This window comes from Malus domestica, chromosome 16 (genome assembly GCF_042453785.1).
Source record: "Malus domestica chromosome 16, GDT2T_hap1".
NCBI lineage: Eukaryota > Viridiplantae > Streptophyta > Magnoliopsida > Rosales > Rosaceae > Malus > Malus domestica.
The window spans coordinates 37609050-37681138 of NC_091676.1; the positions used below are offsets into that span (position 1 = coordinate 37609050).

The 72089-nt window shown below is 39.6% G+C and overlaps 4 protein-coding genes across 4 annotated transcripts; 1 reads left to right on the top strand and 3 right to left on the bottom strand.

Moving 5' to 3' along the window:
• Positions 1 to 17309: 17309 nt before the first annotated feature.
• LOC139193143 (uncharacterized) lies at positions 17310 to 17996 on the bottom strand. Its single transcript, XM_070816118.1, has one exon. It carries the CDS (start codon positions 17994 to 17996, stop codon positions 17310 to 17312), a length of 687 nt encoding a protein of 228 aa, XP_070672219.1.
• A 1385-nt stretch (positions 17997 to 19381) lies between these two features.
• Positions 19382 to 19981, bottom strand: LOC139193144 (uncharacterized). The gene has a single exon (XM_070816119.1). It carries the CDS (start codon positions 19979 to 19981, stop codon positions 19382 to 19384), a length of 600 nt encoding a protein of 199 aa, XP_070672220.1.
• A 5241-nt stretch (positions 19982 to 25222) lies between these two features.
• On the top strand, positions 25223 to 40676 carry LOC114823166 (uncharacterized). The gene is made up of 23 exons (XM_029098566.2): positions 25223 to 25535; positions 26480 to 26771; positions 26914 to 26982; positions 27058 to 27195; positions 27312 to 27429; positions 27922 to 28004; positions 28309 to 28404; positions 30100 to 30268; positions 30346 to 30488; positions 30566 to 30652; positions 30877 to 31062; positions 31521 to 31688; positions 34256 to 34376; positions 34460 to 34529; positions 35151 to 35238; positions 35348 to 35468; positions 35944 to 36137; positions 36230 to 36338; positions 36642 to 36797; positions 37860 to 37962; positions 38739 to 38912; positions 39118 to 39263; positions 40259 to 40676. The coding sequence occupies exons 1-23, from the start codon at positions 25387 to 25389 to the stop codon at positions 40450 to 40452; spliced, it is 3174 nt and encodes a 1057-aa protein (XP_028954399.2). The 5' UTR covers positions 25223 to 25386; the 3' UTR covers positions 40453 to 40676.
• Positions 40545 to 43701, bottom strand: LOC114823167 (ubiquinol oxidase 2, mitochondrial-like). The gene is made up of 4 exons (XM_029098567.2): positions 43244 to 43701; positions 42969 to 43097; positions 40949 to 41437; positions 40545 to 40852 (listed from the first exon to the last, which is right to left on the bottom strand). The coding sequence occupies exons 1-4, from the start codon at positions 43583 to 43585 to the stop codon at positions 40793 to 40795; spliced, it is 1020 nt and encodes a 339-aa protein (XP_028954400.2). The 5' UTR covers positions 43586 to 43701; the 3' UTR covers positions 40545 to 40792.
• Between the last annotated feature and the right edge of the window lie 28388 nt (positions 43702 to 72089).

Consider the following 72089-nt stretch of genomic DNA (forward strand, 5'->3'; position numbering starts at 1 on the left):
TGCACAATCATCCCAGCGGAAGGAGTCCGAACTGAGGAACTAGAGAAGCTGCCACATCTGCTTGGAGAACAAATAAGGAACTGCAACATTCCCAAAGAGCAAAGCTCCGCCGTACAATATCATCAAATAGTAAAAAGCTAAGTGTCACCCTGTTCAAGAGGAAAGCTGTGGAAAGTCAACAAGCACGACCAATGATTACTTATTAGTTTTATTCATTATCTTTTATCGTAATTTTCAATTTTTCGTTTGCAATTTTTTTTTTTAATTAATTTTCTTGCGTACTTAACTGAATTATTTCTTTTCTTTGCAGGAACTTTTGGTTATTTCCACCCTTGAAGTTGATTGCAGAATTTTAGCTTGGGGGTCATCGCTTGATTTTACTGCAAATTAGGGAAGTTTTCAGTCCCATTGTTTTATTTTGTTTCTTATTATTTATTTATTTATTTTATTTTTATTTGCGTTATAGTGTTTTCTGACATTGGGGACAATGTCAAGTTTAAGTGTGGGGGTAGAAATCTCTAGAATTTCATTTGTTTCTGTGTTGTTAGTTTTTGTTTTCTTAAAAATAAAAAATAAAAAAATAAAAAAAAAAAAATCCAAAAATTTAAAAATCCAAAAATATTGTCTTGTTTCCCTTATTGTTCTGAATCAGATTTTTGTTAGTTTCCCGACCCAATGATATAATTGGATCAAAAATTTGAACCATGATCATCAAGAACTTAGTTAACATGTGTTTGGTGAAATTCCTAATTCTCTTGTTAGTTTTGTACATGTTTGACCATCTTTGAAAAACCAAATGCACATAGCCTTGTTAATGTGAAACTAAAGTATGACTTAAAGCTTCATATGTGAATTTAGTGACCATATACATCCTATGTGAGTTTTTGAGCCTATTGAAAGTGTGCATTTTTCATACACTCCTATTCTTTCATGTGTGATGAACTTATGTGAGATACATCTCTAGAACTTGCGTAACGATCTTTCGAAATGTTTGTCATTGATTGCATGAACTTGGAAATGATAGAGACATTAGGTTTACCACTATGGCCCAAATAACTATGTTTCCCAAAGAAAAATGATATCATTAGATTGCCAATTTGAGCCGTGTATGTTGAGCCTTTTATTTCTTATCACCAGATATGTCTACCCTTATGCCTGAAACATTTTTTCCTTACCCTTTCCAAGTGAGCAATGTGAGATTGTCTTATGAGAAATGTTTGTGAAGTACTTTGAAGGTGTTTGGCAAAAGAATAAGTGTGGGGGTATTTCATGTTTGTATAAAAAAAAAATAAAAATAAAAAAAAAATAAAAAGAAGAAAAAAAGAAAAGAAAAAGAAAGATTGTATACAAAGAAAATAAAAAGTTTTTAAAGTTTCAGTTTAAGGGTATGGTTGGAGGTGCTAGAAGAATCGCTGAAAAAATTGAGTTCTTATAAATCTAAACAAAAGAATTGCTTGCAATATAGCTTGGAACTTGTGTTTTCCTATTCTTTCATTTCAATAACCCTATCCCTAAGCCTCATTACATCCAATAAAAGTCCTCTTGATTTAAGTTTTGCAATTATGACTGTGGAGAAGTGATCTTTATGCAAGCTTATGGTAGAAATTTCACATTTGATTCTTTGAGCGAAACACATTAAAACTAAACACATGTGTGATTGAGTGCATATCCCGTGAGAAGGTCGCTAGTTTGCATATGATGATTTTAAAAATAAAAACTTGAAATTGCATTAGCATGGCTATCTCACACACTACACTTCAAGGATGATTTAAAGATTACTGCTAATATTTGAATAAGGAAGATGAACTTGGATTATTTCCTTGATGCTAGCTATGGTTCTTGATGATTTGTTTTCTCGAATGAAATTCTATGAGGGTCACATAGGGGGAAGCTAATGTTTTTCTTGTTACTTCTTGTTCTAGTTTTCTTTGTTTTGCTCGAGGACTAGCAAAAGTTAAGTGTGGGGGTATTTGATCGGATGATATTTATATATATTTTTACTTCGAATTCACTCGTCTTTTCTTAGTTAGTTCTTTATATTTTTGAGCTATTTACGTTATTTTTGTGTTTATAGGATTTGTTATGCAAAGAAAATAAAAATAGAACAAGTGAAATTTTATGTAATAAATTCGTCAAAACTGTCTGTGTAGATCAGCTTTTAAATAAAATTAAAAATAAATATATATATAATAATAATAACAAGTCATGATGATGTTTGAAACATCATCATGATTCATGTTTTGTAGAAGAAGAAAGGAACGGCAAAGAAGAAAAGAAAAAGAAAGAAAAGAAAAAGAAAGGAAAAGGAAAAGAAGGAAAAGGAAAAGAAGAAAAAAAAATATAAACAAGCAGAAAAAGGGAGAGAGAAGCAGCAAGCAGACAGCTGCCTTGCGGCAGCAGAAAGAGGATAGAGAGAAGTGGGAGCGGGAAAAGTCAGTGGAAAGCAGGAGAGACAGCTGGGAGCGCAGTAGGCGCAGAGAATGTGGTGGACAGCAACAGAAAAAAATAAAATAGAAAAAAAAGAAATAAGGAGGAGGTCAGGAGCATGAGGATATAGACGGGATTGGCAGAAGAGAGAATAAGGGGGGGAATTGGTGGAAGGCAGAGGGCTGCCCTTTGGGCAGCGTGAAGCTGCGGAGAGAAGGGAAGTCAGTGGCGAGGAGGACAGGAGGTCAGCATGAAAATGCAGTTCAGAGTCCATGCAGTTCAGAGTCCAAGCAGCAGATCCTTTCTTTCGGTTTAATCTTTCCAAACTCCTATTTTATTTTTATTTTAATAATGTGTAATTAATTTTATTTTGGCTAGAGGTTAATTCGAAACCATGAATATATTTGTAATATGAATTGATTACCTTCGGTTGTGATTTCATAAGTTGTGATTTCAATTTACTTATCCGTTCGTATAAAAACTGATTTGTGTATGTTGGTTGAGAGTGCACGCTTAATTTACATGCATGAATTTGATGCTAGAATATAAGTGAATTTCACCTAATCGTTATGAACTTATTTTCACAAGTAGTAAAGGTTGCTAGTCACAATCACGTTAAGTAAATTCTTGGCAAGAGTATCATGCTTTTCATAGTTACGAATGCCTCGTCAATGCTTATAGTTTTCACAAAGTTTAATGATCTTTGATTGTATCGCTATTGTGCTTTTCACGTAGGGGACTTTTGAAGAATGTTTTGAATTGTTGTATGCGTTTTTCCGTCCAATTCAATAACTTAAGGAAAACTTGAAGATTAAAAAAGTGCTATTCACGGTTAATCTGGAGTATTGAGATTCAAAATTTATTAAATGAACAACTGGAAATCATTTTGTATGCAAGTATAACATGTGTGGAGAATAACCATCTAGCTAGTCCGTCATTTATCTTTTCATTTTAATTTCATGTTTTTGTAAATTCTGTAATTTAATTAAGTTTAATTTACTTTTCATCAAAACCAAACACCCATCCATTGTTAAATTATATTATTTAGTTAGTTTTCTTTATTGTTAGTCTTTTAATTTAATTTCCGTCCATTTCAGTTCCTAGTGTTTAATTTGATTGTTTTCATTATTTTGAGTCATTCTAAGTGTGTTTCGAGTTATTAGAGTTTTTAGCCTAGTTTTGTGTCCTTGAGTCTTGTTTAATATTTTTAATAGATTAGCAATCCCTCCTAATCCCCGGCCTAGAACGATACCCTACTTACATCTATACTACAATTGTCAAAAAGAGGGTTTAATTTTGTGTGTTAACTTATTTTACGCATCAGCGAGCATCAACTTTAGCCCATCATTTATGTATCGAGGAGCGAGCCCTTATTCTATAAAAGGGACTCCCTCACCTTCAACGCCACAAGCCGAGCCAACCAAGGCAACATAAGCCACAAGCCGAGCAGCCTCGCAACATGTGCTACTTCTAGTTGATCATCATTTCACATTGAGCATCGCCTCATATCGAGTATCAATTCTAGACGACATCTAGTTACTTCGGCCCACACATGGACTGAATTTCAAGTCTCCAGCTAAAAGACTCTTTTGACTGAAGACTTGGGGGACTACTGTTTGTACCATATTTAGGGTCTCCGTATTTAGACCTCGTATAAATACTCGGGAGACTCAAATATAATTATGTAATAAATGAAGGGGCAAATATGTAATAAGTGAAGAGCTCTTATTCTATAAAAGGACTCCTCATTCTTCTCATTAGGAGAGGTCAATGTTTAGGCCATGGGTAGAGAGAAAACATCTCAGAGAGGGCAAACACAGAAAATAGGCTAGAGAGCACACTACCTCTAGCCTTCTTGTACATTCACCATTTAGAGTGAAACAATATCAACATCAGTGTGGAAGTAGCCCAAACATTGGGGTAAACCACGATATATCTTGTGTTCTTTACTTTCTTGTATATTCACGGTCGGATTTACGTTGTTCTAAGACCCCTTCGATTTTGTGCATTAACACATCATAATCCCGGATAATATATGGAGACGCTTGAGAAGGGGAGGATTGAAACCATCATTGTTCGGCCATTTTTCTAAATTTTGTAATCTCCCAACAATGATCCATGCAAAAAGGATGTCGTACCTTCTCATGTTACATTTTTTTTTTGCATTATTTATCTATGCATGATATTTTTTTTTTTTAAGAAAAGGTTTAAGTTAGCTCACAAAAATGAAACAAGTAATTTGTGCAAGTAACTAGTAAAAATATAATTAAATAATATCACCTTATCTGACAGACCCCGACCTGGGATGTCCACTAAGATTCCGAATCGAGTTGTGATGGCCGACACCTGGAAGGTGACGAAAGCCATCAAGTGTAGTGATGTGGAAAATGTGAATAAATTTAAAACCTAAAAGTGCTTGAATACAAGAGAGCGATGTGAGAGGGAATGAACCCAATTCACATGTGATGATAGAGCATAAGTACAGTACAGTAAAACAGGGTGAGAAATTATACCATCAAAGGTAACTGTCCACCCTAAGATTTGCCAAGAATCCTCGTCGGCACGAGAGCATAGCTACTAAACCTGGAGGGGCGAAAAACAAGGGTGAGTGGGCCTAAAAATAAAGTTTTAATTAAAAACCTTTTGAAAATGTTATAACCCCTCACCGTAAAACATGTATAGTTTCTAAAATATACATACTATGTATAGTATGAAAATACTTACCGTAGCTTGCAAAACGTAAATAAGGCATGCTATCCCAAAATCCCAAAATCTCCACAGTAATATAAGTAAAATTAGGTGCTCAATACCCTATGCTAGCACATTAGTCGGAGTCGCCTAATGTGACCTATATGACTGAACCTGTTGCTCATCCATCTATGCTGACACACGGGTCAGAGTCACCTAATGTGACCTGTACGACAGGACTAGGTGTAATAATATACGTTCTAGTGCTACAATCACGTGAAGACTAGCGTTATTCACTGTCACATACGAGTCGGAATTGCATATTCCAATCTGTACGAAAGAACTAGCACCTACTTGGATCCAAGGCGAGCGTGCGGTGCTGATGCGAACAACACGTGAAAGACTAGCCTGGCCCTAGGTTGAGCATTAACACCTAGGTGTAGCAATGATGAGTATACTATATAAATATAAGCATGCCATAACCATTCAATAATTTTAATCAACATACTATCATTCATAGCCGTAAACATAATTATGACATCAATAATCATACCATACATGTGCATCCCGTAGGATGTAGCATATTTCATAAGTTCCGTCATTTCACTGACTCTTATAAACTTTAGTCAAATCCAGGCGTACGTAAGGAATTCTTTTTCGATTGCATAAATGGAAACTACCAATCATATATATATATATACACACACCACACACTATAAAAAGGAAAAGACCCACTCACCTGGAGTCGGCATTACAACTCCCTAGCACGAATATCAATGCGTCACGAACGATCATCGCCTAGAACAATTATCAAATCATGTCTCATAATTCTTATCAATAGAATGTAACTTACATAAAACATATCCCCAAGGACGTTCTAAAATGATTGAAACCCATTGACCAAAAATCAATTGTTGGTCAAAGGTCGACGGCAGGGTCCACAACCCTACATAACTCGATCCGGAAGATCCACACCTCAGAATTCTGATTCGTAACTTCCAAAGATCCATATTATGCTTCTAGACCATCATTCTAAAGTTTCATTATGATCCAACGGTTGAATCTCCGCTAATTGCAAATTCAAGTGACAGTTAATGTTTTATTTTATGAGCTTACAAATCCAATTCGGGAAGATCTGTACGTCGAATTCCCGATCTGTAAGTTTCTAATATCCTCAAATATTACATACTATAACGTATGAAAGTTTGGTGACAATCCAATGGTTGAATCATTGATTCATATAAGGATCAAGTGACGGTCTCTATCAAAACTATGTTCAAACGATAAGATTTCATCAATTGGACTTCACCTATGGAATTGGGGTATCAAACTAAGCCTAGGAAGGTCGGGGGGTGCCTCGGCCCACCCGCCGCCACACACGGCGATCGACCGCCCTGACTTGCCGAAAAATCAACTATTTCTAAAAAGTATCAAACTTCACAGAAATGAAGATTTCAATGAGTATAGCAAGTTTTATACATGTGGCCAAGTCCAATTTGGCGGAAAAAACCTCAAATCGCAACAAACCCGTTGGAAACCCCATAATGGGTGTTCGTCGATTCGACTTCTCCGGTGTTCCAACGCCCCTATCACCGGTTAGGTCTTGTTCCTGGGTCTAAGGGGAGTTGATTAAGGGTAGTGGTAGGTGGTGAAACTCGCCGGATCGAAGGAATCACCGTCGAGCACCTCCGGTGCTCCGATGAGGTTCTACACGATTTTGGACCTAAAACCTTTGAATTTGGGTAGAGATGGTAGAGGGAAGGTTGAGGAAGAGGTTGTAGGTGATGGATGGTGATGATTCGACGGAAAGAATGGCGAAAATAGCTAGAATGGAGTCGGGTTGGTGCACGGGTGCACATGCGACAGGAAGGTTGGGCTTTCCCTTTTTTATTAGTTGTTGCCCTCTTTTCTCAAATTCTGATTAGTCCACCACTCTTTTATCTGATTGGTCACTTAACCAATAATCTGATTGGCCTCTTTCTCACAAGGTGGGAGTTTAATTCATTTCTAATCTAAAATTTAATAAAACAACTTCAAATGTCCGTAACTATACCGTTAAAACCCGGATTCGCAAACGGCTTTTGCCTATGTGCTCATAGTGACAAGTATTACGAGGATATGCTAAAATAATGAGTCATACGTCTCTTTAACCGATGGTCAACGAAAGTCAAAATATTTGCCTCTAAGGGCATTTTCGAAAAATCACTATTTTAAAATTTATAAAACTTAAAATTTGGGACGGGTTGTTACATTATCGAAATCACTTGTCCCACTTTCTTGTGACACGCTCACTAAATTTGGTAAATTTTGAGTTGTTTGTATTATACCATTGAGATCTAAGACTTTTAGCACCTCATTTTTCTCCTATGTCAGCCATGATTTTGTTGAATGCCTCAAAAATGCGTTCCCAAAATTTCATCAAAGCTTGGCCATTTCTAATAATAGGATATTCACTAATTGCTTTAAAATCATAACATAGAGCAACATTGCTTCAACTGAGTAATTTCCACCCTTGGTTGGAGCCTTCCTTGAACCCACCATTGATGGATAAAATAAATCAACAAAAAGAACAAATTAAATTGTATGAAATGAGAGAATTGAGTATAGAAAATGAAGTTGTGGTAAATTTTGGTTATATGAAAATGGTATTTATATGGACCATTGATCATAAGCAATGGTAAGAACAAAAACTCATAACCTTAAAATAATGTACTTAACCAGGGGTATCATAGTTGCCTGAAGGCACATCCATCACTCGAGGGTAAAGTTGTACGACACTGGGTTACGCCAGTGAAGAAATATGGTAGGTCCCATCGCCGAAGGTGAAATTGTACGACTCTGGGTTATGCCAAAGGAAATGTAACATAACACATTGACACTAGCCGTGGCTAGTGAAGCTGTTCGACACTGGTTTCACCAGTGAAGCTGGGAATATGTCATAAATATCTCACTACTCATATACTGTGTCTTATGGCCGTAGACATATACATACTCGTGTTGTGTGTATGTGTGGTATGATTACCCATTAATAAGCATAGAAAACATAAATCACATTCTCGTATCAAATCATCGGAGTTCAAAAGCTCAAAGCATCATCTCATAAACCATATTCATTGATCCATCTCGAAAGGCGTAAAAGCAATAGCTCATAAATCTTTTGTAAGATGTAAATTCAATAAATCAGAAACATTTCATAAAACATAAGTTTGATAAATCATAAATGTTTGGGAAAATTGAGTGTGGATTTGGAATCAGGGCATCGAAATACCCCAAAGAGGGGTCTCAGGCAAATTTCATAAAAAGTCAACGAAAAAGTCAACCGAGTCGCCAAGGCAGTCAACTACGTTAAAACTTCATAATTTCACTAAATGGATACTAAAAATGGACTAGGGGCATCAAAATTAGTCTAGAAGGATTCCCTAGAAAATTTTGTAAAAGCCAACACAAGGAATATTCAGTTGCTGGTAGCCGAAATCTGGGTAAACTTGCCTGATTTTTCGGAAATTTTTTCAAATAGCCATATCTCTCTCATTTCTCATCCAAATTCGACCCATAATATATCAAAACGAAGCTAGAGAAGAGTAAAACAAGATTATACCTATTTAGAAGCCAAAAAATGGTCGGAGTTGGCTGGTAAATGCCTGCAAAAGTCATGGTTCTCATAAAAAAACTAGGGAAAGTTCAAATTGATATAACTTCTTCAATGCTTAACAAAATCGAGTGATTCAAAAATGAAAATCATACCTCTCTACGAAACGAAGAGAATGGTACCTTTCTTGATGGCTAACTCACCATGGATTGACTAAAAAATGGCTCAGAAGCCGTCGGATCCTTCGTAAAAAAGCTATGGAAGAGTCCCTTTGCCGTTTCTGGGTTCATGGGTCGCCAAAGTGCAAGGGAGGTGATGGTGGTGTTTGTTGCTGTTGTTGTGATTGTATGAGAGAGTGTGTGGATGTGTGTGTGTGCTCAGAGAATAAGAGAGAGTGCAGAGAGATAAGGGAGAGAGAAAGGGAAAGAGAGTGAAGAAAGAAAATGAGTGACGGGAAGAGAGGGAACTGGGGAACAATGAAACATATGTGGGCCCTGGTGGCTCATATAACAAGGCCAAAATAGACAAAATAGGAAAATATCCTGCGAACGTAAAATTATTGAAATACCCTTAACGTTTCGCATTCTGTAAAATTAAGGACGAGTTATTACATCATTTTTCTAAATGAATGTCACCAATGGGGCTTTTGAGCTTTTTTATGCGCCCACAAGCTTATATGTGTTTCACCTCAGTACTATTTACTTCGAAGTTAGCTTACTTCTGAAAGATTGACAGATTAAACTATATTATGCAATTAGGAAGCAAATGATGAAAAACTCCAAGTGTTTTACTCTAACAGTGAAATTGATACCAGACGGATTACCCTACAATAAAAACTTTGAAACCAACAGTATTGACTAGTCAAACGTACTAGTCAACTGAGTATAGATTGTTAGGTACCCACAAACATAAAAACCAAGCAAACTTATAATGCTAAAACAAGACAGTGTGATCTTCAGTTATGTTTTAGCCTTAATTCTTGAGTTATGTTTACCTGGTTAACAAAGTGTCAATACTAGCAAACCCTACAGTGTTTATCTCTAACAATGGTTATTTGATCATAAATGATTCTTTGTAAAGTATTGAATACAAGGAAGTTTTTTGCCGAAAAAACCCACATCTGGGTTAAAAAATCGGGGACTCTCCACTGAGTTCAATCCATTAGTGTAAACAAAGTTCATACAAAGACCATACAAGCTCAATTCCTAAATCCTTATCTATGGAGCAGTTTTACCTTTGTGCAACTTTACCTTACACAAGATGGACTCATTCGGTCTTTATGAAGTAACAGCTCCTTATGAGCTCATCACCTTGTGGCACAAAGATCAACACAATCAATGATATGATGTTATGATATGCTTATGAAATCTGGATTCAAATGACCAGTCAGGTTTTCTAACCAAATAGTTGAAGAAGAACCCAACATGAATCCAAAAGATAGGTTTGTGAAAGATATAGAACTCAAGGTTTAGACCAAAAGCTTAATGCAAAACCATTAAAACAATGCAACCCTAATATGCAGTGATTGAGTGTTTGTTCATGAGATGGTTTTGTGGCTAGGGTTTCGGTTTGGAAGCTTAAGAGGTAGCTCTAGGCTAAATGCACTATTCTTCTTCAAATGTGAATAGCCTAACCAAAGAACAAATGAATCCTTGAGATCCCTTTTAATGGGAGAGATGAATGTTTCAGACAAGGGGAACAAGGGGACACGTGTCACAAGCCAAAAAAACCTTTTCAGATCAAGGGTGAGAAATCCACGCAAAGGAAAAGTTGTCAGATGGCTCATGTGGGCTATCTTAATTTACGTGCCAAAACAGCTGGATAATAGATGAAATTTCTGACTAGGTAACTGCACTAAACAAAAAGAATCTAGAAAAATAAGCTTGATAAGTAAATGCAAATGTATGATTCAAACCTTTTGTAGTGTGGGAGGCTGGTGCTTTGACAAGTTCAATCCTAGTAGAAATCCCAGATTGGCAGTGTACTCTAACTCTAAATTATGAGTATGTGTTGTAACATTTACAATTTTTGACAAGGGAAGCCAAATATTAAACCTAGTGCTTAACAAACAAGCTTAATAACTTGAGTAAAATACAGTTAGAAAAATATTTCCTAAGGCATCTAAGTCATTCCAATAATACATAGGCACAGTTTACCTCGCATCTAGCTTACTGCGACCAGGGGTTTACAATATGGTTCAGAACTCTGAAAGATCAGACCATTGAAACACAAGCAGGACTAGCTAGACATGGCCAACTCTAGATCAACAAGAAGTTGGAAGGTTATTTTGTTATGCATTCTGGAGAAGTTATCCTAGGTTGATTCATTCATGGTCTGTTGGTAACTATCCATCTTTGAAACGGAGCGCACTTTCAAAATCATAGTTAATGGAAATTGTAGGACTATGATTTCTTGAGCCCATGACACACAGTAAAAATGAATGGAATGCTCTAGGTCCTTGGAGTGTAGTCTAACGAACTAAGTGTGGATGCAAATTTTCTCCCCCTCGATCTTGGACGATTTTGCACCTACAAAACAACTAGCACCTTAGGTTAAGGCCAAAAGCCTCACGCGCCCACGATGAATGGGGGGGGCTTTGGCCGAAGAACCTCCGATGCCAAAGTTAGAATTTTAGAGAAAAAAAGTGTTTAGAGTGTTTAGGATTTTTTGCAAGAGGGTTCGAATCAATTTTTGGTGAGAATAGGTGCCTATTTATAGAGTTAGGCCTTGTCCAATTTTGAATAAAAGTAACCAGCCACTAAAGGTTTTTTGTGGGGTTCAATTTCATGTTTAATTAGCCAATTTATTGGCTAATTAAATATGAAAGGAATAAATGGGTGGTTATAAAAATGAATGACTATTTTAATAAGGAAAATGGGAAAGGTGAGGATGGGAATGGTGGTGGCCGGCTTTGACTATCAATTTGAGTGATTTTATTGACTATTAAGGATGATTTTAGGAGATATGGTAGGTATATATTATTTAGCTAATTGATTAGCTAACTAATGAAATAGAAAATACTAGGTTTTGGGAAATACCTTATAGAAAGGATTTGATGAAAGAGATTTTTAATTGCTACCTTTTTTGGGCACTTTTGACTTGATTGAAAGATGATTGCCCGCTGCTCGCGCGTAGGAATCCTGGTATGCCTCAAGGGCATTTTTGTCCTCTTTTGTCCAAAAGTCCACGTGTCGCATAGTGAATATTTTTGGCTCCACAAATGCCCCCACACCTGTTGGGCTGCTTGCAGAAAAGGACAACAGGTGTAGAGATTTTCTCGCTTTAGGAAACTTTGAATTGCTTCCTATTTTGTTGTTGATTCGCTCTTTTAATAGGAAATTTAATTCTTCTAGGAAAAGGAAATAAATATCCTCAAAGCTTATTTAAGTCCACCTTAAGTGGATTATTAAATCAACTTTTAGAGAGAAACTTATTCAACCTTACAAGAGAGAAAGAGAGCTTAGAGGATATTTGTTCCCCCTCCTCTAACAATCTTCTTCGTCTTGCCCGTGTAAAAGATCGTCTTTCGTTGCGTGCTTTGTCTTCTCGTTGTTTCTAGGTAAGAAAAATTTAATTTTTCTGTCTTCATAATTTTCTTGGAAGTCTTGGGACTTGAAATTGGCTCGATGGGGATCGAGGAGATTTGACAATGGACCTAGGAAAGTTGCGGCACTGTTGCCGTGTGCCCTGGAAAAAAAAATGAAGGGTCTTAAAACCAAAAAAGTTGCGGCACTGTTGTCGTGTGCCCTAAAAAAGATGAAGGGTCTTATACCCTTTTTGGGTTTTTTTTTTTTTTTTTGAAAACCACTCTCTAACAAATCTTCCTTGTACTTTTGTAGAATCTTCAAGCATGTCTTCTTCGAGCCATAAGAATGATGATGGTGTGCCCCCGTTGTATCGTCAAGGTGGGTCTTTGAGCAAGGTGGGCTACTTCAAAGCTGCTCACCTCAAGATTAGCTCTGATGATTTGTTTAGAGATTTTCTTGAAGCGTATTGGCATGCCATTCCATCGGGAGTGCGTGTGAGGCGAGTCAAGGATGGTAGCAGCCGGGAACCATGCAGTGGAACTCGGAGAGCTATCAAGTTCCATCCTTATTATTTTGTGTTAGGGTTTACTTTCCCTATGCTGCGTTTCTTCCAAGAAGTGCTCTATTCCATGAAATGTGCGCCTGCCCAATGTTCCCCGAATGCGGTCCGAGTGATGGTAGGGTTCCACAATTTGAACCAATTCTTTGACTTGGGACTAACCACCAACGAATTTTGGTATTTCTTTGACATAGGTCGCATTGATGGAGTTGGACAACTGCGAACTCGTCATAAGCTTTTTGATAATTCAAGCAAAGGAGATCATGATTGGGCCAAAGAGACTTTGGAGATAAGTGGAGAATGGGAATCTGACTCTTCCCCCGAGCTGCGTGTACCAACGGTCTTCATATCTAGTAAGCAAACTGCTTAGTCTTTTCAGCTGTTTTGCTTTAGTCCCAAATTATTCTTCAATTTTCTGATCGTCTTCTGTTTTTTTTTTTTTTTGTAGATTCGGAATTTGGCTCAACTCCTAGGGTTTCTCCGGACATGAAGAAAGTACATGTCGCTCTGGGCGTTGGCTGCCGTGAGTGGCGTTGGCTGCTTAGTCCTCTTCGTAGGGAAAAAGGTGGGATGCCCCCAAAAGAAGAAATAAAACGGATCAAGGCAGACGCGATGGCTCGTCCTATCACTATGATGGAGCCTACTATCAATGAAGATGGGAAAAAGAAACATTCTGTGCCTGCTCAAGAGATGCCTGTTGAGAAGAAAACAAAGACTGCTCGTGGGGATTCTCCGGCTGTTCCCAAGATTGTGATTGACCTGACTTCCTCTAAGGGCAAGAAAGAACGAACTGCTACATTTGTGCCGGTAACGCCTATTGCTTCGAAGGCTGCTAGCTCAATTGCTGAAAAAATTGCTCAGCGTAAAAATTCATCTGTGCCCTTGGTACCGAAGTTTATGCCGAAGCGTCCATCTGAGACTAAGCTTGGCTTACCCTTGAAGAGGCTTGCTACTATGAAGAGTGATAAGGTGCCCTTGTTTGCTAAAGTGGCGCCAAAAACTGCTTCTTCCGCTACTGCATCCAACTCGTCTGCTGATAAGAATGAAGCTGCTCGTTCAGGCACGCTTGAAGAATCTGCCAAGGCCATTTCTAGGGAAGCTGCTAAGATTTGCGCGCTTTTGAAACCAAATCTTCTTAAAGACATGGATGTATGTGCCAAGTTTGTTGATGGCGTCAAAGAGATTGTTGGTCCGAGTCTTTTTGCAAAGCACACACCCGAGCATAGGAAGACTGCTCTGCTAGCCATGATGCAGAAAATAATAATTCTGGCAGCCGAGTCTATGTTCCTTGACCAAGAGGACACCAAGGCTGCTAAAGATATGGCAAGAACTATGGTTGCCGAAGCTTACTCCTCGGCCGAAAAAATCAAGAAATTGGAATCTGAGCTTGCTGCTTTGAAAGAATCTAATACTTCTGCCCCTACTTCTCTGCAGCTTGAGGCCGCTCGCCAGAAGATCATGGATTTGAAGACTAGGCTTGATGCGATCCAAATAAAAAATGAAAGTGTACAGAAGGAAATCGAGCGTTACATACCTCAGATTCAAGATCTTGAGCGTTCCATATCTGAATTTCCTCCGCTGCTTATGCAAAGGATGAAGAATTGATTGCTACTTACAACCAAGCGATCCACTTTAAAAAGGTTGTTAATAGGCTTAAGCCTTAAGTGTCGGAACTTCAAGGTGTTTTGAAGACCAACGACAATCTGAAGAAGGAAATTGAGGAGTTGCAGCAGGTTCGTGCTTGCCTGCTTGAGGAGAATGAGTAGTTGAAGAGTGAGAATGATGGTTTCGAGGCTTCGCTTATTCAGAACCAAGCTGATTTCTACAAGTTGGGCTATGTAGATCATCTCTATGGGCGGCCGTCTGACTTTGAGTTTTCCGGTAAAGACTTCGAGACCTTCTCTATTTCTCCAAAAGACTTGCTCGATTTTACCTTTGAGTCTTCTATCGGTGAAATAGTTAGAGGAGTTGATACTCAGGCTAGAGCAGTCAAGGGTAAAAATTCGGAGGATGCCGTTGCTGAAAACACCAAGGCTGCTGAAGGTGTAATGACTGAGCAGTTGGGAGATGTCCAAGCTACTGAAGAGTAGTCTTCTAGGTAGCTTTTAGGATTTCCTTTTCCTTCCTTTGTTGCTTTTGCTTGAACTCCTTCGGTATTTGCTTGTTGTTTATCAATTTTGCTATAAAATTTAATAAACTTGCTTCTTTTGCTTTTCCCATCCTTGCTTTTTTTTTTTTTTTTGTCCATGCCCTAACCTTTAGACCTTATAGGCCAGTGGCAGGCGTGCTACTTTTCTATAAGCAGACAAGCCCACCTAGCCTACGCAGCCGTAGGTGTTGATATAGAACTTTTGCAAAGCTGTTAACCATAGGGTTGGCAGCCGGATGCCTTACTTACAGAAGCAGACGAATCCGCGTAACCACTTGGCTATTTAACCTTGGCTTTTTTCAATTCCGTAGGTTGTGCAGCAAGTATCACAACACTTTAAGACTTGGTGTAGGTTGTTTTGCGTTTGGCAAAGGTGAAGCTTATCGACTACGTAGCATGTCGGCAGTGGATAAAATCTTCGCGTGTGCACGCTAACTTGTTTAACCTTTCACAAGAATGTGCGGTTGCATAAGTCTAGTGTGGTTCTACTGCTCGAAGGCAAGCCGTAGATAGTCTTCTGGAAATCCGTAGGCTACCTTAGTGCACTCCGTAGCAGCTTTAGGTTTCCAGGGCAGCCACCCATTGGGTGTGCTGCATAATGTGCCCCCTCCGTCTCTAGGGCCCAGTTCCCTGTGGATTAAGCCAATAAACCCATAATCCTTCAACTAGCTAAGCCTTGAAACAGACCATTGTGGCTACTTCTAGGAATCCTGGCACAAGCCATCATGCACCTAGTTATACTAGGGCAGCCAAGCTCATCCACGTCTGGATATTCGAAGTGTTGAGTTTATCCTCCCGCCTTGGAGAGCACAGTTGGTCCCTCAGGGGGTGCAATCTTCTTTTGAAGTGCAGAAAAAAGATAAGTTGTTGTAGACATATAATAAAGCCAAGTTACAAATTACTTTTGAATTCTTTATTGAAAAATGAATAAAATGAGCAAATAACTTGGTTGCAAAAACTGCATGATGATTGGATAGTCCTCGGTTTACGAGGTAGTGCCCGTTGAGTTGCTTGAGTCTTCGGGTCTTGATATAGTGTGAAGTCACACATGGTATTTCCTCAAATTGTAGACGTTCCATTGCTTCTCGATCTCTTTATCATTCATGGTAGCAAGAGTATAACTACCATTGCCGCCTACTCTGCTGATCTTGTAAGGACCTTCCCAGATGGGGTCCATTTTTTTGAGCCTTCTCTGCGGGTAGTGGTGAAGGCATTTCTTAGGACTAGGTTTCCGGGTTGGAACTGCCGGATCTTGGCCCTTTTATTGTAGCTGGAAATGAGCTGCTACTGGTAGGCTGCGATGCGGATGATGGTTTGTTCGCGCCTCTCTTCTGCCAGATCTAAATCTGTGGCCATCTCTTTACTGTTCTGTTCAACGCTTGGCAATAGAGTGTTGATGCTTGGCACGATGATGTTGGGAGGAATGATTGCTTCCGAACCAAACGCCAAAGAGAAAGGAGTTTCACCGGTTGCTCGTCTTTTGGTGGTGCGATATGCCCATAAACATCCCGGGAGCTTATCTGGCCATTTTCCCTTTTGGTCGGTAAAGGATTTCTTGAGGCAGTTGAGGATCGTCTTGTTGGATGTTTCGGCCTGCCCATTGCCTTGAGGATATCTTGGTGTGGACATGTGTTGTTTGATGTCGTATTTTTGGAAGAACTTTGCCAAATCTTTTCCCACAAATTGAGGGCCGTTGTCAGTGACGATGGACTGAGGGATGCCAAATCGGTAAATGATGTTCCTGCATATAAAGCGCTCTATGTCCGTCTGAGTCATGGTCGTCATGGGTTCTGCTTCTACCCATTTGGTGAAATAGTCTGTTGCCACGATCATCATGCATCTGCCTCCCGTAGCAGGTGGCATAAGCCCTACTAGGTCGATTGCCCATTGCATGAATGGCCAAGGACTCATTTGCGAGTGTAGCTCACTGGCGGGTAGTGCTGGTACTAGTTTGTAGCGTTGGCAGCGGTCGCACTTTTGTACTAACTCCTTAGCATCTTGGTGCATGGTAGGCCAGTAATAGCATGTGTTAAGAGCCTTTTGGGCTAAGGATCAGCCTCCAGAGTGATTCCCACAAACGCCTTCGTGGATTGAGCTTAGAACCTTTAAGTCATCGGGAGGTGCTAGGCAGCGAAGATGTGGTCCGGTGTAGGATCTTCGGACGAGAATGTCATTCCACATATAGTAGCGTGCCGACTTAATTTGGAGTTTCCTTGACTCAAATCTTATTGTGGGTAATGTGTCGTTGACCAAGTAGTCTATAATTGAACTTTGCCAAGTGGGAGTTACACTAACCTGTGACACTTCGGATATCGGCTCCATCTCTATGCTTGGCTTGTCTAGATATTCCACCGGAATTGAGCGTTTGAATTAGTGGTCAAGGGCGGAGCCTAAACCAGCTAGTGCATCTGCATGTGCATTGTCTACCCGCGGAACTTGAGTGAGAGTGTAAGTCTGAAATGCTTCAAGCTGCTGGCGTACTTTCTCTAGGTATTGTGCCATCCTCGAGTGTTTTGCCGTGTATTCCCTAGTAGCCTGGCTGGTGATTAATTGGGAATCAGAATGAATTGCGAGTTTCTTCACCGCCAAGTCTTTTGCCATTCGGAGGTCTGCTAGTAGAGCCTTGTACTCTGCTTCGTTATTGGATGCTTTGAAACCTAGAGTGATCGCCTGCTCGAGCATTGAGCCATCTGGAGTAACAAGAACTACACCTGCTCCCGAGCCTTTATAGTTGGATGCTCCGTCGACATGTAAGTTCCAGAAATCTTTATTGGATGGAGTAAGTGTGGCTAAGGTACTCTCGGCTGCTTCTGGGGCGTCGTTGGGCCACACTGTTGCGTTGCCTAGGCTAGGTGTGAATTCCGCTACGAAGTCTGCCAAGGCTTGGGCCTTTATCGCTGTGCGAGGTCGGAAAACTAAACCATATTGGCCAAGTTCCAATGCCCATTTCATCACTCGTTGAGAAGCGTCTGGACCATGTAATATTGATCGTAAGGGATATTGAGTCATAACAATGACTGTATGAGCTTGAAAGTACGGTCTGAGCTTCCGAGCCATAACAACTAACGCCAAAATTAATTTTTCGATCTTCGGATATCTTGTTTCCGCATCGAGAAGAGTTTTAGAAGTGTAGAATACCGGCAGTTGGGCCCCCAGCTCTTCTCGTATGAGAGCAGAGCTCACTGCTATCTCGGATACTGCCAAATAAATGTATAAATCCTCCGCTACTTCCAGCTTGGAAAGTAAGGGAGGTGATGTGAGATAATTCTTCAAGTCTTGGAAAGCTTTTTCTCATTCTTCATCCCATTTATCTCTTTGTGCCCTCTTGATAGCTTTGAAAAAGGGTTTGCATCGATCGGTGGATCGTGAAAGGAAGCGATTGAGGGCGGCTGCTCGTCCGGTCAAGCTTTGGATCTCCTTCAAGGTAGTTGGAGATTTAATCTCTATGATTGCTTGGATTTGCTTGGGATGTGCTTCAATTCCTCGTTGGGTTACTAAGTACCCTAGGAATCGGCCTGAAGATACTCCAAACGTGCACTTGGTGGGGTTGAGCTTTATCTTGTACCTTCTAAGGATATTGAAAGTTTATGCTAAATTGCGAATGTGATCTGATTACTGCTTGCCCTTTACCATGATATCGTCGACATATATCTCCATGGTTACCCCAATTTGCTTTTTAAATATCATATTTACTAGCCTTTGGTAAGTGGCTCCCGCGTTCTTGAGGCCAAAGGGCATGACCTTGTAGCAGTAAGTGCCTCGTTCTATCACGAACGCAGTTTTCTCTTTGTCGTGCTCATGCATGGCTATTTGGTTGTAGCCGGAGTATGCGTCTAAGAAACTGAGCAACTGGTTTCCAGAAGTTGAATATACTAATAGATCAATCCGGGGGACAGGATAATGGTTTTTTGGGCATGCTTTGTTGAGGTCGATGTAGTCTACGCAAACCCTCCATTTGCTCTTCTCTTTCTTCATGACTAGTACGACATTAGCAAGCCATGCCGAGTGTGCTACCTCTTCTATGAAACCGGCCTTCAATAGTTTGTCGATTTCTACCTCGATGATCGCTACTCGTTCGGTGCGAAATGTCTTCTTTTCTGAATTACCGGTTTGGCAGTTGGATCGACGTGCAGCTTGTGGCAAGCCACTTTAGGATCAATACCGGGCATGTCGAATGGTGACCATGCAAAGATATCTCAGTTTTTCCTAAGGAAAATTGTGAGTTCTTCCTTCTCGTCTGGGCTTAGTCGTGAGCCAATTTTAGTCGTCTTTTCCGGCTGCTGGGGATCAAGAATGATGTCTTCGACGTCCTCTTCGGGTTTCCATCCTATCTTGTCTGCTTGGGCGCCATCTTCTCGATCCACCTGCTGTAATTGCTATTTGGTAATTTCTTTGCCCTTTTGGACTTCGGTAACCTTTACGGGGGTAAAGGTCTTCTTTTTTTATTCTTTCAACATTTGCACAGTGCATCGTAGGGATGAAACCTGGTCAGACTTGATCTCTCTGACTTCTCCTCCTGGGATGCGGAATAAGATTTTTTGATTCTTGACGGAAGTGACGGCATCCAGCTTGATCAACCAAGGTCTCCCAAGAATCCCATTGTAGGGAGATGGGTCACTTACAATCGTGAATGTTTGCTTTAAGACGACTGACGGTGTTTTCACATCAAGTGTGATATGGCCGATGGCAGTTGAGGTGTGTCCGTTGAATCCAGTAAGTACCTCTGCCCGGCGTATGATTGTACTTTCCAGGCCCATCTTCTGAATGACCGAAAGTTGAAGTAGGTTGACTGCACTTCCATTGTCAACCATCATCCTGTCGACTATAGCATGGGCTAGTTGGACAGATACTACTAATGCATCGTCGTGTGGGAAGTCGACTCCTTCCGCATCCTGCTCCGTGAAGCCAATGATAGGTCCAGGTTGGGTATCGACTGCTTGAACTTGTGAGATTAGTAAAGCCTGTTGGATCTTCCTCTTTTTGGAGTTATTAGTGGCCCCCAAGTGCTCGGATTCAGTGAAAATGCCATTGATTCGAATCATCTTAGTTTGTGGCTCCTCATCTCCGTCTGCATTCCTTTTTGGCTGCTCAGCTGGCTTGTCCAAATATCTATCGACTTTGCCTTCTTTCACGAGTTTCTCTAAATAGTTCTTCCAAGTGTAGCAGTCGTTGGTTGTGTGACCAGGACCTCGGTGGAATGCGCAATACTTGGTGTGGTCCAACTTGGAAATATCTCATTTTGACTGTTTCGGCAACTTGAACCATGGTTCATTCTTAATGTCACGAAGGATTTGATGAATCGGAATTGAGAACTTAGAATAGTTATTGGTCATCGGGCCTTCTTTAGTCGTGCGTCGGTCCCTGCGCTTGACCTTCTGCCTGCCTTTGTTGGGTTGCTTTTCATCTTTCTTTTGAGCAGCTGCCAACTCTTTTCAAGGCTATTCGGGAGCCTTTTCTGCTTGTCGAGCCTCGTCCCAAAGTGCATGCTTATCTGCCAGAGCAAAGGAATCTGCTAGAGTTAGGTCTTCTTTCATGATCATTTCTCCAAACAGTGGGTGGTCGCTGGTAGTCCTTTTTGGAAGGCTGCACTTGCTATTGAGTTATCGCATCCGATGATCTTCGCCTTCTCTGCTTTGAATCTCTTCACGTAATCGCGAAGTGACTCTTTTGGGTTTTTCTTTACGTTGAACAGGTGATCGGACTTTTTCTTGATCGAACGATAAGATGAGTATTCTTTGGTGAAAACTAAGGAAAGATCATCAAAATTCTGGATGGATCGTGCCGGCAAGGTATGAAACCAATCTTGTGCCTCGCCTTGTAAAGTAATGGTGAATATTTTGCACATAAGGGCGTCATTATTCCGATAAAGGACCATCGCACTTCGGTAATGCTTCAAGTGTCTTTCGGGATCCCCGTCTCCTTTGAAAGATGTGAAGTGCGGCATGCTCAACTTGCGTGGAGGTTCTGCCTGCTCGATCTCATCCGTGAAAGGTGACCCGCTTATGTTGGTCATATCTCACCTTAGTGCTTCATCAACCATTTCGTTGCGTCAAAAATCACGCATCCGTTCATTGAAAAGCCTTTCTACCTCTTCTTGGATCTGCTTTTGTTGGGGTAGTGGAGCCTTCGGCTGCCCTTGGTCTTTATCTACCGGTCTAGGCTGCTCTTCTTCTCGCTCGGCTCGTCTATGTCGTGGCTGCAATGTATGAGATAGATTTCTAGCAGGCGAGGGATTTCTTTGCAGGCTACCGGTGGAACTAGAGCCGGATTGAACGATTGTTTCCTTCCGTTTGTCAGGCTGCCTGCTACGATGTAATGTGGAGGATACTCCTTGTGAGCCTAATCGCGAATGAATGCTTTGCCTGGAAGGCTGCCCATGTTGATTATCAAAGCGTGGCCCTAACCGTGAATGTATACTTGCCCGTGGGCCTAATCGAGAGTGCACGCTCCTCTGCGCGCTAAGACGGGAGTATACGCTATTTCGGGGGCCCAATCGAGAGTGTGCACTGTCTGAATGCTCGACTTGTGATGGGTTGAACGGCTGTTTTCCAGGTCGCTGCTTAAAAGGCTCTTTGTCTACCCTTGTTCTACTTCGGGAAACTTCATCATGGGCGCGTTGCATCTCAGTGCGTTGTAAAAGTTGATTCACCAAGGTAGTTTGTTGTGCAAAGGCGCTCGTCAATTCTATGACTTGTCGGGACAAGTTTTGCTCGCCATTCGGATTGGAAGAACTTGGATGGAATGCACCTCCTTGAACAATAAAAGGGTGGTTGACTCCAAGTGTGAGATTTGAGTTGGGGAATGTCAAATCTGCAGAGAAATGTGGTGAAAACGCCTCAGCCTCGATGATTGGTCCGGATGGTTGAGATTGTCTCGGGCCGACTTGGGCAGCTTGGGAAACCATGAGAGCAGGCTGGGCTGCGGGGGTAGGCTGGATCACTGGGGCAGGCTGGATCGTTGGAGCAGGCTGGGCTACAAGAGCAGGCTGGATCACAGGAGCAGGCTGCTCAATGCGCGGTGCATGTGAATGCGAGGCTTGGGCTTGGGTCCACGTAAACTTGGATGGCACGGCTTGGATCATGGTCTTGGTACCGTGAGCCTTGGATGGCACGGCTCGGGCCATGGTGAAGGCTCCATAGACCTCGCCACGAGTGGCTACCGAAGTAGCCACCGCGGTGGTTCCCATGGTGGGCGTGGTGAAGGCACCATGGACCTCGCCGCGAGTGGCTACCGAGGTAGCCACCACAGTGGTTCCCATGGTGGAAACTCGTGGTGATGATGCCACTCCCCTTATTGTCGCATTTTGCCTCACGGATCTCCGCAATCCCATTTCTTGAATATTAGAATTTTCACTTGTGGAATTTTCTAAATTTCTAGCCATTATATTTTTCTTATACGTTTTATCAAACAACCTTTGCAAGTAAAAAATTCTATAAATAAGAACGTATGAAAAATATTCAAATGAACTAGAAAACAAAGAAAAAACCTTTTTGCACGAGAGTCTTTTACGAGTATGGATTTCAACTCTCAATGAAAGCACCAATTTGTGGATGCAAATTTTCTCCTCCTCGATCTTGGACGATTTTGCACCTACAAAACAACTAGCACCTTAGGTTAAGGCCAAAAGCCTCACGCGCCCACGATGAATGGGGGGGGGGGGCTTTGGCCGAAGAACCTCCGATGCCAAAGTTAGAATTTTAGAGAAAAAAAGTGTTTAGAGTGTTTAGGATTTTTTGCAAGAGGATTCGAATCAATTTTTTGTGAGAATAGGTGCCTATTTATAGAGTTAGGCCTTGTCCAATTTTGAATAAAAGTAACCAGCCACTAAAGGTTTTTTGTGGGGTTCAATTTCATGTTTAATTAGCCAATTTATTGGCTAATTAAATATGAAAAGAATAAATGGGTGGTTATAAAAATGAATGACTATTTTAATAAGGAAAATGGGAAATGTGAGGATGGGAATGGTGGTGGCCGGCTTTGACTATCAATTTGAGTGATTTTATTGACTATTAAGGATGATTTTAGGAGATATGGTAGGTATATATTATTTAGCTAATTGATTAGCTAAATAATGAAATAGAAAATACTAGGTTTTGGGAAATACCTTATAGAAAGGATTTGATGAAAGAGGTTTTTAATTGTTACCTTTTTTGGGCACTTTTGACTTGATTGAAAGATGATTGCCCGCTGCTCGCGCGTAGGAATCCTGGTATGCCTCAAGGGTATTTTTGTCCTCTTTTGTCCAAAAGTCCACGTGTCGCATAGTGAATATTTTTGACTCCACACTAAGGTTTGGCCTCTTGAAGATGTCTACCAAGTGAGGAAACCTGATTCAAGTCAAATTAAGATATCTTAGGGATTAGGCAACATAATCAAGATTCTATGAGGATTAGGTATCTTATCCTAGATTTCCTCCTAAATAGTCTCCCGATATGATGAAGATTACTTTCCCTACAAAGACTCTCAAGATCCCTATAAATACACTAGCTTGTGTATTTATCAAGGGGACATCCACATCTATCTTTCTCTATGTCAATTATTTTATACAAGACATACATATTCTCTCTATCGCTAATAGAGAGGCCCTTACACCACCGTCTGCGTGTAGACACATCCATGGAGAACTCATCTTCTTAGCACCCTGCCATAGGCTATTCCTTAAAGATGGTTAACTCCATTCTTTCTTAGAACTACATCCATTGTTTGATTTTACTTCCTGGAGATATGTTGGTAATCCTATTCAGATTCAACCACACCCCCAATCAACCCCATTACCGAAGATCATGGGCTATTCTGATTGGATTTCGCCTCCGTCCACGAATGTATGCGAATTTGGTTCCAATAGATGTGAAGAGACATCACGGTGCATAAAGCCACGCTTGCCCTGTAATGCATCGATGCAAAGGCGCCTCGATCACTCTGCCAATCTATCACTGACACGTATACCATTTGCACAAACATGCCCAATCGTTTTTCTAGATGAAACGACGACAAGACATAACCAAGCACTAGACAAACCATTCGACCTGGAGTGCTCTATAAGAAATAAGCGCCCAAGGTGCTCTTTCCAGCCATTAATTGTTTTGAGGTCCGATCGACTGTTATAACTCCATGCCCAAGAAGGAACCATTGAACGAGGAGTTGGGGGAGTTGTTAATGCGGGGTACTTTTTGACCCTCAAAATAGTACTTGCAGGGAAAAAACCACAAAATGCCCAATAAAGGTCAAAGTCTAAAAAAAGAACAGGAAGTCCAAGGCCCAAACGAATTAGAATGAGGCATTTTTTAGCGCTATAGCCAATCGAACACGAGTTTGGTTCAACTAAGCAACATAAAATACTTTCCGACCGTTAAGGACACATGGGAAGACTAGCAACTTTACGACAGAAAACTTTAGGAGCAGACCTACCCAAACACCAATCAGGCTACGTGTCGATCACCAGTCAGTGGCATAAGTCTAGGACAAGACATAAAGATAGTTGGGCCACTACTTGGAAGAGGGATCGTTGACTAGTCAAGGCAGAGCACATTGCTTGGCACATAATGATCAAGAAATATGTGCAATCTCGACTGAGTAATTGTCACTTCCTTACTGAAATCGACTGACGGGCAAAAATATTGTCAGCACACCAATCAATGTAGGTGGCGCATTAAATGCTAGAAAGGTAAAAATAGATGAGCCCAAGGCTTTTTGGATTCATTGAGGGCCTACATAAAGGAGTGGGAACCTCGTGTAATGGGGTAGGACGATTGAGAAGAAAGAGAATACTAATCTTTAATCAAACGTCATTTGTAACGTTTGAATCATATATTTAGAGCAACACAATATATGTAGCCTAGTTTTGAGGGATGAACCACCTATATCTTGAGTTCATTTCATTTATAGCTTTAAAATCGAGCCCATTAAAGACTAATTGTTCTAGTTTGTTAACTTACAAATTTTGAGTTAACAACCACATATATACCAATGAGATGACATTCCTAAGGAGAAGGTGAGATGAAACTTTTAACATCAAAACTACCCTCACATTTTTCAATGATGAAAAGTAAAATTTGTTTTCTTCTAGGGTATTTAAGTAATCAACCAACCAATTGTTTTATTCCGAATCCTATCATTTGAAAAACACTTGATTGAGTTTCAACTTTGCTCAAGTGGAAAGACCCTTTTGTCACTCCGATTCGTTTGTGATCCAATTACGAGTCAGGCTCCTAAAAGAATCCCATACGTGTCATCTCTCAGTTACTTATTCGGGGTTGCGAATACAAAACGACAAATAAGGTGTCAGATATGTTGTTGATTCACGGGAGAGCTTCGCATTTCCAGAAGCAGCGCATGTGTCATTGTCGTCAAGGACCCAAAGGCCCAATGGGAAGTTGCCTGTTCAATCACAAAAATAATAAATAAATAAATAAATAATAAAGTATTAAATGAGGGAGTGCGGTGAGAAATGGGAGAGGTAGGAGTAGCAGTGAGTGGCAGTGTAGTTGGTGGCGGAGGAGGATCATCGAAATTCGCTCTGAGGCATCCTCTTTCTCCGTTTGCGGTGGTCGGATTGAGGAACCTCCGTGCTCTTGAATTTGGGATCATCACCATCAGGTTCTTATTACTTGTCACTTTATTTAATGCAATCCGAATTCCAAATTAAGTAGTAATTAAGGATCAAATATGATGATCTGAGTGATTCTTTGCAATTTCCATGTCGAGATCCTTCCAAATTTCCAATCCACAGTGTAAGTATTTGGTATATTCAATGGCAACCAATGACTCCAGCTTAATGTGTATGTAGCATTAGAAACTCTTTTTAATTTATCTTTTAATCTTTTTCCTTAAGGAAAACTAATTAAAATAGTTTGAAAATTTTGAGTTTTAACGAAAATGACAAAATAAAGGGTAAAGTGAATAGTCCATGATTGATTTTTTAGCGTAAAAATATGATTTTTCGTTAAAATAAACGGTAGCAGAGTTTTTCGTTAAAGTTTCATTTTTCTTATGGTAGACGTAGATTTTCATATACGAGAAATGACATTTCCCTTCGCAAGGCCAAGGGTGGGGAGTATAAATCAAGAAATGGTTTAAAAGATATGCATATGGGGTGTGCTATCTACACACCTCTTTTTATTTCTCACACATCCTTGTTAATTTCTGTCTTTGATCCTCTTTAATTCATCTGGTCCAACAACAACAACAACAACAAAGCCTTTTCTCACTAAGTGGGGTCGGCTATCCTCTTTAATTCATCTGGTCCAGGCGAAAATTAAAAAGGTTGCATATATGTACATCTAGATATTGAAATGCACCATTTTATAATAATTGTGTGGTAGCTGAGTTGTGATACTTTCTCAAAGGATACAAGCACACTCAAATTTCTCTGTTTTGTATTTTCCAAAATGATTAAGTAATCTTTGTTTCAGTATTTTGTCATAAAGATGTGGAGTAAACTGTTGGATTCAAAAATGCACTTTCCCTTAGGATATTGTTGTTTCTCGTGCAAGGAGTTTGATCATTACTGAAAGATTTACGGTGAAAATTTTGGCATGCAGAAAGAAGAGGTCTGCTGAAAGGTTGGTTACTGAATGTTTGGTATCTAAAATGGCTGATTACAAAGGGAAGGCAGTCGCTGCAGATGCCACGTCAGGAGCTATGATTTTCGAGCCTATTGTTGAGGATGGAATATTCCGATTTGATTGTTCTGCAAATGATCGAAATGCAGCACATCCTAGTGTCTCTTTTACTAATAGCAAGGATAGAGAAACACCAATAATGAATCACAACACACCTTCATATGTCCCAAGTTTCGAATGCCTTTTGGGGCAGCAGATTGTCAAACTTGAGGTCAGCAATGGGCTTTCATACTGCATTTGGTGCTCTTATTATTAGCTATTTCTTTTTGTGTTTTCTTAACAAGTGTATTGCCCTTGCAATGTGAGAATTCCCCTATGCATCAACTAACGTGATAGAATTGCTTCTGGTGTAGCTTCCTTCCGGGACCTCTTTCTATGGAACTGGGGAAGTTAGTGGGCAACTTGAGCGAACAGGGAAAAGAGTAAGTCACTTTTGTTGGTCCATCCATGGAAAGTTTCCCCTCTCCTAAATATTTTGTACTTCTGTTTGATTTAAGGTTTTTACTTGGAACACGGATGCATGGGGCTATGGTCCTGGAACTACATCATTGTATCAGTCACATCCTTGGGTGCTGGCTGTTCTTCCAACTGGAGAGGCATTAGGAATTCTTGCTGATACAACACGGCGCTGTGAGGTGCCATGACATCTGAATCTCTTCCCTTTTGGTGTAACTTATATGTGAAATTGTGAACGTTAAACTTGTAAATTTATTGACCTACTTTTTGATTAATTGTATTTTCTTATGAGCAGATTGATCTGAGGAAAGAATCGATGATACAGTTCATTGCTCCATCCTCTTATCCGGTCGTTACATTCGGTCCATTTGCTTCACCTGATGGTGTTTTGATATCTTTATCACATGTAATTGGTAAGTTCTTTAACTATTTACCATGTTCTCTTATGCTATCAAAGTGAACCATACAATATATGCACACACACACGTATATAGAAAGTAAAGGGGGAAGTGCTTGTTGGTACTAATTCATGATTCAAGTTTTCTTCCTGTCTATTTCATTTCCTCTTTCTTTTGACTAAAATGTGACCGAACTGTAGGATTGTACACCCAGTTGAAGAGCCTTATAATTAAGTTTGTACAAATTATGATAATTTGATAGTTGTACGAGTCTTCTAGTGCTGAATTTTGCATTGACATTTAATAAATTGTCTTAGCATTCATAATTTCAATTTGACGTCTAATATACATGTAATATAAGATAAATTTAATAATATAAGTACTAAATGTGGTGAGTTTTGAAGAGAACACAGGTATATGACAGAAGTTATATGTTATGTGATTTCTTTTGATAATTCTTTTTAATTTTAGTGTATTTGTTTTTATTGTTGCTAATTTTCTCACTAGGGACTGTATTTATGCCCCCAAAGTGGTCCTTAGGCTATCATCAATGTCGTTGGAGCTATGACTCTGATAAGAAAGTTCAAGAGGTAGGTTCATAAAAAATATCTCAAGTTAAAACTCTCTCTCTCTCTCTCTCTCTTTCTTAGGCTATCACCCATGCTTAGTTTTCTCTCACTTTCTCTTGTTGGTTACATGTTTCGTCAAATACATTTTCAAATACAATGCCATCAATTGTTTATGGTGATACGGACAACATATAAATGAGCTTGACAACTAGAATCTCACCAGTTTTACATCATAGTTATGTAAATTCTTTGACACATATAGTTAGTACAAATTTCTACAGCATGTGATCAATTTGCATGATCATTGACCGGCTTACACTTGCAGATTACAAGAACATTTCGAGCGAAGGGTATTCCTTGTGACGTCATATGGATGGATATTGATTACATGGATGGCTTTCGTTGTTTCACTTTTGACAAGGTATACTTTCCCTTAAATGTTCTTTATTAGTGACTATACATTGGGTGGTTTCCATCACATCATGTCTTCTGATTAGCTTGGTGCTATTTTGAATGAGTCGTTTCGACTGGGTTCATTTGTGGAATTTTTCTGGATGTCTTTGACTTTTACTTCTAGTGTGAGTCGTCTCATTTTATGTTACTTTTGGAGATGTAGAGAGAATTTACATGGACATATTTAATTGCTTGTCAGACCCGCAACTTATGTGGTGTGAAGTGTAAACATAAGTGTAGCTTGTTGGTGTGTAGCTGTGGCATTAATAACCACACGAGAAACTAGTAACATGCACTGAAAAGACAAAAAAATAAAAAAGAATTAAAGTTACAGAACAACATCTATGAAATGTCCCATTTTATGATTGACTGAAACTAACCATTTGAAGCCATCTGTAGCGTACTATCGTAATTAAGATGTTGTTATTGACTTCAACCTCTGAAGCTATGAGAAATAGGATCAAAGTCGGTAGCTAGATAGATGAGTTCCAGGGAAAAGATCCCAAGGGAATCTTTCTGATGTTTCTGAGGGGAAAAAAGAATACAAAGTCTGGTAACATCCTTGCCCTTGACTGCTTAAACAAGTATTTAGTAGCAGTCCTCCCAGAATACTGAAAAAGTCACACGACTGTCACATGACCATTTAAGAAAAGACTATAAACAGCATATAAAATTATATGATACATAATTGATAAGAAAACAACTAAGCCAAGCAGCTAGTGAGTAAAGTTACTCTTGGAAAACCTCGTACGTGCTCCAACTTCAACCCCATCGTGAAGGAAAAAGTTAATTCTCTGAGAAAGCCTCCAAAAATCAAGCATAGTCTTCTTCAGAAATACATGTACTGTCACTAGTAAGTTTACCGAACTATACTAAGAATTGCATAAACTGGTTGCTTGAAGTTGCTTGACTTCTAATTGCGTTGAAAGTTGTCCTTTATTATGTTCTTCTAACAAATACACCATCATGAACAGTTAAGAGTGGGCTAATTTGAACGCTCTGGTGGAATCTATTTTATTTTATTTTGGATGAGAAACTTATTGCCATTCATTATGGACTGACATACGCAGATGTTGTCATTGTTGGCTCAATCAACAATGGACAAGATCGTGAGCAAGTCAAATAGTTCTAGTATGAGACACTTCTCAATCCTACACTTATGTATTTGTATTAAACTGAGCCTAGGAAATTAGAATAGTACTCTCATTCTAGAAGTAAAGTAAACACCAACAGTTCTTTCGGGTGGTTTGGCTAAAAGAATGGCATAATTTTGTGGATAACAGTGGGACTGCATTTAATTTCTTATGGATCAAGGTTAGACTGTAGGAGTGTTTCCTAGGCCCATTGTGTATTTTTTTATGGTCCAGGTTGTTTGGCTGTATTTTATTGGTCTTCTGTTCAATGTTTGTATTGCCTGCCCATTGTGGTGGTTGTGTTTAGTGATCCCTCTATGGACTACTGGTTCACTGTATATGTTTACTGTTCCTGTTATTATATAAAGCTGTTGTCTTCCTATTAACAGAATGGGCATTGGACTGTCATTCCTTACAAAAGAATTTCATCATGACGATATCTTTCAGGAACATTGTTCTGTTCCTATAAACACAATGGATTCTTAGTTTCATTCCTTACAAAGCAATTTCATTTTGATGATATCTTTCAGGAGCGCTTTCCAGATCCGAAATCATTGGTAAAGGGTCTAAATCAAAATGGTATCAAGGCCATCTGGATGCTTGACCCAGGGATAAAACAGGAAGATGGTTATTTTGTCTATGATAGTGGTTGTAAAAGTGATGTCTGGATTTCAAGGGCAGATGGAAGACCATTTGTTGGTACATTTTCTCTATGTAATGGAAATAGAAACCGAACCTAATAAGTTACCATGTTAAGATTTTCTTTCCATTTTCAGGGGACGTGTGGCCTGGGCCTTGTGTTTTTCCAGACTACACACAGGCAAAAGTTCGATCTTGGTGGTCCAATTTAGTCAAAGATTTCACTTTAAATGGTGTTGACGGAATATGGAATGATATGAATGAACCAGCTGTTTTTAAGGTAGCTTTATAATTGTTTATTGTGCCTTGCAGTTTTTTCATTGGTGTTGAATCTATTTTCCTTGCTCCCTTTTTCAGACTGTCACAAAAACGATGCCCGAGAGCAATATTCATAAGGGGGATGATGAACTTGGAGGGTGTCAGAATCATTCACACTATCACAATGTATAATTTACTCAACCTTACTGCTGTGTTCTTCATATTACGTGCTTTTCACAGTTAGTTTTAGCCTTTTAGGTTCAACTCTTTTGAACATCCCTTTCTTATGGCATCCTGGTAGGCGAATGAGCCGTACTGGTTTGTGAATGTCTTTTGTTTCATTGTTGTATCACCAATACTATATGTGCAAAACTTCTGAGCTTCAGTTTGCTGATTTTTCTGCATTCTAGGTCTATGGCATGCTAATGGCAAGGTCTACTTATGAAGGAATGAAGCTGGGTAATGAAAAAAAACGCCCTTTTGTTCTCACCAGAGCTGGATTTAGTGGTAGCCAACGGTATGCTGCAACGTGGACAGGAGATAATCTTTCAACTTGGGAGCACCTCCATATGAGCATTTCCATGGTTCTTCAATTGGTATGTTTACTCACTGTTTACCTATAGCAAAGTTGCAGACTTCAATTTGTTTTCCTTGCCTGTTCATCTATAGTTGGTTTGTTGTACAAGAACCATGTGTGCTCTGTATGACAGATCATATCTACAAAAGAAGGTTGAATTTAAATATATATGGTCAACTCTTCTTCTCTAGACTTTCTGTTATAAGTATTTTCTTTCGATAAGCTATATTTATTGGCAGCTACATTCTTATTTGTGCTTCATATGCTCTCTCTCTCTCTCACGCACACACATCCGTGCTCTTAATATTTCCTTCTTCTTTTTTCCTTCAGTCTTAATGACAATATTAGTTTGAGATTTTTCAAAGGTTTGAATTATTTTTAAAGGGGATGAACCCCCACCCAAAATACATAAAAAAAAAAGTTTGTCTGAGCATCTTTGTCCTACCCTTTTTGTAATTACTTTGACTTTGTTTTCAGGGACTTAGTGGTCAGCCACTATCAGGGCCTGATATTGGTGGTTTTGGTGGAAATGCAACACCCAAGCTCTTTGGACGGTGGATGGGTATAGGTTCTATGTTTCCCTTTTGCCGTGGGCACTCTGAAATGGACACGATTGACCATGAGCCCTGGTCGTTTGGGGAAGAGGTTTGTCCTGCTTGAGCTTTATGAAAAAGTTTTGTGTTTCCTGAATTATCCCTTTATTTATGGTGGCTGGTGCATCTGGTTGAGCCACTTTACCGTTACAGTGGAGTAAGATAATCTTCTTTCAAACCAGATAATAACTGTTATACATATAGGACTCCAGCTATGTCTTCTACTCTATTAGTTTTTCCAATTATTTTTGTGTAGTGCCCCTATGATTTTAATTTCTAATCATTTATTACTTACAAAATAAAACACTTGGAAACCTAGGTTTTGGGTGTGTTTTCTATGCAGCTCCATGTTTCTTTATGCACTTTGGTGCCTATCTACAAGAATAAGGGCGACGTACAAAATTGCATGAACTATAGAGGTATTAAGCTAATGAGTCATACAATGAAGCTTTGGGAGAGAGTCATTGAGCATAGATTGAGGCAAGAGACACGGGTTTCGGACAACCAATTCGGGTTCATGCTAGGATGCTCAACCATGGAGGCAATCTATCTCTTACGAAGATTGATGGAAAGATATAGAGATGGGAAAAAAGATTTACACATGGTCTTTATAGATTTGGAAAAAGCGTATGATAGGGTTCCAAGAGACATTCTTTGGAGGATTTTAGAGAAGAAAGGAGTACAAGTAGCATGTATCCAAGCTATAAAGGATATGTATGATGGAGCAAGGATTGTCGTAAGAACTCATGAAGGACAAACCGAAAGCTTCCTCATAACTGAAGGGTTACATCAAGGCTCATCCTTAAGTCCTTACCTTTTTGCATTGGTAATGGATGAGTTAACATGACATATTCAAGATGATATCCCTTGGTGTATGTTTTTCGCAGACGATATAGTGTTGATAGATGAAACTCAGGAAGCGGTAAATGCGAAGCTTAACCTTTGGAGAGAAGTGTTGGAATCTAAAGGTCTTCGCCTAAGCCGATCAAAGACAGAATATATGGAGTGCAAGTTCAGTGCAAATGGAGGCCAAAATGAGTTAGGGGTGAGGATCGGAGATCAGGAAATACCAAAGAGCGACTGCTTTTGCTACCTAGGATCTATCTTGCAAAAGAACGGAGAATTAGATGGAGACCTCAACCATAGAATACAAGCTGGATGGATGAAGTGGAAGAGTGCATCTGGCGTGTTGTGTGATCGCCGTATACCACTGAAGCTCAAGGGAAAATTTTATAGGATGGCAATAAGGCCGGCGATGCTGTATGGCACAGAATGTTGGGCGGTGAAGAATCTAACATGTACATAAAATGGGTGTAGCGGAGACGAGGATGCTTCGTTGGATGTGTGGGCACACGAGAAAGGATAAGATTAGGAATGAGGATATCCGAGGTAAAATAGGAGTAGCCGAAATTGAAGGAAATATGAGAGAAAATCAGTTACGGTGGTTTGGACATGTGCAAAGAAGGCCTACTGACGCTCTGGTTAGAAGATATGACTACGGGACAGAGGTTCAGAGTCGAAAGATTAAAGGAAGACCTAGGAAAACTTTGGAAAAGACCCTAAGAAAAGATTTGGAGTACTTGGATCTAACGGAAGAAATGACACAGAACCGAGCGCAATGGCGTTCTAGGATTCATATAGCCGACCCCACTTAATGGGAAAAGGCTTTGTTGTTGTTGTTGTAAGGAAGTTGGAACAATTTATATACTCGTAATTATGTTGACAAACCCTAAAAAGTCTAATGCTTCTGTGGTTTCTACATATACTGTTATGTTATATATATATATATAGAGTTGTAGACATGTATATGTATATATACATATATATATATATATATATATATATATATATATATACACACACGTGTGTTGTGTGTGTGTATATATATATAATAATTATATATAGATAAAATGTTTCAAAAACGTACAAAAAAGAATCCAGCAGTAGATAAAAGGTACACAATCTTAACAGCACAAAGAATCTCTAAAGAGCATTCAATTTCACAATCGAAACCTGAATGGTCACTGAAATTCACTTTGCACCCTAAACTTTAAAACGTTGCAATGATAAACCTAAATTTTGGATACCATGTGATGTCAACCCTCAGTTAGTTGGACCCTTACCTGCTGTGTGGGACCCATTTTTGTGACAGGGATGCCAAATTTACACCACATAGAAAATAAAAAGATAACAAACTGTAAAAAGACACATGGCCTTTTGAAAATATGTAAAAATGTAAACACTCTATAATGCTAAAAGAAGAAATGAAACTGCTTCTCCTCCATGGAGCAGCAGTGTCTCACCACCTTGGCCAAGTATCATCTCCAATCTATGTTCTTTTATAAGTCCAGAGCATGCTTCTGTCGGGAGAGAAAGATACCCTGTACTTTGATCTTGCAACTTTGATGCCCAAATTTACTTCAGTGCTTTGATCGTATGTTCTGTTTTACTTCAGTTTATGACGTTACCTCAACTCTCATGTGAAATCAATCATGCAGAAAATGATATTCAGTTTGTTGCAATCCACTGCTGCTTGTTTAATTTGTGCTTTTGTGTTTTTAGATTTACGGATGGTTTTGTGCCTACCATGATTCAGAACTAATTTCAATTTTATGTCAGTGTGAAGAAGTATGCCGTTTGGCATTAATTAGGCGCTACCGTCTTCTACCACATATTTACACTCTCTTCTATATGGCTCATACAACAGGCACTCCAGTGGCAAGTCCTACATTTTTTGCTGGTGGGTTTTTTATGCTGTTGAATTGTCTATTGGACCTGATCACCTTTTTAAGCAGCTAATTACATTGTCAAATGCTTGTGTAGATCTCAAGGACTCCAGCTTAAGGAAATTGGAGAATTCTTTTTTGTTGGGTCCACTTCTAGTCATTGCCAGGTTCTCGCACTTTTCCCACAAGATAAAAAGCCAAATCATTTTACATTATGCTTTTTATTGTTCAGCTTCCATCTTCTATGGTTTTTGTAGTCTGTCCTTGTGCTTTTTAGCAGACCGATAGTGAATTTGACATCATCTTTGAGAAAAAAAGGCTTACCAATCTTCTGTTTTACCTCTTCTTATTAGGAAATCTTTTCATTTATATAGAAAAACAACTTTGCAGAACAGTTGCCTCATGCAATACATTTATATGCATCATGCAATAGTCAATGTGCTTGCAATATCTTTTCTAAATTGTTTATTTTCTGTTGTGAGAACTAAGACCTGAGTTTACCAAAGATTTTGGTTAGAATTAAGTGTTACTTCCTTTCCTGCTTCAGTTGGATGTGATTCTATCACTCTTGTGTTCCTGACTTTTTATTTCCACCTTATAGTTTGCTTCCATCATTGGGAAATATACAAAAAGTTATATATTTATTACTGTTCCCTCTGAACCTGATGTGTGAATGCTTTCTGGTTAAATTTAATTCATGGATGGTGTAGAGGGGATTCAGTTTTGGAATTTCATTGATTAGAAATGATCCTCACATTTTGTTTTGACATCCTTTTTTTCATGGTCAGCACTGAGCCTGGTCAGGGGATGGATAGTTTGCAGTTCACATTGCCCAAAGGAATTTGGTTGAGTTTTGATTTTGGTGATTCACATCCAGTATGTATTACCGTACATATTGATATGTTTAAGTTTCCAATTTTGTCTTAATATTTACTTTCCACCTCATTTCTTTGTTTCTCTTTTCATTCTCTTCTGGTTATTGCAGGATTTACCAGCTTTATATTTGCAAGGTGGAGCAATTATTCCCGTGGGTCCTCCTCATCAGCATCTTGGCGAATCTGATCAATTAGAAGACTTGACACTCCTTGTGGCTTTAGATGAAGATGGTAATTGTGTTCTGTCAATTTCCTCCCGAAAAAATTGGATTGTTTGGTTGTTATTTAGTAACATCAACAGTTTCAAGTTTTAGTGGTCTTGCCGTACTTGAGGTCAAATGATTTATCATACTTGGTATGTACCTATCCATTATAATATACATAAGAAATTATGAGGTTGAACCCAGAAGGATTAATTAGGACAACCTAATTTTGAAAATCTTGCCTAACTAATTGATCAAAAGTTGTATCTCGTCTTGAATAAAAATTATGTTCACTAGAACCATAAAAAATTTCAATTGGAGATAGCTCTAAGGCCTTGACAACATGAAGAGGAGTCCATAATCCATGTGTTTTGCAGTTCTTCTCGTTTTTCTTAATAAAACCAGTTCTTATTAGGAAAGAATTACAATTAGGTTTTGTTTTTCAACATTTGTAGTAAAAACTTTGCACTTAGAAGCTTTATGAATGATCTCATTATTTACAGGGAAAGCTAAAGGTGTTCTCTATGAAGATGATGGTGATGGATACGAGTTCATGAATGGTGGATTCTTGTTGACACACTATATTGCTGAACTTCAATCTTCTACTGTTACCGTTAAAGTTTTAAAAACTGAAGGATCTTGGAAGAGGCCAAAACGTCGGCTACATGTGCAATTATTGCTTGGTGGAGGGGCAATGGTATGGCTTCTTTTCTGGAGGTATACCAATTAGGTGTCTGAGACTATCTTGTGCTAATAAAGTACCATATCAATCCTGAATCCCTCAAACAGGTTGATACATGGGGCAATGATGGAGAGGTTCTTCAAATTGTAATGCCTTCAGAACAGGAAGTTGGGAAGCTGGTTTCCACTAGTGAGAAGCAATACCGAACTCGTTTGGGTAACACTTCTATTCTTACTTTATTCGGTCTCATATTATCCTCAACGTGTAGCTAAAGTTTTGCTAATGCCACTTAGTTTTCAGCTATAATTAACTTCTCTGAAACTGTCTAAATAGATTGCATGAAGTAGGCCTCATGTAACCATCTGGATTTCATAAAGCAAGGGCAAGGATGATCCTTAGTACAGGACCTAAAAAATGGATGGTCCCAATCATTGAGCAGACTGAAATTGGGATGTTCCTGATTAATGCATGTATCAGTGACAGTGCTCCTGACTAATGCATCTTAAATTGTTAATGTAGAAACTGCCAAGCCTATTCCAGATGCGGAAGTGACTTCTGCGCACAAAGGAATAGAACTTTCGAGGATTCCTATTGAACTGAAAGGTGGTGATTGGGATATTAAAGTCGTTCCCTGGATTGGTGGTAGAATTATTTCCATGATGCACCGCCCTTCAGGTAGTACTTTTACGATTATCTTTTATTTATTAATATATGTAGAATGTATTTTATTTATATGGTCGCTAAATATATTTAACTTGTGAATAAACCATTGTCCAATATTCATGTACTCATGGTGGATATCATACTTCACTCCACTAGTTATCAAATAGATTTATTTTTCTGTCCAACAAAATTACCCAAGGAACAGCTACCACTGCACGATTCCACAAAATACTAGTTTTCCACCACCAAAAGACATACTTTTCACAATGAATGTTTAAGAATGAATTAAGAATTTAGCCCAAGTAATCCCTGCAACCTCAACCAACCGCCACCACAGCCCCAAAGAACATAGAGAATGTAAAACTAAGTGAGTTTAAAATGAACCTCCTTTTTGCACTAATAACACCAATGAGGAGAAAGATAAATATTGGGTCTTCTTGTTTGTGACTAATTACAAATGTTTGCTCTTCTTTGAGATACGATTCATGCCAAAAGGCGAACCTTAGGAGTGGACTTTCAAATCATTTTAGCAGGCTGGAACACAGCAAGGGTCTACTTTCAGTTATTACACGGAGAATTAAAAATATCTTACAAGTTACAATCCCTAGTGTGGCAAACTCCTAGTGTGGACTATGTGCTGAAACCTGAATATTCTCCAAAACAATCCCTAGTGTGGCAAACTCCTTGATCTCTTATGTTCACATAAATTTCTTCAAAAAACCAAAAAGTCCAATTTTCTTGTTCTGCACAAACCTCTGCCATATCGGCCACCCTATAATTTTGACCCATAGCCTCAAAAGGCTAGGAAATTTTGAGCACGAGGGTTAGTCATGAAGTGATAAATATTGAAGTGAGGGATGAGGTTTGCTATGTATTTTGTAGTTTGGCAATGACTGAGATTTTTAGCTACCATGAGTCTATTCTGTTACACAAAGGCGTTATCTATCAAAGAAATTTCTAAACCCGCCCTGAGTTTAAGTCATTTTCTTCCCATTTTTGGGTGATGAGGCTGAATAGACTAAATTTTGTTTTAGTGATACTCTTATGATTGATACTTTCATGTGGTGATTGCAGGGACACAATGGCTTCACAGTAGAGTTGACATTAATGGGTATGAAGAGTATAGTGGTACTGAGTACCGCTCTGCTGGATGTACTGAGGAATACAATGTTACAGAGTGAGTTACTGAAATAAAATATTGGGGTTTTTAGCCAATAGGCTTAATCATTATGCCATAAGTATCTTTAGTTCCCAAAGACATTCTTGTAGTCAAACTAGAAAGTTTTTCATGTAAATAATCCTTTAGTTTTGAGCCTCAAACATCCCATTGGGTTTTGAAGATTTTGTTAACCGGTAGGAATTTAAAATATTAGGTCGTTTTTTATCCTAGACAGCTCTTGCGTTAGGCAAAGAGGTCGCACTTGGTGCGATGGCAAGTGCCTTCGCCCATGAGCGGTAGGTCTCGGGTTCGAGACTTGGGAGCAGCCTCTCCATAAAATGGGGGTAAGGCTAGCCGACATTCACCTTTCCCAGACCCTGCGTAAAGCGGGAGCCTTGTGCACTGGGTACGATGAAGCTCTTGCGTTAGGCAAAAAAGAAGGGGTGAAACCACAACTTTACACCTCACTTCATATTATTGTGTTTTATCTAGTTTCCATCAATTAATACGTCATTCTATGTTCATTGCAAAATATGTGAGAGTTTGAGCCACATTGAATCTTCATGAAGGATCCCTTTTTTTTTTTTTTTTTTTTTTTTTTTTTTTTTTTAAATCTGATCGAGTAAAAATAAAGGGAGTAAATGGATACATATGGGTAGGGTAATAATATACATATATAAGTACAGATGTGCATGTATGTACTCTCAGTAGTTAGGAATCCACAATCTGTATATCGAACCTTACATTTTGATAGTTCTTGTAGCTCCATTTTATTCTGTCAAATCTCTATGCAGACGGAATCTTGAGCATGCTGGAGAGGAGGAATCTATTCTGTTAGAAGGTGATATTGGGGGTGGTTTGGTTCTCCAACGACAGTTACATATTCCAAAGAATGATCCCAAGGTTTTCCGAATTGACTCTAGCATTATAGCATGCAAAGTTGGTGCTGGTTCTGGTGGATATTCAAGGTTTGTTCCAAATTACAATTTCCCATCCCTTTTCTTTTATCTCTAATCACACACAAACATATAACCAGTAAAAAATTTGTATACATTGTCCCCTCTTAGTTCTATGCCTTTTAATTTATTGTCATTTGCAATAAAATTTGGTTTCCTTTTAAAAACAATATATAAGTTATATTGCATAATTTGTTTTGTAATTTTTTCTTTGCAGGCTGGTCTGCCTGAGAGTACACCCAATGTTCACCCTCTTGCACCCTACAGAATCTTATGTCTCATTTACAGCCATCGATGGGTCAAAGCATGAAATTTGGCCTGAATCCGATGAGCAGTTGTTTCAAGGGGATTTACTGCCTAATGGTAATGCTATCTTTCTTGCAGTGTTTTTACCTTCATTACAAAGTGACATTCGAATTTTATTATCCTACTGAAGATGCAGAACTACTTTTGATCCCTTAAGTAAACGACTAACAACACAGTATGGACTATACCACTTTGATTTTGAATGTTCTACTTCCAGAGGGTTTTGTGTGGAAAACAATAATATTAGATACAATTTGAGTACGAACAAATCAACAAAGAAGAAAATTAGCTAAGTATGGGTTTTAGGCCTTGCCTAGTTTAAGAACATAGGATCTCAACGTGACTGGAGAAGTGAAGACAATTTTGGGATTCTTAGCATTTCTTGTTCCTTTTTCCTCTTGCTTTCTATGTCATTACATTCATAAAAACATTTAGGTTATTAAGGTTTTTTACTTTGACAAGGATTGTCCCGAAACCGAAAGATTAGACTATTGGAAAGAGGCAACATGAAACTCATACCACACCATGGGATTCGATATTCCACCATGCTCTGAGGACACAGTGCAACTTTGTAGTCGGTCATGTTAAATGGACGTGGGTAAATGAGTGGTTTACAAGTCTTGCCTAGGTTTCAGAAGGTGGAGCAAAAGGATTAGTCCCCATTATCATTCTTTCCCTTGCTCAAATGTGTGTGGAGATGATGACGCGAATTATCAACGGGGCATTGTTTTCTATCAAATGCAGTCTCCTTTTAAATCTGGTTTTCTTAGATCCTACTTAGACACTAATTGATATTAGAAGATCGTCACTGCAACATAAGAGTTTGAAAAGAGATATCTGAGGAAATTTGTGATGTCTTCCCTGAATGGTTATTTATCACATTTTGGGCTACAACTGAGCTGATTCATTATATGAACCGCACGACTGTAGAGCTCAACTGCTGAAAATAATCATTTTTGAAAAGTTTTGAGTTCACTCTTCTCGGAGTTGTATCATGAATTGCTGCAACTTACCTCTGATATAAAAAAAAATTCGTCGTTATTTTTGGACAGGTGAATGGATGCTCATCGATAAATGCGTTGGGTTGGGGCTTGTGAATCGCTTTGATGCTAGCCAAGTTTACAAGTGCCTAATCCATTGGGGAACTGGAACTGTTAATTTGGAGCTGTGGTCCGAGGACAGGCCGGTTTCTAAGCAATCACCTCTTAGAATTGCCCACGAGTATGAGGTTGTGACACTCCCGTAGAATAGTTAGTCATCTTCATCCAACTCATTTGCATTTACCAATTCCAAACTAGTAAATACAAAATGTCTCAACTTGGAGGTACAAAGTGTCGATTCGAGAAGTGCATCTTGATACTACATTTTCATGTGAAATTTGGGATTCTGAAATTGTACATTGTAATAAGGGAGTTTTAACAAAACACTTCTGGTACTGTTCACTTTTAAATAAAAAACCATATTTATACATTTTCTTGGTACTATTCACTATACCTTTAAAAATGACTTTTCATTAAAAAGAGAAGTTTTTTTTGGATTTTTCGTTGGTTTTCTTTTGTTATATAAAGCAATACAGTGCCATTTCATCAGTGATAACCAATTGGAGCTGGTGATTCCCTCAGTTCCCGTCCATTGTAGTGTATATCCTGCAGTTCAAGGCACATATAAGGATATTAAACACCAATTTGAAACTAATCAAGCAAGAACAACCGAATCGATTTAAACAAGTTAATCCTTATTACCGATGCAAAGTGATTGACATCGCGGTGGTGTGCCTCATCCGCCCTAACAACCGCAACAACATCTCTCAGAGTCGAGTCGGGTGGCAGCTGCCAGTAATCAATGGCAATCGCCGGAGCTGGCACATTCTCTATGTTCCCTTTATCCAGCTCCTTGAGGAACTCAGTGTACGAGTGGATTGCTTCCTCCTCAAGGTACCCAACCATTCGATGAGCGAATTTCGGGGAAACCATATACCCTACGAAGTAGGCGTTGAAGAAGACGCCTTGAACCGCAAAGACGAGGGCACGCTCGTACCACTTGGGGTTAGCTACTTCCATAAATGTCATGAGGTGCATTCGCTCGTTCTCGGCTTCTTCCAGCAGAGCTTTGATCCACCCTCCGCTGTGCTCGAACCGCCGTAGGGACTTGCAGTGCAGCAGCATCCCTCCTACCATTCCGGGAACTGCTGCCACTGTTTCTAGCATCATTGCTCGGCACCCATACCGCCTCTGATATTGTATATACCCATTACCCACCCACCCAGCATTATATTATTTCACAAGAAATTATAAATCAAAGTAAATAAAAACCCTAATTAACAGTTGATCCTAATATAGGAGCACCAAAACTTGAGCAACACACTTTCTATAGCAATATTTTCTCTACTATTATAAAATCAAGAAATTTACGGATTCACCATGATAGAAAGTGCCAAACAAATTTTATTTAGACATAAATTGATTCATCGAGAAATCATGTAATTAGTTAAATAGGAAAATAAAAGGCAGACATGGGATGCCATGTTTGTGAGAACAATTAATTATGAAAAAGGCATGCATATACCCAAGTAATCACTATAAAGATTAAAACATTCAAGAAAGTATTCACGTAAAAGAAAAAAGTCATTTGTCACTCTTTAATGAAGATATATAAAACAAAATAATGAGGCAAATATGATTTTCTTTTAGTACTAATAACAATTGGAAAATGATGACCACACTTTACTGTTTAGTTTTAGTCGTTGTGTTATCAATTCTCTTAATTAGGGTACTATAAGACGGTGACATCATATTTTTTACACGGAAGCAGATTCTCTGTCCTCGCACTTTCCATGCCCTCTTGTACCCTCCTGTTTTGTGTGGTCACGGTTAAACCACGTCAACGTTTTATATTATTTTTTTATAGAGATAATAAGACAAAATGGAATAGTAATATAAAATGTTGATATGGCTTAACCGTGACCACACAAACAGGAGGGCACGGGAAGTGGGAGGGCAGAGAATCTGCCTCCTTTTTACACAAGTTCTAAACCATTAAATTTGTTTACTTTTAAGAGTAATGCTAAGGAGACTAAATTTGTAGACTTATTTTGCAACTAAATTACATGTCACCAATAAGAAATGAGCACGTTTATCAACATTTAAGTAATAATTCAATAATCAATTTCTATGTCATTTAGTTTACAAAATTTAGTCTACAAATTTAGTTTCCCTAGCATTACTTTACTTTTAATTGTAGAGATTTAATCTAATTAAGTTAATTAATTTTCTTTATTAAATCCAAAGTGAGTTAAACAAATTATTAAGGGAAACGTTTTTCTCTCTCCTCCCCTCTATTTCCTCATCACGTTCTCTCCTTCTCTCTCCCCTCGTCTCTTTCGTTTCAAGTCTCTGCAAACCAAAAAAATTTCTGCAGTGCAAACATTCATCAACTCCTTTCTTCCTAGACCAGAATATGACTTATGTCGTTCTCTTTTGAAAAAAAAGATGTGAATATGATTGTACACAGAAGATTAATAACTAAAATTCCAGTCAATTTGAAAAGGAAAATAAACTCGAGATGAACTTTAAAAAAGAAAGAAGGGAGAAGAAATTTCTTGTTCTGCATAAACCGAAGGAACAAAATTCATATGGAATGGAGTTAGAGTTTACCCTTATAACTTGTAAATTTATCATCGAAATTGTGATTTTATACCTATTTGATTATTTGAAAGGAATATCGTATATATGTAGTAGAACCAAATATATACCCCATGTATACCTGGAAGAATAGATCAGTAGGCCATCGGAGAGATTTGACGGTCCGGTAAGCCATTCTGTCCAACAAAGTCGTTGGCACGTGATGCTTCTTCAGATCTATCGAGACGTCCGCTTTGTACGTCTCCCATGGCTGCATCAAATATCAAGTATTTTTATTATTTCACAATATTAAACAAATAAACAAACAAACAAACAAACAAACATAAATGGTTTGTATATATATGTTTCTATTTTGCAGCAAAAGAGAATTAACACTACTAATACGTACGTACGTACCCTAAAGCAAGTCCACTTCCATTCGGTTCCATCTTGCTTGGTGACTTTGGTGGGTCCCACACCCCAGTAGCTGGTGATCGTCTTCTCATCATCCTTACCACCGCCGTGGCCAGCAGCGGAAGGGGCCGTAGTGTTATGACCCTCTGCAGCCACGTCCACATTTGCAGCACTGGTGCTAGCACTCCGGACTAGGGCACCACCACAACCGCTATGAAGATAATTCAGAGGAAGAAGATGAACGGCAGCAGCCATCAGAGGCTTATTGGCAGCGGTTGCAGTGGTGAACAGCCGTACTGTGCCCGCCATCGAGTTCGCCGCGTGTCTCCGGCTCGCCATCATCATATTATGTAGACAAAGAGAGAAGATGTAGCTAGCGTTTGTTTGTTTAATTGTTTGTAACTTTGTGAGGTATGCGTGTGATGATTTTTTAGGGTTTAGGGTTTATGGTTTCTCATGAGATCTGTGTCAGGGTTTATATACCCAAGTCTCAATTGATTATTAGGTAATTTACTGATATTCTCTTGTCGCCTACGCAATTGATGAGCTGGTAGAGCCGTTCGGTGGTGGAGATGAATGGCTCTAATTGTGACACGTCGTCTCTTGTTCATGGCTGTACAAAAAAGACGGGATCCTGATGGACGCTTGCCAAACACGGCCTTGCAAACCTTGCATTTTCACTCGTGTAATGACTAACGTACCCTTGAAATATTGGAACTTGCTGGCCACAGCCACACATTAATTTCAATTTAAATGACTCATTTATATATTAAGGGTAATGTTAGAGACACTAAATTAATAAATTAAATTTGCAAATTAAATTATGTATCACCAATAAGAAATAATTGTGCAATTTTTATAAGAGTATTTTTTTTTTCAAATATAGAAAGTTTGAAGTGCATTATTAAATTTTTAAAATGTTATTTCTATTGCCACCTAGTACTAGGATCTAGTGTTATTTTTCTTCACTTGTAAGTAAATGGTCTTATGTTTGATTTTTGCCAAAATTAAATTTGAATCACATTATTGTTAACCAATTATGAGGTTTAGCCCACTCTTTCATCCCGTTAATATAGATAATATCGTTTATTAAAAAAAAATTCTTATTTATTATCGTCGGGTGCGGTGCAACTTCATGACAATGCATATTCTTAGATGAGATCGAGGTCATATAACATTATTAATTTTGTAATTGACCTCAAGCAGTATTTTTTAGCACACCGTTTCAAATATCCGGTTTAAGATTTCCTTGGGGAGCAAGTATGATGAGGTTGGATGGATGAGATCGTATTTGCCAAATTGGCATTTCTCCTACTTTAATTGGGATAATGATAGGAAGACTAAATCCGCAAACTAAATTTTGTAAATTAAATAATATGAAAGTTGATTATTAGATTATTATTTAAGTATTGATTTCCGTATTTATTTTTTTATTGATAATACTGCAATTTTAATCTACAAATTTAGTTAACCGAGCGTTACTCTTTCAATTCCATCATGACAAATTTGATGAAACATTCATAATACCAAAAATGCCCCTTTTTTACAATTTTTAAAAGTAAAAAGAAAAACTGAATTAAATAAGTGAAATAATTTTCAAATAAAAATTCAAAAGAAACAACCTCGTCCACGTAAAGAAGTTAGCTCATTTCGGCATGTCTATCTCTAACACTCACTTTTGGGACCATTGCATTCCTAAAGTTGCTTTTCATGCTTTTCATTTTGACTGTGCTGGAACAAGTTGTACTAGAGGTTTTGTTCTTTAATGTATTTACTTTATAAAAAAACAAAAACAAAAAAACAAAAAAAAGAAGTTAGTGGCTTTATTTTGAGTTTATTATAAAAATCAAGTTTATTTAAGAATTAAAAATGCAACAAAGAAATAAATAAAATACAAAAGAGTGACGATCGTGTCGTGTTTGTTGTGTTCGTGTCGTTTTCGTAACATACCCTATATCAGTATATCTTAACAGATCGTGTAGTGTCAAACCTTTAAAATAAAAGGTTATATGATCTGACCCAAACTCTACCTGTTAAAATTAATAGATAATATGATTTGACCCATTACTAGTTAAATAAAATATATTTTATTTCAATAAATAATCAAATAAAAAAAGTCATACTAAATTAATATCTACATACCACATTGTAACATAAATATTACTTTAAAACATAAAAACATATAATATCAAAGCTGTATAACACAGGTTGTGTCAGTTGACAACCCTAAATTCTAAATTCTAATTATGAAATACCTAATTTTACAAACCCTAATTTGGAATTATACAATCCCTAAATCTACACAACCCTAACTTCTTCTTCAATCGGAAAATATAACAATCAAATTAAAGAAATTACCTTTTGGGAGTATTAGTGGTCAAATATGAATGTTAAATGGGAATTTGTATCTCGATTCGCAACCTTGCATTGGATTATGGGCGGAGTCGATGGTGGTGATCGTGATTCATTACTAGTGTGGTGGTATCTTAGATAGCGAGATTAGATACACATTTGTCGTGCTAATGACTTGGAGAGAGAGTGCGCGTCGAGTGTCAAGATAGAGAGAATACAAATAGAGTTGTTACTGGACTCTGGCCTGGGAAAGAAATAATATAGACTGAGAGTGTATCAAAAAATCCAATGGTAAGGATTTAGGGTTGAGATTAAATCCTATGGCTATTGTAGTAAGATTTTTTAAATAGTCTAAAATGATCAATTTAACCTTTTTCTTAATTGGTTGAAACGAGTTACCTGTGGATTTTTAACGGATGACCGATAACACTCCAATTATCTAACCTAACCATGCATTTTCCCTCGCGTTGTGACTAATGTACCCTTGAAATATTGGAACTCGCCGGCCACCGGCCACACATTAATTTTATTTTAATTGATTCCATCCATATACTAATAGGGTTTAATTGACTCATCCATACATTATATGTGATTATTATGGAAACTATTATTAATACTTTAAAAATTCAATTGTGCATTCACACTTTATAAAACTTTCTTTTCTTTTTTAAATATAGAAAGTTTGAAGTGCACAATTAAATATTTTAGAATGCTAATAACAATTCTCTTGCCACGTACTACTACGATCTAGTGATATTCTTCTTCACTAGTAGTGAGAGGTCTTAGATTTGATTCTCGTTAAAGGCGAATTTGAACCATATTATTGCTAACCCATTGTGAGACTTAACTCACTTCCTCTTATTTTAATGCAAATATTATCGTTTGTTAAAAAAAAAAAAACAACAACAATTCTCTTAATTATATACATTTATATTTATTATCGTCCTTTACGTTTTTAGGGTGCAACTTGGACATTGGCGTATGTGGTCGAGGTCATATGTTAGGGGTACATGAGTAATTTTGTAATTGATCTCAATCAGAATTCTAGATCACACCGTTTCAAAAACCCAATTTAAGATTTTCTTGGGGTCCAAGTCGCAACGAGATCGTAGTTGCCAAATTCGCATTTCACTCCTATTTTTAATTGCACCTATTATTACAAGGGGGGAAGTCAAATTTGATGAAACATTCGTAATGTAAACCTGTCCCTTATTCTTACAACTTTTAAATGTAAAAATGAAAAACTTAATTAAATATACAATTTTTCAAATAAAAATTCAAAAGAAACAACCTATCCAAGTAAAGAAGTTCGTGGTTGTGGAGCAAAAATAATCAAGAAAATTATGAAGGCGACACATGGATTTTTGGGTAAAAAAGCTAAAATTACCCTCGATGTATACCGGAATTCCCACGCGCAAGCTGCGGACAATAACGACTCAATCAAGGTCAAAGGTGATCAAAATAGGTATTTATTCAAAACCTATTTCATCAATCCTCATCAAATCCTCCCTCCCCACAAGGGTAACCCCCCAATTATTCTTTTCAAATTAGGATTGATTAGCAAATTAATTGATTAATTACCCAATTAATTGATTACCATTACACTCACAGTACCACAATAAGTGGCCGATCCCTATTTCTCCAAATAAATAGCCCTCATTTCTCCAAAAAACCTAAGTTCAATTCTCTTCTAAAATTCTTCAAATTTCTCTAAACATTTTTCCCTCAAATTCTAACTTTGGCATCAGAGGTTCTTCGGCCAAAGCCCCCCCATTCATCGTGGGCGCATGAGTCTCTTGGCCTTGACCTAAGGTGTTAATTGTTTTGCAGGTGCATTTTATCCAAGAAGAAGAAGGCGGAAATTTGCATCCACAAATTGGTGCTTTCATTGAGAGTCTTGATCAAACGCTCAAAAAGGACTCTCGCATTCAAGGTTTCTAATTTTTTTGTTCATCCGTAGATTTTTCGTACATTCTTATTCCTAGAGCTTTTTATACAAAAATTCTTTGAATAAATGTAAAAGAAAAGTACAATGGCAAGAGATTCGGAAACCACGATGAACGGAAATTCCAACGTTCAAGAGTTAAGACCATGGTGATCCACGAGGCTCAACGCGACAACAAGTGGAGTGGCACCATCACAGCAACCACCACCATGGCAACCTTTGGCAAGTCCTTAGCCCATGGTGAACAGCAAGCCCAGGTGCAAAAAGCAACCTAAGCTGCTGCCTTAGCATCGCGAGCCCAAGCTCAGCACACGGCCTAAAACATGCAGGCTCGCTCCCCAAAGAAACCCAGCTCGGCCCAGCGCAAGAAGGCTCACGGTGAGCAAACCCAGGATCATGCAGCTGTAGCAAAAGCAGCAGCTCAAACCTAGCGGGCCCAAAGTCATCGCAAACCCAGTCCACTCCAAGGCCGAGCCTAAGACCGAATGGCCCAAGCAGTGCCGTTTCAAACCACACAGGCCTAGGTGAGTCGACCCGGCTCGAGCCCAGCACACATCCGAGCCAAGCCCAAGCCCAACGCGCAACCGTGCCGCAAGTGGAGCAGCCCACCTCCGTGGCCCAGCCCACTCCAGTGACATTCTAAGCTGCCCAAACTAGTCCAAGGCCGGTTTAACCGTCCTAACTTCAAATTTCTGGGCCGATGATTGAACTGAGGGCATTTCACCATATTTCTCCGTGGATTTGACATTCCTCAACTCAAATCTCGCGCCCATAGTCTACCACACTTCTGTTGCTCAAGGAGATGCATTCATTCCAAGCTCTTCCAACCCAAATGGGGAACAACAATTGTCTTAACAAGTAATGGAGTTGACGAGCACCCTTGCACAGCAGACGACCTTAGTGAATCAACTCTTTCAGTACACTGAGATGCAACGTGCCCTAGACGAGGTGTCCAGAAGTAGGACAAGGGCAGACAAAGAACCTCTCCAGTAGTGTCCCGGCAAGCTGCCACTTGACCAACTGCAAACCAAGCATTTCGGCAGTGTACACTTCCGATTGGGCCCCCGAGATAGCATATACTCCTGTCTTAGAGCGCAAAGGAGTGTGCACTTTTGGTTAGGCCCACAGACGAGCATACATTCATGGTTGGGCCACACTCCGATAATCAACATGAACAACCTTCTAGGTGAAGTGCTCATTTGCGGCAAGGCCCACAAGGAGCATCATCTACCTCACATCGGAGTAGGCAGCTCGACAGATAGAGAGAAGCAGTTACTCAATCCGGGTCATGTTCAATTGGCAGCCTGCGAGAAGTTTGCTCGTCTGCTACGAACGTACCACATGTACCATAGCCGTGACATAGACCAGCTGAGCACATATAAGAGCAATCTAGACTGAGCGATTGCGTGACTTCCAACACAACGAGGTTATTGACAAAGCATTACGACAGGACATGACCAACATAAGCCGATCATCCTTCATGGACGAGATCGAGCAGGCAGAACCACTTGTTCAACATCAAGAAGAACCCAAAGAAGTCACTTCGCGACTATGTGAAGAGGTTCAAAGCAGAAAAGACAAAGATAGTTAGATGCCACGACTCGATAGCTAGAGTAGCCTTCCAAAAAAGACTTCCAGCGGACCACCCGCTATTCAAAGAATTAATCATGAAAGAAGATCTAACTCTGGCAGACTCTTTCACTCTAACAGAGAAGCATGCACTTTGGGACGAGGCTCACCGATGCACATTGAAGGCAAATCCAAGTGAAGTATGTTGAACCCTTTCGAAGCACAGTTGGCTTATGTATGAGTGTGTTGGAATGTATGATTGAACGAATATACTGTGAAGCTGTTCGTTTATTTGTATAGTCTTGTTGACATATACTTAGACTTTGTTTCATGTTGGAAACATTCATGTTGAAGCTTTGAACCCGAGTGTTTGATTGCTAGGAATGTAAGAGGATTAGGACCGAGTTGTCTAAATCACCTCTTTATTGAATTCATGCCAAATAGTCTTCGTTACATAGGATGCCGAATGGCTGAAGCTTAACACTTGTACAATGTGAGTTTACTTGTAATAGTACTTCAAGTGATCAGCGTTCCATGGATGGCCAAGGGTCTTGCCATCAAAGCTTCTAAGCTTGTAAGAGCCAGAGCGATTGATGCCAACAACTTCAAACGGTCCATCCCAGTTTGGACTAGTCGCAGAGTAATCTTTTCTTTAATACCTAATCCCCCACTTTGAAAGGACGAGGTTTGACCCTTGAGTCATAGTAGTTGGAGATGCGCTGCTTGTAGGCGACATTCCTCAAGTGAGCCTAGTTTTTGTGTTCCTCGACTAGATCTAAGTTGAGGGTAAGTTGTTTGTCATTTTCGCTTTGCACATAGTTCTGGACTCGGAACGTTGCTTGCTCAAGCTCAACTGGGACAACTGCCTTTGTACTAAAGGCAAGTGAGAATAGGGTTTCTCCTGTTGATGTCCGATACGAAGTGCGGCATGACCAAAGAATTTGGGGTACAAATTCTGGCCAACAACCTTTAGCCTTGTCCAAGCTGGTTTTCAAAGTTCGCTTGATTATTTTGTTGATGGTTTCAACTTGTCCATTAGACTGGGGATGAGCTAGAAAGGCAAAACATAAGTTGATATTGACCTTAGAGTAGAACATCTTGAACTTATTGTTGTCGAACTGCCGCCCATTATTAGTGACTATCGCATTGGGAATGTCAAATTCGTAAAGGATGTTTTTCCATACAAAGTCTTCTATTTTTGCCTCGATAATGGTTGCCAAGGGTTCTACTTTGGCCCACTTTGTGAAGTAGTCAGCTGCAATGACACACCCCGTCCTGAAGGAGGGCATGTTGGCCGTCACGTGAGAGTGACATAACCATTTACACAATTCAGAAGCTTTAAAAATACAATTATTAAGATGAAACACCCGAGGGTGAGTCCTACTTTTGTGAATTATGTCAGAACACCGTTGGATTCCTCGTGGCCACCAAAGCTCTGCTATCTAGAACCTGGAGGGGCGCAAAACAAAATTGAGTAGGTCAGTAAAACAAAGTTTTTCGAAAACATTTCATTTAAAACATTTCTAACCCCTTGCCGTAAAACCTGTATACTTTCCCAAAAAAAAAGTATATAAACATATATATATCATCAAAAGCTCAAATCACAATCCTTCAACGCTTTTCAGAAAGAATATGCCATGCCATGCCAAATGCCAAAATATAATATGAATGCATCAATATAAATCAGGTGAAATAATAAATCAACCGGAAACCCTATAGTGGTCCTGTACGGCTGATTCTATAGCTCAATATCCCATCCAGCCGGAGTCACCAACTGTGACCTATATGGCCCTGTCGGAGTCACCAACTGTGACCTGTACGACACTACACTGCACATAAGTCGGAACTACCTATAGTAGTCTGTACGACTAAGATGGTGAAATAATACGCTCTAGTGCTTCTCTCATCAATCATCTGTGCACATAATCTAAAGTCACCTACCAGTTGGAACCCCTCTAATGGTCTGTACGACTGGCATGTCGGAACCACCTCTAATGGTCTGTACGACTAGCATCTACTTGGATCCAAGGTGAGCGTGTGATGCAGAGTGAATAACATAAGCACTAACACCGGGGGTGCAGGTTGTGAGCTCTCAACACAATTCACATCATCAATAAATCACATGAACAACATAAACCTCACCTGATACTCACCTGTGCGTCCACAGCACCATTTCACATATATGCATCATATACCAAATCATATAATTCATAATATGCATGCATGGCATTTTAAAACGTACTTTCATTTAAACTCAATTTCTGGGAAAAATATCAATAGTATATAGGTATAAACAGAAATACTGCCCACTCACCTGGAGTTCGCCCAACAACTCCCTAGCACCACACATCAATGCGTCATGACGATCGGCGCCTAGAACAATAATCAAATCCAACCTCAGAAATCATATCGATAGAATATATAACTTATATAAAACACGTCACTACGTAATTTGATCCAGAAGATCTGCAATACAGATTTCAAATCCATAACTTCCAGAGGTCCACAATATACCTCTAGGACAACATCCTAAAATTTCATTACCATCCAACGGTCGGATCTCCGTCAATTGTCAAAACCAAGTGACAGTTAACATTCTATTTTATGAACTTACAACTCCAATTCCGAAAGATTTGTAAATCGGATTCCCGATCCGTAAGTTCCTATAATCCTCAAATATTACGTATTACAACGTATCAACGTTTGGTGACGATCCGATGGTCGGATCGTCAATTCACATTTTCACCTAACCACGAATCGAAACGAACTTAGGTTCAATTACTCAATTTACGTCCATCAATTATCAAAACTGAACCTAGAACCTTAAACACATGCTAAGAATGACATTGGCGGGCCATTGGCCACGCGCCGCCGCACAAGCCGCCCCGGCTCGCCAGAAAATCAAACTATTTCCAAAAATTCTCAAAAAATACAGAATTGAAGATCTCAATGCGTAGAGTAAACTTTATACCTGAGGCCAAGACCAATTTTGCCTGGAAACACTTCAATTTCACCAAAATCTGTGCGGACCCTAGAATTGGGTGAGTTCCAATTCGTCTTCAAATCAACTCCGCCGTCCCAACCAATGCTTGGGCTTTTTTCTAGGCCTCAAGAGAAGTGTATGGGTGGTGGCAATTGAAAGAAATTGCTTCGGGATTGGGCGAATTTTGAACAAGAAAGTCGCGGCACCCTGATAGGAGCATATTTATGCGACTTAGTTAGCTTGTTCTTGTGCATTTACGTTGTATTTCCTTAGTTATTTTAGTGTTCAAAGTTATTTTTGTGTGTTTTCAGACTCTAAGTACAAAGTATGCAAGAAGATGCATTTTGGAGGCATTTGGAGCATGTTTCGGGCTTGGAATGGATAGCAAATGCATGGGCCAAGTGGATGGACGAATTTGAGAACTAAAGAGGCCAAGAATATGAAGAATTATGGTCCAAAAGATGAAGAAAACAGCCCAAAAATCTGTCACCCCAACTTGCATTCCTTGCCATGCAAACCACATAGAATTCCCTTTGGATTCCATGCCATGCTTGATCACTCTTGTCCCCTACATAATTTCTAATTTCATGCTTCAATTCATTTAATTATTACACTCAATTGCTTGATACCTCTTGTTCCCTTCACTCATTAGATTTTAGACAACATTTACATCCATTACATGCACCAATTGATGCTCCATCATTCACATTTGGAATCCAATGCCATGTGCAACACATGTTGTTGCACCTTTGACCCATTTGTTGACACATTTCACCTCCATTTCCATCTCTATGCAATGTACACAATCATTCATGCTCCCTAGCTACAACACCACTCCATTTTACCCTTCACACTTTGCATCATTACTTCATTTTCACCCTTGGACCATTGCACACCACACACACAAATTGCCATGCATTTCATCCTTAACCTAACCTGATTTTCTAAGGTTTTTGGGGGCCTATAAATACATGTTTACACCCCTTGGCCAGAGGACAATCCCCCATATTCATCATTTTATCAAAAAAATTCGTCCATACACACCCTAGGAAGCAAAACACCCCAAAAACACCATTCTAGTGCCTAGAAAACATAACAGCCACTCCACCTTCTTCCACCCTCTTTGCCTAGTTCTCCACCACCCTCCAACCATCAAACACTCCTCCACACTTACCCTAAACCTTTCCATACCATTCCCCATCCATTCTACACCATAAAAACCACCCAAAACCGTCCAAAACCTCTAGTGCCGCTGCTTGCAAGGAAGGAAAGAGAATGAACATCTTGTGCCGTGCCTATGCCCAAGCCTTGGGAGTGTTGGAGCGTTTCTAGGTGTTTTCTATCTTTGTTTTTAATGTCTAAATTTATGCATCTTTGCTTTGTAAGTATGAGGAACTAAACCCCTCTTAGTTAGGGGGTGATTCGAAACTATGTTCATGCTTGCAATATGATTTGATTACATCCAGTTGTGATTCATAAGTTGTGAATTCAATTTACTTATCCGTTCGTATAAAAACTGATTTGTGTATGTTGGTTGAGAGTGCACGCTTAATTTTCATGCATGAATTTGACGCTAGAATATAAGGGAGTTTCACCTAATCGTTATGAACTTATATTCACAAGTAGTGAAGGTTGCTAGTCACAATCACGTTAAGTAAATTCTTGGCATAAGTTTCATGCAAATCATAGTAACGAGTGCCTCGTCAATGCTTATGTTTTTCATAGAACTTAATGATTCTTGCTTGTATCTCTATTATGCAATTCATGTAGGGAACTTGTAGGGAATGTTTTGGGTTGTCGTATGCAATCATCCAACCTAATAACTTGTGGAAAAACTGAGGGTTAATTAGTGCAATTCACGGTTAATTTGGGGCGTTGAGTATTCATAGTTTATCGAAAAGCAACTGGAAATCGTTTTGTATGCAAGTGTGACATGTGTGGAGAAGAACCTCCTAGCTAGCCTTCCATCCATAAGTTTCATTCAAATTCATTTACAATCTGTTTTGATTCACCCAAATTTGTCTAAGAATCTGTTTACTTTGTTCTTGTCTTAATTTAATTATTTTCATCTAAAATCAATCCCCCTTTATTTTGTTGAGTCATATTAGTTAGAAATCAATTTAGTTTGTGTTTTTAAGTGTCTTGAGTCAAGTTATAACATATTTTCGTTCAAATTCTTCCTTAGTGTTCAAAACTGCCCAGATTGTGTTTTTAAGGCAGTTTTGAGTGTTTAGGTGCTGTTTTGAGTCTTTTGGTTTGTTTTAGTGTTTTAAAGTATAGTTTTGCATTCTTTGAGTCTAGTTTAGTGTTTTAAACTTTGTTTTTACGTTTTCAAGTCAGTTTCCAAGTGATTTAGCAATCCCTCCTAATCCCCGGCCTAGAACGATCCCTACTTACATACTTTACTACAATTGATAAAAAGAGGGTTTAATTTGTGTGTTAACTTATTTTACGCATCACACCCGTGTGGGTGTTCTTCACGAAATCACCACGAAATTCATTGATTTTTGGGTCAATTAGGATGCTAGGATGTCTTGCAGGTGTTTGGGGTTGATGGGAGGTTGAAGAAGACCAGAAATTTGGACGGAAAACCGTCAGAAAATGGCATTGCGGGAGCGGGTCGCCGCGCGGGTCATGGGTTGGAAACCCATCTCTATTCTTCTTCCTCCGCTTCTCGCCCTCTCTCCTTTCCTCCTTTCCCCTGTTCCGATTGGCCATCCTCTCCATCTCTCTTCTCCTGATTCGTCCCTTCCTTCTTCTTTCAGATTGGGCAGTTTTGCCCAATCCCATTTTTTTTTCCTTTCTTCTTTCTTCCCGACTGCCCAATCCTCATTCTTCTTCTTCTTCTTCTTACGCGCACACACACACACACAAACCTTCTTCTCTCATCCCAGCCATCCATTTAATTCTTCATTAAATCTGGGCCATCCAAATTTTAATAATAAAATTTATAAAATGCTCAAACTTCAAACTTTAAAATCTTTTTCGTTATAACTCCAAATAACGAACCGTCAGCGCCCACACGTCCGTAGCGACGAGTACTACGAGGATATGTCAAGAAGATAAATCTTAGATGGCACGACACAACGATTAACCTCGAATAATGCGGGTGCCTTAAAGGGCATTTTTGTAAAATCCTTTATTAAAACTTTAAAACTCTTAAAATCAGGGACGGGCTGTCACAATCTACCCACCTTAAAAAATTTCGTCCTCGAAATTTACACAATCTTTACAATCCATCGATATCCATAAAACAACCTGGAACACATCTCATTCGATCTTTTGTCTCCCAAGTAGTTTCTTCTGCTGAATGATTCCTGTATAAATCTTTTACCAAGTACACTGTTTTATTTCTCAGGACTTCCTCTTTCTATTCCAAAATAATCATGGGTTCCTCATTATAAGTCAAATCCGGATTAATCTCTAAGGGCTGAACCGGAATCATACACGACAAATTTGCTACTTTGTAACGAAGCATCAAAACATGAACTACATTATACACCTTATCCAATCCCGAAGGTACTCAAACTTGAAAGTATTTCACCGATTCCTTCAATAGTCAAAGACGGCCTGATGTACTCAGGATTTAACTTGTCTTCCATTTTGACCCGAACCGCACCTTTCCAAGGTGGTAATTTCAAAAACATCCAATCTCCTGCATTACACGTCCGGTCAGTGGCATGTTTGTCTGCTAAGCTTTTCAGCCGATCCTGGTTCACTTCCAGGTTAGACTTAATTACTTGAATATTCCGAGTAGTCTCCTCCACTAACTTAGGGCCTTGAATACCATCCGTCCACAATTCTAACAATTTCGAAACACAAGACACAGCTTTCCACGGCCTTATGGCGTTGCTCTAGGGAACAAACTGAAAGGACCAACATACCCAAGAAGTTCAACAGATCCGTAAGCCCAAATCTCTTTTCCATAAGACAGATAAATAACTGTTGCACTTCTGGAAATGTTACTGCTCTTTCATTGAAGAATACTGCGCTGATTTAGTAAGCCAATCAATTATCACCTTAATTTCATCATAACCATCTCGTGAACAAGGAAACTTGACACATAATCTATATTAATATTTTCTCATTTCCACTGTGGAACAGGAATTAACTACATCAATCCAAAAGACTTCTTTCTTTCCGTTTTAACCTGCTGACAGATGTTTACATCTATTTATATATACAAACATTTCTCTTTTCATACCTGACCAATAGTAAAATGATCAAATGATATAATACATCTTAGTACCTCTAGGATGCATTGTATAAGTTGAACAGTACGCAAACTCCAAAATTGCTTCCTTTAATTCCATAACATTAGGTATAAACACTTTGTTCGCTTGCATAAGCTTGCCATCTGATTCTCTAACTCTGAGGTCTTTCTTTTTCCCGTTATTCCTTGCTTTAAATAAATTCTTGAATTTCTTCATCAAACGCTTGAGTCTCGAGTACGACCTACCAAATAGGCCTAACTTGAAAATTAGCAAGTACGTTTTCTTTTCGATCTTCCATTCCCAACTTTACTCCAGTAGATCTCAAATCCACAAGAAGATGAACATGGCAATCGTACCAAGCATTAATTCTCACTTGGGTCTTCCTACTAAAAGCATTGGCCACAACATTTGCACGATCACCCTGGTCGTGCAATCATAATCACTAAGCAACACAATCCACCTTCGTGGCCTAAGATTAAGATACCTCTGAATAAACAGATATTGGATACTCTTTTGATTCGTAAAAATCTTGCACTTTTCTTCCCATAAAGACAATGTCTCCAAATCTTCAAAGCAAAGATGATAGTTGCTAATTCTAAATCATGAGTAGGGTAATTCATCTCGTGAGGTTTCAATTGTCGTGAAATGTAGCAATCACTCTATCATGTTGCATCAACACACATCCTAACCCATTCAAAGATGCATCACTGTAGACCTTATAATTACCTTTATCATCTGGGAGTGCTAAAACAGGTGTATGAGTGAGATAATGCTTCAGTTGCTGAAACTTTGTTCACAATTTTCATCCACTCAAACCTGACCTATTTTCTAGTCGATCCCGTCAATGGCAAAGCAATGACTGAAAAATCCTTTACAAACGTCTATAGTAACCTACTAGACCAAGAAACTCAGTACCTCAGTGACGGTTCGAGGTTGTTCCAAATTCTCCCCAGTTGTCACTCATTGAGGATCTACTTGAATACCTTGTGTAGATATCACATGTCCCAAAAATGCCACTTGATTCGTCCAAAATTGGCATTTGCTAAACTTAGCATACAACCGATGTTCTCTCAAACATTTTAATACCAACTCAAAATGACTCGTATGCTTTACTTTCACTTAAGAGTATACCAGACCTCAACTCTTTCCTTGAAATCACATAGGCCCCTCTAAGCTGATCAAACAATCATTAATGTGCGGCAATGGATAACGATTCTTACTCGTTACCCGATTCAATTACCTAATATCCATACATATTCTTAAGGTCCCGTCTTTCTTCCTTATAAACAAAGCTGGGGTTTTCCAAAGTAACGTACTAGGTTGACTGAAACCTTTATCAACCAATTCATGTGACTGAATTTTCAATTCCTTTAACTCTGTAGGAACCAATCTATAACATAAAGTCTGTACTTGGAGACAATTCAATAGTGAACACCACATCTCTGTCTGGTGGCAATCCATGTAAATCATTCCGGAAACACATTAGGAAAATGTCTACCACTCGTACGTCATCCACAATACTAGGAGTACGATCCTGCAACACCACATGAGCTAGGTATCCTTGGCAACCTTTTGATAACAATCTCTTTGCTCTCACAACAGAAATAACGGCATGTCTCACTCCACTTTGCTCAATCACAAAAGTAACCTCTGATAATCCAAGACAATAGAAAGTAACTGATTTCCCGTAGCAATCCATATTGGCACGATTATAATATAACCAATCTGTGTTTAAAATCACATTGAAATCCACAATATCTAACGGGATACGATTCGCTGGCATAACTACTTCTTCCACCATCACTGGACACCCCGAATAGTCATAACCAACATAGAATGACCTACCTGTTTACTTGCTTAACGAATCCAACAATTAAGTTATGGGTATTACGGTCTGTAGCCCGCAATAATGATAACTCATTGTCGTCTCGATAAGTAAGCAACAATTCTTAAGGGTGCAATATTATCATTTTACTCCTCACAGGGAAAGACATATATACGCCTCGATCGTGCTCATTCACTACTTTCTTTGGCAACATCGTCAATAATAAGAATTATATCAGCCGGAGTCAGCCAGAATGACCTGTACGGCTGAGTCTACAGCTCGACCATCCATGTTAGCACATAAGTCGGAGTCACCTATAATGACCTGTACGACTTACTCATCAATTTTCCAAGTAATATGTCAAGGAAGACTGCTGGGTAACAACTGATCCTAGGGACAATTCATACCTCTATGTCTCATCTAACCATATGAACACATTCACAACTTCCCACACTCTCCAAAGTGCCTAATATTGTACCTACGGTACAAAGATACATTTCCTCTACCAGAGTCACCTTGTCTCTGAGATCTGGAATCACTAGTAAATCTATCACTTCGCCTCTGACCAGTGGCACTAAAACCTCAGCTGGGAAAATTAGCTCTAGTTTCACTTCTTTTGAAGCTTTGAGTCTTCCGAGGTCTTTGATATAACGGATCTTTAACTTCATCGTATTTCTTCTGATTCTCATTCTTTTCTTATTCCTCTTTACTCTCACTGATCATGTTCTCAGAGTCCTCAATGCTCAACAACATCTCGTAAACTCCTGGTAAAAAGTATAATGAATAGTGGTCGCCAAAGAACGCAACTTCTTCTTATTATCTAGCCAAAAACGACATAACACCTCGACCGGATTAGCAACAACATCCAAATGGAAACAAGGCAAGTCTGTAAACTCTCTATAATAATATGCCAGAGGAATGAACTTTTCCTTAAACAATTCTTTAAACGACTTCCAAACAGTTGTTCTTCGGATAACATTCCTATCTCCATCAGAATATAGATTCAACACTCAGAAACTAGGTAGTCATCTCGACCCACCTGTTGAGAGGAAGATTCCCTTGACTTTGCATAATCTGAAACGTCTTTTCCCAAATGATTAAGCCATCAATCTGCTCCCTTAGGTTCTTCATTTCCCTAAAGTGATTCAAATTTAACTTATAACCAGTCTCAAAAGGTTCCTTTAGATAATAGACTGAATCACAATGGCAATAGTTTCCCCCCCAAACTACTATATCAGGGAAAATAGGTTCATCCGAACTACGTGGCTCGCTACGAGGCGGTATAGTTCTGACAGAAGACACTAGGAAATTCGCAAGATGTCCAGAATTGCAACCTAGGCTCTGATACCAACTGACAAACCCCGTCCCGAAGGAGGGCATGCTGGCCGTCACGTGAGAGTGACGTAACCATTTACACAGTTCGGAAGCTTTAAAAATACAATTATTAAGATGAAACACCCGAGGGTGAGTCCTACTTTTGTGAATTCTGTCAGAACACCGTTGGATTCCTCGTGGCCACCAAAGCTCTGCTATCTAGAACCTAGAGGGGCGTAAAACAAAATTGAGTGGGTCAGTAAAACAAAGTTTTTCGAAAACATTTCATTTAAAACATTTCTAACCCTTCGCCGTAAAACTTGTATACTTTCCCAAAAAAAAAGTATGTAAACATATATATATATCATCAAAAGCTCAAATCACAATCCTTCAACGCTTTTCAGAAAGAATATGCCATGCCATGCCATATGCCAAAATATAATATGAATGCATCAATATAAATCAGGAGAAATAATAAATCAACCGGAGACCCTATAGTGGTCCTGTACGGCTGATTCTATAGCTCAATATCCCATCCAGCCGGAGTCACCAACTGTGACATGTACGGCCCTGCCAGAGTCACCAACTGTGACCTGTACGGCACTACACTGCACATAAGTCGAAACTACCTATAGTAGTCTGTACGACTAAGATGGTGAAATAATACGCTCTAGTGCTTCTCTCATCAATCATCTGTGCACATAATCTAAAGTCACCTACCAGTCGGAACCCCTCTAATGGTCTGTACGACTGGCATGTCGGAACCACCTCTAGTGGTCTGTACGACTAGCATCTACTTGGATCCAAGGTGAGCGTGTGATGCAGGGTGAATAACATAAGCACTAACACCGGGGGTGCAGGTTGTGAGCTCTCAACACAATTCACATCATCAATAAATCACATGAACAACATAAACCTCACCTGATACTCACCTGTGCATCCACAGCACCATTTCACATATATGCATCATATACCAAATCATATAATTCATAATATGCATGCATGGCATTTTAAAACGTACTTTCATTTAAACTCAATTTCTGGGAAAAATATCAATAGTATATAGGTATAAACAGAAATACTGCCCACTCACCTGGAGTTCGCCCAACAACTCCCTAACACCACACATCAATGCGTCATGACGATCGGCGCCTAGAACAATAATCAAATCCAACCTCAGAAATCATATCGATAGAATATATAATTATATAAAACACGTCACTACGTAGTTTGATCCGGAAGATCTGCAACTCAGATTTCAAATCCATAACTTCCAGAGGTCCACAATATACCTCTAGGACAACATCCTAAAATTTCATTACCATCCAACGGTCGGATCTCCGTCAATTGTCAAAACCAAGGGACGGTTAACATTCTATTTTATGAACTTACAACTCCAATTCTGAAAGATCCGTAAATCGGATTCCCAATCCGTAAGTTCCTATAATTCTCAAATATTACGTATTACAACGTATCAAAGTTTAGTGACGATCTGACGGTCGGATCGTCAATTCACATTTTCACCTAACCACGAATCGAAACGAACTTAGGTTCAATTACTCAATTTACGTCCATCAATTATCAAAACTGAACTTAGAACCTTAAACACATGCTAAGAATGACATTGGCGGGCCATTGGCCACGCGCCGCCGCATGGGCCGCCGCGGGTGGCGGTCGGCCGCCCCGGCTCGGTTGAAAATCCAACTATTTCCAAAAATTCTCAAAAAATACAGAATTGAAGATCTCAATGAGTAGAGTAAACTTTATACCTGAGGCCAAGGCCAATTTTGCCTGGAAACACTTCAATTTCACCAAAATCCGTGCGGACCCTAGAATTGGGTGAGTTCCAATTCATCTTCAAATCAACTTCGCCGTCCCAACCAATGCTTGGGCTTTGTTCTAGGCCTCAAGAGAAGTGTATGGGTGGTGGCAATTGAAAGAAATTGCTTTAGGATTGGGCGAATTTTGAACAAGAAAGTCGCGGCACCCGTGTGGGTGATCTTCGCGAAATCACCACGAAATTCATTGATTTTTGGGTCAATTAGGATGCTAGGATGTCTTGCAGGTGTTTGGGGTTGATGGGAGGTTGAAGAAGACCAGAAATTTGGACGAAAAATCGTCGGAAAATGGCATTGCAAGAGCGGGTCGCCGCGCGGGTCATGGGTTGGAAACCCATCTCTATTCTTCTTCCTCTGCTTCTCGCCCTCTCTTCTTTCCTCCTTTCCCCTGTTCCGATTGGCCATCCTCTCCATCTCTCTTATCCTGATTCGTCCTTTCCTTCTTCTTTCAGATTGGGCAGTTTTGCCCAATCCCATTATTTTTTTTCCTTTCTTCTTTCTTCCCGACTGCTCAATCCTCATTCTTCTTCTTCTTCTTCTTACGCACACACACACACACACAAACCTTCTTCTCTTATCCTAGCCATCCATTTAATTCTTCATTAAATCTTGCCATCCAAATTTTAATGGCAAGAAGATAAATCTTAGATGGCACGACACAACGATTAACCTCGAATAATGCGCGTGCCTCAAAGGTCATTTTTGTAAAATCCTTTATTAAAACTTTAAAACTCTTAAAATCAGGGACGGGCTGTCACATGCAATGATTGCATAGCGAACCTTGCCCTTCCCTGCAGGCATTGAGCCAATCAAATCAAGTCCCCATTGGGCCAAGGGCTAATGGCTAATCATAGGAATGAGCGGCTTGGAAAGGAGTGAGGAATAGTTACGTAGCGTTGACACTTATCACATGAGCAGGATATTCTGATGGTATCTTGGTAGAGTGTTGGCCAGTAATATCCTTGGTGAAAAGCCTTGTGTGCTAGGGATCGAGATCCAGCATGATCTCCACAGACTCGTTCATGTATTTCCCGAAAGACAGTTTCCGCCTTTGCGGGCGTAAGACATCTTAGGTATGGTAGGTTAAAACCTCGCTTGTAAAGTTGGTCATTAATGATCAAGTAACGGGTAGCCTTGTATCGAATCTGCTTAGCTTGGACTTTGTCATTTGGAAGGGTGCCATGAGCAAGGAATCTATAAATTGGGGTAATCCAACTATCCCCCTATTGTAAGTTACACACTTCCGGAGCCATGGTGTTTGGTGCTGCCAACATTCGACCTGAATTTTTCTCCCAATCTTGTCTTCCATCGTTGAGGCGAGGCGAGCCAAAGCATCTGCATAACTGTTTGCCACTCAAGGAATTTGGGTGATTTGGTAGTGGAAGTGCTTGAGCAACAATTGTGTTTGTGCCAGATATGCTGCCATAGAGCTATCCTTAGCGTCAAAGTTATTGGTGACCTGGTTAACCACCAATTGGGAGTCACTGAAGATATCAATTCGTTTAACCCCAAGGTGTTTGGCCAAACATAAGCCTGCTAGGAGGGCTTCATATTAAGCCTCATTGTTCGACGCATTGAATTTGAAACGAATAGCATACTCCATTGCCACTTTGTTAGGGGTCATAAGGACTAGTCCTGCTCCACAACCCTGTTGGTTAGACGAGCCATCAACATATAGACTCCATGCTGGGGCTGTTGGTTCTATTTTCTGAGCTTCCAAGGGTAATGAAACCACTTCTTTTGGCGTATAATCAATGTTAACAGGATATGTGAAGTCGGCGATGAAGTCTGCCACTGTTTGGCCCTTCTCAGCTGGCTTTGGTTGGTAGGAGATGTCAAACTCACCCAATGATATCGCCCATTTTATCATTCGCCAAGAAGTGTCAGGACTTTGGAGTATCTGTCAAAGAGGATGATTGGTAAGCATAATGATGAAGTGTGCTTAGAAGTAAGGGTGAAGTTTTCGAGCAGACATGACCAATGCTAGAGCCAATTTCTCAATGTTGGAGTATCGTGTCTCCGTATCTTGTAAGGCCTTGCTAGCATAGTAAATAGGTTGTTCGACATTACCATCATTTCGAATGAGAACAGAACTTACTGCTAAAGCCGATACTGACAGATAGATAATGAAAGTGTCACCAACCTTAGGTTTGAAGAGCATAGGGGCTTTACTCATGTAGTATTTGAGGTTCTTAAATGTCTCGGCACATTCATCAGTCCATGTAATGTACTTCTTACTTCCCTTAAGTGCTTTGAAGAAAGGAACACATCTGTTTGTGGCCTTAGAGATGAACCCAATTAAGGCTGCCACATTGCCAGTCAGGCTCTGGATGTCTTGTGAAGTTACCGGTTCCTTCATGTCGAGGATTGCTTTAATCTTCTTGGGATTAGCCTTAATGCCTTGTTGGCTTATCATGAAGCCTAAGAATTTGCCAGAACCTACGCCGAAGGCACATTTGTTGGGGTTCAACCTCATTCGATACCTCTTTAGAATGGTGAAAGTTTCAGATAGGTTGGTGATGTGTTGGTCAGCATGTTTACTCTTGACTAGCATATCATCAACGTAAACTTTCATGCTCTTCCCAATCTGTTTGGCGAACATTGAATTGACCAATCTCTGATAAGTCGCTTTTGCATTCTTTAGGCCGAAGGGCATGACTTTATAGCAATATAGTCCCCTGTCAGTAGTGAAGGTTGTGTGTTCTTGGTCCGGATGGTTCATGAGGATTTGATTATATCCTGAGTAAGCTTCCATGAAGCTCAGAAGTTCACACCCTATCGTAGAGTCTATAAGTCTGTCAATGAGAGGAAGAGGAAAGCTATCCTTCGGGCATCCTTTGTTTAGGTCAGTGTAATCTACACACATTATCCACAAGACCTTTTAGAGCATGAGACTTTCCTTGGTCGGATTCTTCTTAACAATGACAATATTTGCTACCCACGTTGGATAATTGACTTCACGGATGAAGCCTATGCCTTTGAGTTTTTCAACTTCTGCCTTCATTGCCTCGTACCGTTCAGTGTCATAAGATCTTCGCTTCTGTCTCACTGGCTTGGTCTTTGGGTCAATACTTAAGCGATGACATATGATATCGGGAGAGATGCCTGGCATGTCCTCGTATGACCAGGCAAAGACCTCAGTGTTTTCTTGCAAAAAATATATCAATGCCAACTGAATGGGTGGTGACAAGGTGGTGTCAATCTTCACCATACGATCCGGATAATCTTTTGAGATAGAGACCTTCTCCAACTCTTCAGCGGGTTGTGCTTGCTGGGTGAAAGAGTCATCTCGACGATCGTCGGGTTGACTGTTGCCACCGTGAATATCCAAGTTGGCTTCGTCTAGGCTGGTCTTTATGACTTGGTCATGTATAGAAAGGGTTTCCTTGGGCACAGGCAGGTGATGTTGCTTGACCGAAGTGTTGTAACATGATCGTGCACTAAGTTGATCTCCTCTGATGTAACCATTGCCATATGGGGTTGGAAATTTCATCAACAACATATGTGTGGATACCATGGCCTTGAGATCATTGATGTATGTGCGTCCCAAAATGACATTGTATGTCGTTGGGCAATCAACCACCAGGAAGTTAGTGGTAATGGTAGTTGTGTAAGGGCCTATACCAATGGTGAAAGGTAAGTGTATGCTCCCCAAAGGTTGCTCCCCAAAGGTTGCACGATATCACCGGAGAAGCTTATCAGAGTAGAAATCGAGCGATCGAGCAAGTGTTCAGCTACAGTAAGTGCTTTGAAAGCTCCAGCAAACATGATATTGACCGAAGCCCCCGTGTCGACCAGGATTCGTCGTACTTCCAAGTTGGCTATGTGAGCTTCCACGATCAGTGGGTCGTTGTGAGGGTAGATGATACCTCTTTTTTCTTCAGGGTAGAAACATATTGGATCCCAGTTAGGCTTTTGATACTTGCCTCCCCTGATGTCTTCCACGTGAAACACTTGGTGGCCAGACCTTAAAGCTCGTTCACTATTTTTCATGGCCCTGTTGGAAGATTTAGATATGGGTGTGCTACCACTTATAGAATATATCATATTCACCTGGCGTTGGTTACGGTTACCCCTTGGAGGGTGAATGAGGAATTGATCAATTTTTCCTTCATGCGTTAAAGCTTCAATATGATCACGAAGGGTGATACACTTTTCGCCGTCATGGCCATTATGATTGTGGTAGCAGCAAAACGTGCCCGTGTTCTTCGTGGGTTAGTAACCCGACCTCGGCATTGGCTTCGGTATCAGGTGTGCTATGCTGGGGTAAATGGCCACTCATATGGCGTTCAAAGGTGTGTATGTCTCATACCTCGGGGTAAGGCTTGTGCTGACACGTGCTTGGCCTACTATGTTGACTGCCTGGGGGCGGGCATTATCGTGGCGATTCCCTTGGTTATCGCGATAGTGTCCTTTACTTCTTTTACTAAAATGAGACTAGTGAGGATGGGAATCTTTCCTTTTACCTTGAGATTGATATGTTTGTTGACTTGGCGAAGTATTAAGTAAGACAGGAGGAGGCACCGCTGCCGTTTGGAAGGTCGAGGTCTTCTCATTTGGTTGGATCTGGCTTCCACTCTTTACTTGCTGATAAGGGGTGGCTGTGAGGGGTTTCCCTTGATATGTCCTTACCTTAGCGGAGGCATGGTTGTAAGCTTGTGCCATCACCTCAAAGTAAGTCTTCCAAGTGTTGGCATTGATCATGTACTTGAAGAAACAATCATGTAGGCTTGCCGTGAAGGCTTTGAGGGCAATCTTGTCGTCTACCTTGGCATAACGGGAATACTCATGGCTGAAGCGGCTAGCATAGATAAGTAATGACTCATCCGCAGAGTGCAAGCGATCAGTCTGGAAAATGTGTTGAGAAACAAACAGTTTCCTCAATTCCTCAAATGAGTCTACCGTCTTAGGTGGAAGACGACAATACCAGTTTAAAGCTCCGTCAGAGAGGGTGGAGGGGAAGAGAAGACATCGCTCTTCGTCGGTGTGCATCTGGTATGCCATGGTGGACTCAAAGAGGTTAAGGTGTTCAATCGGGTCCTCATTTCCAGTATAAAGTTGCAAGCTAAGCTTCTGCTTTGTCTTTGTTTGGAAGGGGTATCGAAGATCCTCCTTGTAAGGGGGCCAGGCCTAGGTTCGTTCCAATCAGGTATCTCAGCTTGTTGTTCGGCCTTCAACTTGTTTACTTCCTTAAAGAGCTGTAGGACAAGAGGGTCCTGAGTATAGTCATGTATCATCGGAGCTTTCTTTCGTAAATCTCCATCTCCTCTTGGAAGTAGGAAGGTTTGATCAAGAGCATGTGATTTTTCTTTGGACTCGCCGTACTGACTTCCAAGGTATGTATGTTGGAACATCTCTGAGTCCCCTATACCTTCGTGTTTCTCTAGGACTTGTTGCCCCTTCCTCAAATTGGTAGCCGGCCTGGGACATGGGAGGGGACCGAGTCTTTTAGAAACCCTTGGGTCATTGATCTTCGAGCTTAAATGGATGGGATTGTCTCGACGTTGCTTTAGGAAGTCTTAATAGTTGCGAAAGACAGCTTTCGATCATTCCACTCCTTCTGTAAGGAGGTGCCTTCCTCCACTCATCTTACTTCGGGTCGAAGCAGCTGGGTTGAGAGAAGTCTCATGTTGGTCGCCATTTCGATGAGTAGCTCCCTCCTTAACAGGAATACCCATGTCGAGGGCAAATGACCCTCCGTGTAGGGGGCACCCAGTTGATGGTTAACTTCTGCAGGGGTGATAAGCTCATGTGTTTTAATATATCTAGCCTCGTGGAGCATATCGAAAACCTTCTTATACTGCTCTTAGAGGATCTCAATCTTCATCGCTATCTTGTTATTCTGAGCTTCCAGCTTATCGACTTTAGCCTGAAGAGCAAACTTCTTTTGTTCCTTCATACCAGGTGCAAGAGGGGTGTCATTCTGTGTGTTGTGGCTTCCTTCGCTCCTTATGTTGGAAAGGGAAGCCTGGTCAAAAAAGAGTATACAAATGGTGGAAACCAGCTTAACAAAGCTGAAGAGAGTGGGAATAAGTGTCGTTCCCATAGACGGCGCCAAATGTTGATGCACAAAATCAGTGAGGACTTTGGTACAACATAAAGTGTTGAGTTTGTGACCTTCGCTAGATTGCTCTAGTCACTAGTGTGGATAAGTATGCAAATGGATAGAGACAGGGAAGAAAACACAAGATGTATGTGGTTAACCCAGATTGGCTACGTCCACGGAGTAGAGGAGTTCTCATTAATTGTGAAGGGTTTACACAAGTACATAGGTTCAAGCTCTCCTTTAGTGAGTACTAGTGAATGATTTAGTACAAATGACATTAGGAAATATTGTGAGAGAATGATCTCTATTTATAGAAGAGAGTTTCTAGTTTCATTCTAGCATTGACACGTGTCGTGTTGTGATTTGCTTCTGATGTTGACACATGTCTTGCTATGATTGGCTTCTGATGTCGACACGTTTCGCGCTATGATTGGCCTCCTGGTTGGAGGGAAACTCTTCTGGGTCCTTGACGGTATAACATTGACTGGTGCTCAGTAGTTTCAAGATTGGTCAAGTATGGTACAAACACTGCTTACAACTTGCCCTTCGAGTAGTAAAGCCACGTTAGACTTATACAACCTCACATTCTTATGAAAGGTTAAACAAGCTAGCGTGTACATACGAAGCTTTATCCAACTGCCGACATGCTACGCAGTCGATAAGCTTCACCTCTGCCAAGCATGGAATGATCAATTAAATCTACACTAATTCCTAAAGTGTTGTGATTCTTGCTACGCAACCCACGAAATTGGTTACATAAAGAACAATGAGTTCTCTCGAACCTTTGCTTACAAAATTCCATACAACCACGTACTTTTGATATAGAAGGTTAGTAAATTTCATGACCCAAAAATCTTTAGTATGTTGTGATACAGGCCACACAGCTCAAATGATTGAAGAAAGCCAAGTGGTCACGCGGACTCGTCTGCTTTTGTAAGTAAGGCGTCCGGCTGCCGACCTTATGGTTAACAACCTTGCAAAAGTTTTACACCAACACCTATGTCTAATATCCTACGCAAGCCTGTCTTCTTATAGAAAAGCAGCACGTTTGTCGCTGGTCTAAAAGTCAAAGGTTAGGCGTAAATAAAAAAAGCGAAGATGGAGAAAAGCAAAGATGCAAGTTTATTAAATTTTCTAGCAAAATTGATAAACGACTAGCAAAGGCCGAATGTTACATACCTTAGACTCAAGATCTTGAATCTAAGGTATGTAACATCCAATCTCATTTTTTGAATTTTCATACTTAACTTGGATCGCGTCAAGCCTAGTCTTCAAGTCAACGATCTCTTGGAAAGCAGTCTCAAGCTATAGAGAAGTGGGGCCAGAGATATTAGACCCCTTCAAAGCAACAAGCTTAGACTCCAACCTCTTGATCTTCTTGGCAGAGGAACAAGCTTCAGCTGCCATAGTCTTTACCACCTTTTTGGCAGCCTTGGTATCCTTTTAATCAAGGAGTATAGACTCGGCTGCCAAAATCGCCATTTTTCTACATTGTAGCAAGTAGAGCAGTTCTTCTATATTCGGTCATATGCTTCGCAAAGGAACTTGGCAACCCCTCTAACTCAATTAACAAGCTTGGCACACGTGTTCATATCTTCAAGCAAACCTAGTTTCAAAAGCGCACAAATCTCAGAGCCTTCCTAGAAATAGGCTTGGTGGATTTCTCACAACTACCCACGCAAGCAGTCTTCATTTTCTCAACAGGTGAACCAGTCTCAGCAACAAAAGGAATAGGCATTAGCGCCAATGGACTCTTGGTACAGATTTCGGCATTTGGGGTATGACAGAACCTCTACGCTGAGCAATCCTATCAGCAATCATACTAGCCATTTTTGGCATGGTAAACGTCACAGGCTCAGATCTAGCAGCCTCTTTTTTATTCCCATTGAAAGAAGTCAAATCAATTATAGGCCTATCAGTAGCAGGTAGACCCTCATGAGCAGCGGAGGAAGTCTTTAGTTTTTTCTCAACCAGCATCTCTTGAGCAGGTAGGGAAGATCTCTTCTTTCCACCTTCATTCATAGTAGGCTCCACGACAGTGATCAGACGACCCAATGCATCCTCCTTGATCCTCTTTATCTCATATCTCAAGAGCAACCCACTTTTCTCCCAGTGAATAAGACTAAGCAGCCAACGCCATCCACGGAACTCAACAAAAAAACTCAACCCATACTGGCTTTTCCCTTAATTTTTTTTTCTCTCAGACCAGTTGGCATGAGTCTTGCATACCCAGCATTTCAGCAGCCCATTAGGCTCGCGACCTCCTCATTTCTCTCAATCGACGACCTGGCCCGCGTCAGGTCCTAGAGCCTAAAGGACATGAGCCATGCGGTTCACTATAAACACAAAAAATTTCTGAAACAAACGAGACAAGAACACGTGTTTAAAATAATATTTTGTATTAATGATTTAGGGTTACAATATCTTTATAGTTTGATCATCTGATTCGATCTCCGTAAGGTGTTGATTTGTGGATGTGCAATTGATCTAAGGGCCGTTGAGGCTTGATCTTGGATGAACGGTTGGAAGTTTCTTCAAGGGTCATTAAGGCTTGATCTTGAAGGTTGAGGGAAGTTTCTTCAAGGGCTTTTGGGCTTGATCCTGAAGGTTGATGGATGAACGGATCTTCAAGGGCTTTTGGGCTTGATCTTGAAGAATGGTTGTGCGGATTTCTTCAAGGGCTTTTGGGCTTGATCTTGAGGAGTGGATGTGTGGGTTTGTTGATGTTGTTGATCCGAAGGGCCATTGGGGCTTGATCTTAGGATGAACGGATGATGAACGATGAACATTTTCTTCAAGGGCCGTCGATGTTTAATCTTGAATTGGTGGAAGTTCTTCAAGGGCCATTGGGCTTGATCGTGAAGGAGGATTTGACGAAGAATGAAGAGAGCTTTCTTGATCCTTCGGGATTTGCTTGGGAGCTTTGGAGTTTCAAAGCTTTAAGGTTTTGGTGTGATGTGAATTGGTTATGAATTGGTGTCCCTAAAATGAAAGCCTTGACTTCCTATTTATAGAATTCCAAAACTTGATTTTTGGATTTAAATAATCAGATGAAATAAATCATTTCTGCTAAGTGTTGACACGTGTCATGTTTGATGACTTTTCTGATGATTCTCGATTTTTCGTTGAGTCACATGCTATGTGTAAAATTTATGTGACACGTGAACGTTGAAATTTTAATTATTGATCAACATTTATTTCACCGAAATTTCGATGTCTACACTCACCTAACATTGTGCTCCAGCACCTCAATCCACAGCCCCAGCCTCACAGCTACCATTAGCTTTAGCCAAATGAAGCAGCCCAAGTAATGGTCCCTACCACAACACCTCCTTGCACATGCCGAGCCAACTCCTGGCCCCTGCCAGCCGACGTGCCACACCATCCCAACAGATGCCCTGTGGCAGCACTATCCAAGAAGAAGACAAGGAAAATTAATTTTTTTCTTACCTTGGTGCGGCGCGGAGAAGACAGAGAAAGCAACAAAAGACGGTCCTTTGCACTGGCAAGTGTAGAAGATTGCTAGGGGACTTTCTCTCTCTTGTAAGGTAGAATAAATTGCTCTTTAAAGTTAATTTAATCATCTACTTAAGATAGACTTAAATACACTTTAGAAGTAATTTATTTTCCTTTCCTAGAAGGATCTAATTTCCGATTAAAAATGGAATCTACATCAAAATAGGAAACAATACTATGCTTCCTAAAGCAAGAGAAGATCTTTACACTTGCTACCCTTTCTTGAGAGCAGCCCAACAGGAGTAGGGGCATTTGTGGAGCCAAAAATAATCAAGAAAATTATGGAGGCGACACATGGATTTTTGGGTAAAAAAGATAAAATTACTCTCGAGGCACATCAGGACTCCCAGGTGCAAGCAGCGGACAATAAAGGCTCAATCAAGGTCAAATGTGATCAAAATAGGTATTTATTCAAAACATATTTCATCAATCCTCATCAAATCTCCCCTCCCCCCACCTCAATCCATTATTCTTTTCAAATTAGGATTAATTAGCTAATTAATTGATTAATTACCCAGTTAATTGATTAATTGCCTAATTGATTACAATTACACTCAAATCACCACCATAAGTGGCTGGTCCCTATTTCTCCAAATAGGGCTAGCCACACCCCTATAAATAGCCCTCATTTCTCCAAAAAACCTAAGTTCAATTCTCTTCTAAAATTCTCCAAATTTCTCTAAACACCTTTCCCACAAATTCTAACTTTAGCATCGAAGGTTCTTCGGCCAAAGCCCCCCCCCAAATTCATCGTGAGCGCGTGAGGCTCTTGGTCTTGATCTAAGATGTTAATTGTTTTGCAGGTGCATTTTCGTCCAAAAAGAAGAAAACGAAAATTTGCATCCACAGTGACCTTTATTATGAATTTATTACCAAAAAAAATTGTAAATTGTTTTTTAAGAATTAAAATGCAACAAAAAAAAAAACAAAATAATCAATTTCCATGCATGTTAGCGAGTGACAAAAAGTTAGTAGTTTATTAAACAAAAATAAAAGAACTACTCACTCAATATGTAAGAAACATTTGGCAGTTTGATTGAGATTCATCCCACGTTAGTTTTCTCGCCATTTAGGGAAAATCCACGACACCATACTTATGACTGAGACCATATTACTTGTTATTTTGATAAACGGAAATGCCTAATTACATATTATTTTGATAAAGTGTTTTTAAATATGTCTTAAAGTATTGTTAAATGAATAAGAATAAATTAGTGTTTAGTTTAATCTCAGCCATCGATATGCTC

Bases quoted from the DNA above. Each gene is read 5' to 3' on its own strand.
- LOC139193143 (XM_070816118.1), bottom strand. From the start codon at position 17,996: ATGGCTCGGAAGCTCAGACCGTACTTTCAAGCTCATACAGTCATTGTT.
- LOC139193144 (XM_070816119.1), bottom strand. From the start codon at position 19,981: ATGATTCGAATCAATGGCATTTTCACTGAATCCGAGCACTTGGGGGCC.
- LOC114823166 (XM_029098566.2), top strand. From the start codon at position 25,387: ATGGGAGAGGTAGGAGTAGCAGTGAGTGGCAGTGTAGTTGGTGGCGGA. The intron at 30,489-30,565 runs GTAGCTTTATAA...TCCCTTTTTCAG, and splicing joins ATGAACCAGCTGTTTTTAAG to ACTGTCACAAAAACGATGCC. The intron at 34,530-35,150 runs GTTCTCGCACTT...TTTCATGGTCAG, and splicing joins CCACTTCTAGTCATTGCCAG to CACTGAGCCTGGTCAGGGGA.
- LOC114823167 (XM_029098567.2), bottom strand. From the start codon at position 43,585: ATGATGATGGCGAGCCGGAGACACGCGGCGAACTCGATGGCGGGCACA. The intron at 43,098-43,243 runs GTACGTACGTAC...TATTTGATGCAG, and splicing joins GGAAGTGGACTTGCTTTAGG to CCATGGGAGACGTACAAAGC. The intron at 41,438-42,968 runs GTATACATGGGG...ATACAATATCAG, and splicing joins CTACTGATCTATTCTTCCAG to AGGCGGTATGGGTGCCGAGC.